This window comes from Carassius carassius, chromosome 38, assembly GCF_963082965.1.
Source record: "Carassius carassius chromosome 38, fCarCar2.1, whole genome shotgun sequence".
NCBI lineage: Eukaryota > Metazoa > Chordata > Actinopteri > Cypriniformes > Cyprinidae > Carassius > Carassius carassius.
In genome coordinates, this window is record NC_081792.1 from 21,925,667 (window position 1) to 21,997,755 (window position 72,089).

The following is a 72,089-nucleotide window of genomic DNA, read 5'->3' on the forward strand; positions in this document are numbered from 1 at the left end:
GCCGTCCTACCTAACCTCCGGAGTCTTGAAAGACGCTTGGGTCAGGACCCATTACGAGCACAGGAGCATAGTGCAGCGATCCACAAGTTAGTGGAAGGTGGAGCAGTCAAGGAAGTTGACCCCAAAGAGACCTCTACTACAGATGAATCGTGGTACATTCCACACCATGTTGTGAGCCACAACGGGAAGAATCGTTTGGTCTTCAACTGTTCCTTCAAGTTCCAAGGTACAAGTCTGAATGACACACTCCCTCCTGGTCCTACGCTTGGCCCCTCACTCCTGGGAGTACTGTTGCGCATTAGGGAACACGCGGTAGCAGTCAGTGGCGACATTCAAGCAATGTTCCATCAGGTTCGACTCCTACCGGATGATAGGTCACTTCTTAGATTCATATGGCGTGATATGAGACGGGATGAAAGCCCTGATGTCTACGAGTGGCAAGTCTTACCCTTCGGTACTGCCTGCTCACCATGCTGTGCCACTTTTGCTCTTCAGATGCATGCAAGAGATCATCCTGGGCCAGGAGGGGTTGTGACACATTCAGTGGAACACTGCTTTTATGTGGACAATTGTCTCCAGAGTGTGCCCACTACAGACGAAGCCAAAGTGTTGGTTGACAGTCTCAGGTCAGTGTTATCCTCTGGAGGGTTTGAGATCAGGCAATGGGCTTGCAATAAGCCAGAAGTTCTTCAGCACCTCCCAACAGAAGCAAGGTCAGATAACATGGAGGTATGGCTCTCAAAGAATGAGTCTGGATTGTCAGAACCGATCCTTGGGCTCAGTTGGCAGTGGGAGACAGACACCTTAGGCTACAAGAGCCGAACTCTACAGTACACATCCCTGACCATGAGAAATGTCTATAAAGTGGTCGCCAGACAATACGACCCCCTGGGATTTATAGCACCCTACACAACTCGCGCCAAGCTGATTGTCCAAAGCATGTGGGACAAACCGCGTGATTGGGACGACCCCCTCTTACCCGCAGACTTGCAACGGACATGGATGGAGTGGGAATCAGAGTTGCCTTTGTTGTTGAGTATTTCGCTGCCCAGACCTTATGCTCCCACTCATACCCAACAGGAGATCGCCTCTCGGCAGATTCATGTGTTTAGTGATGCCTCCGAAAAAGCTTATGGGTCAGTGTCTTACATGAGGACAGAAGACACTCAGGGTAGAGTCTATTTGGCTTTCATAGCAGCCAGATCCAGAGTAGCACCCCGCAAACAGCATTCTGTTCCCCGTCTTGAACTTTATGGTGCCTTGACAGCAGCTCAACTTGCTAAGACCATAGAGAGAGAGCTGACAGTGAAGTTGGATCAGATTGTTCTTTGGAGTGACTCGACGACAGTGCTGACATGGTTGCGGTCTGAGTCATGCCGCTTCAAGGTGTTCGTGGGTACTCGCGTGGCAGAGATCCAGGAGCTCACAGCGGGGTGTACCTGGCGCTATGTGGACTCTGCACAGAACCCAGCCGACGATGTCACCAGGGGAAAGACCTTAGCGGAATTAGGCACACCCAATCGTTGGAGTCAAGGCCCATCCTTCCTCCTTAAAAGACCTGCTGAATGGCCATCCTAGCCGGGAGAGGTGTCAGGACTTGATACCTCAGAATACAGGAAGCCAACTTCATGTGGAGTGGTATGCAGTGTGGATGGAAAAGAAGCCACTCTAGGCCAGTCATTCTCATCTTGGAAAGCTCTGGTAGAGGCAGTAGCAGAGGAGGCTCATGGGGCGGCTGGCCTGAAGAAGCCCTTGTCTGCAGAGGACTATCGGCAAGCAGAGTTGACGGTTTTCCGTAGAAGTCAATCAGAGTGCTTTGCAGAGGAGCTGAGTCGTCTCAAAGCTGGAAGGATGGTATGTCGGAGTAGCCGGCTCCTTACCCTCTCCCCAGAGCTAGACTCGGTGGAGGGAGTGATTCGAGTAGGAGGTAGACTCCGACGTGCAGAGTTGCTAGACCCAGCGTTCAAACATCCCATTCTTTTGGACCCTTCATACTGGACAACTAAGCTGCTTATCCAGGATTATGATGCACGTTTGTGTCACCCAGGAACAGAGCGGGTCTTCGCAGAAATACGGCGTCACTTCTGGATCCTCCGAGGTAGAGAAGCGATTAAGAGGGTTCAGCATCAATGTCAAGAGAGCAGGAGATGGAAGTCTAGGCCATCAATCCCGAAGATGTCTGATTTACCAGTAGCCCGTTTACGGTTATACAAGCCAGCGTTCTACTCGACTGGAGTAGATTGTTTTGGACCGTTCAAAGTCAAATTGGGGAGGCGTTCAGAAAAGAGATGGGGTATCATTTATAAGTGCCTCACCACCCGAGCAGTGCACTTGGACCTCACACACGGGATGGATGCCGACTCCTTTTAGAATTTTAGAGGAGGCGAGAAGGAGCTCAGTGAATGCTTCCGCAGTATGTCCTCAGATCTCAGACAACTTCTTGCCAAACAGAAGATTGACTTCCATTTCAATCCTCCTGCCGCACCTCATTTTGGGGGTACGTGGGAGCGGGAAATCAAGTCTGTCAAGGCAGCTTTGTACACAGTCATAGGAGTTCAGCCAATCTCTGAAGAGGTACTGCACACAGTTCTACTCGAAGTTGAGGCTATCTTAAATTCGAAGCCGCTGGGTTACACCTCGTCTGATGTTGTTGACTTGGATGCTATCACCCCAAATGTTCTCCTCATGGGGCGGCCAGATGGGGCACTGCCTCAAGTAGTGTATCCTAAGAGTGAAGGACTGAGCAGACGAAGATGGCGACATTGCCAAGTTATAGCGGATCACTTCTGGGCCAGGTTCATTCGGAGTTATTTGCCAACCTTGCAGCACAGGCAGAAATGGCATGGAGCCCCAGAAAATCTGACAGTGGGCTCAGTAGTTCTGTTGATAGACCCACAGTTCCCCAGAGCACTCTGGCCCATTGGTAGAGTAGTTGCAGTACATTGTAGTGCAGATGGTCACGTGAGGTCTGCAGATATCCAAGTCAAGGATAAGGTTTATACCAGACCAGTTGCTCGGCTGATTACTCTTCCAACCATACCTGACTCTGAAGTGGATAAACGATGCACTCCAGGTGCAACAGATTCAACTTAGCCTTTTACGGAGACAAATTGCTCACAATTTGGGGGCGGCTGTGCAAAAGGCGATAAAGAGAGCAACAGAATGCTGCTGCATTGAATCTGTTGAGGACTTTGATTTTGAAATACGCGCATCACGTATCGGTACGTGTGCGCGCATACGTGCAGACGTCAGTATGAACCAATTGACAGTCTGTGTCTGTGACATTTTAGCGATCGGTCTCTCTGCATAACGAGTGCCAGAAACGTTCATTATCATTTATCAGCCTCAGCTTGACTGTATTTGTGCCGTGTGCGTCCTGTAGGAGAATAAACCACACACATCCACAAACTTGTATGCATATAATAATAATAATATATAATAATAATATATAACTTGCACTTGATTCAGCTCCATCATCTCGACGTTCTCGGATGCTGCCATTACAGAGATTGAACAGAGCTAAGAATATTCATCTAATCTGAGTATTATACAGCAGCCCGTTGACTGAACAAAATACCCAAACCTCTCATCGTGACCAAGCTCATATTACAGTATCCTGACATTTAACAACTGCAGTTTATGTAAAGGCTGTCTCCCTCACTAATGTTAATCATCATACTTTATGATTATTAAACATATTGAAACTGATGCTCTGCTCTGCGTGTTCTGACTGACACACCTGGTTCACTACTATACCTTGCTAGCCTTAGTAATTCAGATAGCTCTTTGCTACAATATCTAAGTCCTCGACAAAAGAGTGGATAAAGTTTATCCAAGCTGAACCCCTAACCGGAAAACTGCTGCAATGATGTAACTTCAAATGGGGCAGAGATGCTTTACTTTGTCACCTTTGTAGCAATCACAATGAAACATTAATGACGTAGTGAGGGGTTGTGAATCAACTTAATCATTTCAGCAGACTAAAAAGACTTTAACTGCCTGTAGCTGGTGAGGAGACTATATGTTTTATTGTAATGCAGGGTGAGTTGTAACCTATTTTATCCAATTAAAAACGAGCTAGGATCACTATCATACATGACCACCCATTTCCTGATCAGATGTAGAATTATATAAGAAAATAATATTGTTTATGTATAATAATTATTTTAAGCCGTACATTTGATTACCTTTACCCAAAACATTTGTATGAACAAAAAATAAAAAAGAAAAGAAAAAGAAAAAAGTTAAAGCTGTTATAACGAAATGTGTTACAAGACTGTCTAATATATTATTTATAGAACACTGGTGGCTTGACAAGATGAATTAATCAAAGCTATATAAAGGTGTGAAGATCTTCGTCCATGAAAGCTTTTTTTCTTTTAAAACCTACTAAGGTTATGGTTTGGCTCATGAATATTAATTAGCCACCTGACTGGACGCTTTCAAGGGCAACGTCATCGTGCTGTAATTAATATTAAAGAGGTGTGCCTTCACCGTAGTAGAATGCGTAGATTCTCTCCGCTCCTGGCGCAAGTAAAACAGTCCGTGTTTTTGCAAAGCCTTTCTCTATCCATTCTCAGCCTCCAAGCCCTCAAAAAAAAAACACTAGCCTACCAAAAGGCGTTCAGGTCCAGAGGAGGAGCAGAGATTTTCACTGAGAAACCTCCATCCTTGTGTGCTCTCCTATAACGGGAGAACTGAAGTGATGGCGGGTTGCGCGGAGGATTCGTGGATCTTTGCTTGACAGGCACCAGAATCTTCTGTTGGATTAGTTGATTGGTTTATTTATGGGGGATTTGCATTTACCTACTGAAATATGCCTTTTGCCAAACGGATCGTTGAGCCCCAGCTGCTGTGCAGGCATCCCATCCCTAATGATGAAGTGTTACTGTTCGAGGATCTGTGCTCCATCACCAATGTGGCTCTATCCCGGACCCTGCGGCAGCTCTCCGACCTGTCCAAACACGCCTGCTCCTTATTTCAGGAGATTGAGAACGAAATAGTCTCCACAAACCAACGGGTTTGGGCTTTGCAGAACAAAATAGGCAAAATCCAGCAATCCGCCATTGCGCTGGATCCAAAACTGGAGGCTGTGCGTAAGTAGACCATTACGCGTGTATTAGGTTATATGGCTTGGAGAGTTGAAAATGAAAGTGCGATGTTTTTGCTAATTATTGGAAAAGAATGAATGAATATGGTGGTTATATCTATCAAGTCACATGTAGGCACTGCCTCGGAGATTTGCAGAGCAAATTATAATGTGTCACACGCCTGCATGCGTAACCAACACATGCACTGTGACCGGTTGCGCTTTTCGCTCCGATCCGAAAACCGTCTCGACATACAGTGACCAGCCGCTGCATATTGTTTTTTTTTTTTGGTCTATATGTGTGATTGTTAAGAGTTTAAAGTCATTAGGAGACCGTCTGGTTCGTTTTCAGCAGCTGTTTGGAGAGAGGGGCGTGTAGGTGCCATGGCTATTTCAATTCCGCTGCTAATTAAAATGGATAAACGCAACAGCTATCTCTGCTATAACATGATTTTCATTACATTTTATTTTTCGATCACAGTAATAAGGAATCCATATTGTCTTTAAAACTAATACATGCTTAATCACATTCGGCTGCGCTAGAAGACACAAAAGAATAAATATTATTAATTATTCTTATTTTTGCACATCCGTATATAAAGCTGGTCTAATATAAAATAAAATATGTTGTCCTTAAGTCATTAAACAGGCGCTGCACCCACCCAGCTGCTCCAACAGAATTAAATGCAAGATAAGGATAAATCTAACCTAAAGGTTATCGGTGATGTGACATTTAAACACGACGAGACAAGATATCTTAGTGTACACACTTTAAAAAAAATGCCTACTTTATGAGAAGATAATGCATTTTACATGAAACTTATAGGTCGGGTGTGAAGAGAAAATAAATATTCCAGTTGCTTGGATGCAGCACTATATGCAAAACAACATCCACCTTATATCCACGAAGAAATGTCCAGTGCCCAGTGAAATAGTGATATCTATAACATGCGATTAAAAAAAAACCCTTCTACTTCATTTCAACTGCATGGGCCGAAGAAACAAGGCCCCTGCTTTAAAATAAAATGCTACAGCCTCAGCGCCCTTGTCAAGCATCTGAGGAGATCATAGCCTCATTTGGATCATAGCCTCAGCCCTGGATGCTGCTGCATAGCTTTAATTATAAGAAGATTTTAAGCTGCAGTGCATGGGGAGAAATCCAGTGCATGGATACAGCACTGGAAATATGGAGATCTCCCCCTCCACTCTGAGGCAACGAAAAACAAGAACATTTACAGACTTATGCAATTAGTTTGAATAGGATGAAATCATTTTATTTTGATGCCATGCGACATGTTTTGAACCCGGCCATGTCCAGGCATAAACTGATTTGACCCATAAAAGATTAAGCCATGTAGGTCAGGCTAGGACCTGCTGAAATAATCTCTTTCTCGAAGAGTGATTATTACCACTGGACCAAAACTATTTCACCCCTCCAACTCTCACAGTCATTCATCTGCCCCTTACAATAGTGTGTCATTTTGGAGGACTCGTTATTTGTCATTTTAATATATATATATATATATATATATATATATATATATATATATATATATATATATATATATGCATTCAGTTTACCCTCCAAAAGGCTTTAGTTCCCCACATCAAACACCTAGAGCCTTATATGCTGTAGTGTGGATTTCTGAGAAGAGACCAAAATTCTGAGGTCTCCAAAAGCCTGTTCCACATCAAAAAGGTACGATTCATTCCTTCTGTTTTCCTGTAGTCTGGTTAATGTAGATAAAAGCAACTAATTATCAAAAATGATGGAGTATGGACTAGGAGTGTGTTTGTATGCAGTGTGATTAAAGGAGCACATTGTTATGCTAAAGCTGGTTGCTGTGTCTGACTTTGCAGTCAAAATAAAAAGATTAAAAGCAAGGGGGTTTGCTGCCTTAAGCTTTGAGGAGCAAGAACTTATGCTAGTCTGTAATTAAGTCTGTAAACAGAGACGGGAAAATCTCCAGAAGTTTGACTTTTATTAAGATTTATGCAGTTGTATTTTATGTTTGAGAATAAATTATCACATGAGTCAGTGAGAAAAGGTGAAAAATGGGAAAAAAAATTGACTTGCAATCGATTTTGGAAAGCGATTGATATTGGTTATAAACAGTTGTGCTGGGTGCCTCAAACTATCTTATTGTGTGTTTGAGGCGTGTGTCATAGCCCTTTATGGCTCGATTAGTGTAAACGATCCTAATCCCATAATTTGGGTGTTTTGTCTTTTTATTCCAGTGATGACATGTGGTGCCAAGAACAACACCCTCCTGAATTTGAATGGATAGTTGGCCTGTAGTCAGGGCCCTCATACAACTTTGATTGTGACCTTTGCTAACTTGCCTCTTCAGATTCACTCCAGATCAGAGTTATTACTGTATACTATAACTAAAACCAAAAAAAGAAGTTAACTGAAAAAAAAATTGTAAAAAAAGTAATGTACTTAAAAAAATAAAACTAAACTATTTTTATATATAGAAAAACTATATAGACACACACACACAAATATTTTTAAATTACAAAAACACCACAAAATAACTGATACTAAAATAATGTTGCTCCAGATTTTTTGGATTATTTTGATTTATTGATCGAAAAGAACCAACTGCTCCAAACTTTTATTTACAAAAATTAATAAACCATCTTATTTGAATTAAGCTTATGAATAAAATCATTATGGTTTTATCATTTATAAAGTACTTTTGGTCAACAAAAATAGGACAAGTAAAGAGTCAGGACAGATAAGACCAAACGTTTCCCAAGACACCTTGTTGCAAACATCAGCATTTAGAAACACACTATGTACAGCACAGTAACTCAATGTTACAGACTCAGTGTAATAGATGTTAGGGACAATAAACAATCTACATATACAAACAATAGACATAGTGAGCATAAAACGGCTAATTGCATCCTGTAACATAGAGAGTTATCATAGTAATTGTCACACTTTTAAAATGGCTGGAGTGAGGTGGATTATTAAGGTGTCTAGAGCAATACATGTGATGCAATGTATGTGCAATACATGGGAAAGCTGTCAGATAGTATTCCTGATGGTTGTTACCACCTGAAACTGTTCTTAAGTTTTAAGGTATTTGCATAAATGCTCTTTAGATTTGTCCTACAGGATCATTAGACTTGATACTTGCCTCTTCTTTTAATGAGGGATATTCATTCCTGAAATCTTTGAGCAGTGCATTAAAAGTGATAAGTCCATCACATTGCATAACAGCACAGAGCAGGATCAGTTAATAGCTACAGTACCTCACACATCATAATGTCTAGTCTTGGATCTAATCCATTGTGGGACAGTTTTCTCTTTCTATTCTGCAAGTGAGAAGGCCCGTGATCTGGCCTCCCCAGCGAGGATGGAGATTACCTTGCCTGCCCCCGAACCTGTTTAATTAGACAAGATCTCTCCCAGTGCATACAGCCAGTTGCAGGTTTTACTAATGAAGGGAAAACATCTGACTGGAGAAACACTTTTGACCTGTTATGTTTAACACCCATGTGTTTCAGAAGGGAACAGTTTAAAGTTTGTACTGTTGAAATTGAAAACAGCATCTGTAAGACTTGAAACCTCTTAGGTTGAGTTGTTTTAATCATAATTCTTGAAGTAATTTTATGCAACTCTTGCATAAACTTGATAAAAACATAGATATAGCATTAAAAATGAATATTATATATATATATATATATATATATATATATTTTTCTTTTTTTTTTTTTTTTTTTTATAGCCATAGCAGCACACAGAAGCAGAAAAGTAACCTGGCCCGAGGGAGAGGGGATCTAACCTTTTAACAGAGCCCACTGCAGCATCAACTCTCTAAAAGCCCCTGGAGCAAAATTCAGTGTCCTATAGCTTTAATAGCCCATATTCGCACACCCCCCACCCACACACACTAGTGCACATTTATACCATCAAGAGAAAATATTTTTTATGTGTTTGCATGTACAAAAATACATGCAAATGTAAATACACATATAAAGGACACAAAGCAGGCAAACTCTTGCACCCTGGAAAACATGCACGTGGCACACACTCTATCTTCCATTCTCTCTTTGAATTATAATAGGTCAAGAGCTCTCTTGCTTGATCCTTTTTGATAAGTATCATACATAAATGAGTCTCAGTGGCCTGGAATTAAAGTAGCTATGGACGGCACATCATCGTCTCAGCTCCGGGCCACTGTGTGCTCAGCTCTGATTGGTCAGATTCAGAGAGTGCTGCAGCCCATGGTTTAAATACTCAGACTTTGCCCACCATTAGCACACACAGTCTTAGAGAACAAGTCTACCATACAATGCCTCAGGTCAATATAAGTAAATGCATGCTTTTACTTTTGATGTTTAGATGGTGTTAAGCTTAGGTTTGATCTAACATCCTACAGTTCAGTGATCTTCCACACTGAATAAATAATATGTTTATGTTAGAATTCTAAATGCAGTATATCACGGAACATGCTTTGTTCTTTGTTAGATGCTTTGTGAAATTTAGCAAGAAAAAGACATGAAAAAAATAGCTTACACTTTAATTAAAATAAATAACCCTTTCACACATAATGTATCAAGAAAAAAAAAGTGCATGTTAAAAAATATATATATATTTACTTTTTTATATAATGTAAAATGAAGCTTGTTTCCACCATGGAATAAAAAGCTTAAAAGGGGTCATTTAATTCTGATTCTGATTTTCTTTATATATATATATGTATGTATGTATGTAAATTCATATTTAAATATTCATATTTTTGCAATTCTGTGTTTAATCTCGCAATTGTGACTTTTTTCTCTGAAAATAATTGTCAGTTAAAAAAGTCACAATTAACTTTTTCATTTTTTATTCCATGGCGGAAACAGGCTTTCATAGTTTCGAGTCTTTGTTTTCAATTGAGAGAATCTTTAAAGAGAAATGAACCTTTATTTGCTTGTTTTACTTCAACTGATGACAATCACACAAAAACATATGCCAGTCATTTTGATTTACTGCAGGAGCCATTCTTTAGTGCAAAATAATCATCATATATTTATAATAATAATTTCTCTGTCATGTTGGATTGATATTGTATACAATCACTCATTCAGACATCTGGTTAATGGCGTTAAAATCCTGACCTCATGAATAATTAGTAAGACCAGCAGGTCCAGCGTGAATCATTGTTTCTTTTATTGCCATTAAATATTCATAAACTAAGCATATCATTTGAGATAAGTAGTAAAGACCACAAAGTTGATGTGTAGCAGATTGGATCTTACAGCTTTCACTGATACTTTGTCAAGACGAAATTAAACCAATGTATTGTTCAACCATCAGTACAACTGTCCCAACTTGTTTCAAGCGGAAGCCCTCCCCCACATTCTACAGTAACCCCATCCTAAAAGGAAGAGCACATCGAGCACAAACACATAATGAAGTCAGAGAGCACCTGTGTATGTGGGTGTGTAGTGCCACATCTCTCTAGATGACTTGCAGCAAAACTTAACTGTTCTCTAACATTTCAAGCATTTTGTCTTGGGTAATGTTTTACTTGTGTTTCACTCAAATCTAACAAGGTAATGAAGGACAGATTTTAGAGTTTAGAGAGTAAACCCAATATAGTTTCACTACTGAATGCAATATAAGTATATTTATAATCATAATTTCTCTGCCATGTTGGATTGATTTTTTTTCACTGAGCTCATTGCAGTGCAGTCTGGGTTTTTAAACTGAACAGTGGACCTATAAGTTTCCTTTGGTTTCTCAAAGAAAAAAAAACTGTGAACATTTACATATTTAAGTATGCAGGTGAATAGAAGAGCACAATGAGGATCATAAAGTCAACATTTTTGCTTTCTGCCTTCTAGCCCTTTTGGTGCTCTACTTTTTCCCTTAGAGTTGGTCTACTTTGCGCTTGACAGTACTTTTAATGTTTAATGCACTTTGATTTTCACTGGAGACACATCAAGGCTCTCTATGAGGCCTGTCTGGAAACTGTTCATCGTGATGGAAAAGAAATATCTTAAAACAAAGCCTCAGAAATAAAGGTTGAGCCGAGAAACAGACAAACTGGAAGTATAATGTTAGCTATATTGTCCAAAACAGTCACCATTCTGATTATAATGTCATTTCTGTAACGTTTTTATTTTAGGGTTCAGTTCGCCAAGTTGCACCAGACACCATGTCTGAAGACACCTGTAGTGAACATCCAGGGATATCAATATATATATATGCACAATAGCACATAGCACAATAAGCAATTATCACAGTTTCTTCAAATAATTACGTTTCAGGTTCATTCCTCAACTGAAATGCTTTTAGTCTTGCTGAAATGAATCGTATGATAACAGAACCATTTCTCAGTTGGGGATTGTCAGCCATAACTATGGGGCTGTTTGTGTCAGTTTCGGGGTTGCTCTCTGAAGTAATCACAGCAGTAGTTCCATTTTACCTTTTAGGTCACGTCCCATTTTTAGCGGGGTAGCTGAGATGGGAAATGGCAGCCTAAACTAAAGGCTGAAGGTTTTGCCAGTTTGCCCCTGCTGGAAGATTTGGTAGTTACATCATTCTGTGGGGCAAAACAAATCTTCCTCCATTGATGGTCCTAAAATACTTGTCATCCTCATCATTCGTTTGTTTCTAAACAAGTGGCCCTACGTACTTGCTATTTTGGTAAAGTTTTGAAAGATAAACCACTTTATGGGAACACCTCCACAGAAAAATCTTATATCTTATATCTATATCTTATATCTTATATCTAAAAGTTTTTCTTTATTATTTTAGTTAGTCTTTAGTAATTATAAATAGCTTATATTAAGTCCCTGGACAACAGTCCAGGGACATTCCCAACAAAGATATAAATACATCTGACACTTAAACAGGTCTGAATAATTTCATAACCTTTAACCAATCAACAGCTCAAAAAATTTATTGTTAATATATCACGTAATTGTCATCAAAGAAATTACAGTGAATTAAATCTATTTACCTATGGCGAGGGTGCTGATTTATATATAACCACATTTTGTGCAATAGTTTTGGTTTGTGTATATGTTATGACAACAGTTTTTCTAAAATGAAGCAAGTAAGCAATTCACATTATGTTGTTTTTCCAGACAGTATTTTGGTGTGTAAGTGAATCTCACTGAAGTATGTACACATGTACCTCTGGATTACAAAACGGCATGATCTTCACTATGAACTCCATGATAAGATATCTTGTTAGTTCAGACAGAGGGGAAGCTTCTGGTCTGGGCCCGCTTGGGTTTTTCTTGCCTGTGTTTACATTCAGACTATAATCAAGTCTTCTGCCTGTGAGCTGCCAGTAATCTCAGCATACCTTTGATCACACCGCTGTGATGATGAAACAAGTAGAATTCATACATATGAACTAGATGAGCTATGCCTCACTTATTTTTTTCCCCTCTCTCCTTGTAGATACACAGCAAGAGAGAGAGAATTATGTCGATATGCCCTTATGTTAGCTCTTTGATGATTACTCTGGAATGTCTGACTCTATTATCAATGAATTTCTTTTTATGGCAATGCTCAAGAATTTGGGTAATTTTTGTACCTCAAAAGAACACCTTGGGAAATCATTAACCACCATCCTCTAAGCACTGGATGTATGGATGGGTTAAACTGCAGTTAGACTCGGGCTGGCAATCTGCCCAGACTGAGCACAGTTCGGCTCCGCAGACTGTGAAACACTTGTCTGTTATAACTTCTCAATTCTGTCTACAGCTTTTAGTCATATATCAGTAATAAAACAATGGCTTGAAATTTTTGAATGTTACTTTTTATAAGATAACTTTTTCATGAACTATGTGTTTCATCATTTTTGTGTTGTTGTTTATATGCCGCTTGCTTAAAATAAATTAAATGTATATATCATTGTGAATAATGTCCATATATGTTCTTATAGGAAATGTGGACTTTTTTTGCATTTATAAGTTTGTGCCCATTCAAGAAATAACAAAAAAAAAAAATCTTACAAGATAAATATTTTATGTAAAAAAAATAGGACAACAAGCCCCTATTGGTTTACTGTAAGGAAAATAAATAAATAAACATTGAAAAATAGAAAATTACCAGTACCTTTTCCGTTTAGTTTATGGCCATTTTCTTCAACCCTAAACCACAAAAGAATGAGCAGTAGGCCAGTAAAAGCGTTTGGGAAACCTGTTAGATAACAATTATTTTTGCAGTTTCATTGGTGCTGCTAGTGGCATTGAAATGACAAAAATCAGTGGGAATCCTCACTCTTTCAATGACTGAAGGAAAAGCTCCTCTGTGTCAGAAGAACAGAAGGAGAAGTGTTTATTTGACTGCTCGTGCTGCAAAAGAGGGGTTGGTCTTAGAGAGAGAGAGAGTGAGTGAGGGAAAAAAGAGAGGAAAAACTTGGCTGATTGAGTCACAACAGAGGGAATAGCCATAATTAAGACAGACAGACAGACCTGCAGAGGGAGAAAAATGAGAGAGGGCTGTGATGATGATGACAGTGTATCAAAGCTGCAACTGTAAACAGGGCTTTTGTATTTGAGGCGTCTTTAGTCTACAGTAGAAATGAATCAATGGCAGTCAGTGTGCAGAAACTCTATATGTCTGTATGACCTTATTTTATGTAGAAATTAATATTTGTTAATTATAATATTTAAATAACGTTGTAGTAAAATATTTTAGTATGATATTTGTATGTATTGTATAATATATTTAATGTGATAAAAGTATTGTATTTTGATTATTATGATAACTTTGAATGAAAGAGTCCAAGTGATATGCTAAACAAATAGATGACAGTCATGTCTAAAATAAAATACTAATATGGGCCATGTGGCAAATTACCTCTTACTTTATGTTGAATTTTGTGTGTGTGTGATTTTTAACTTTGAATGACACTTTTATTCTGACTTATTAAATTAAATGAAATATGAAATAAAATAAAACATCTGAAATAAAACATAAAATTTTTAAAAATTCATATTTTTGTGTAATTTATTGAATGACACAAACTTTTGAACAACACGTATGCTGGCTTAAAATACGATAAAACAAGCTGTGTTTAAAATAAAATATTAATATTTAATGTGCCATTTATTTAATATGGACTGTATGGACAATTGAGCTCTTAATTCATGTAGAAATTTATATTTTAGTGTGATTATTTTTCTTTAATGCTGTCTTATATTATATTATATTATATTATATTATATTATATTATATTATATTATATTATATTATATTATATTATATTATATTATATTATATTATATTATATTATATTATATTATATTATATTATATTGTGATGATGAAAGGTTTGTATAAAAATAAAATAATATTTTAAAACAAATCACTGTCCACTGAAAGTCTTTTTTTGGGGGGGTGGGGGGGCAAGCTTGCTATATTTATCCCTTAACAAAAAACACATGCCACATTGAGAATGGAAAGTGAGCCAGAAAAACAACTCTGTCTTATGTAATAGTTCTAAACTGAGTTTTGTTTTCTGTGGGACTTTTAGAGCCTTAGAGAATAAATCTCTGCAAGTTTTGTTCAAAAACCATTGCACTATACAGTACAACATTATAGGGTGTGACTAAAGACATGGTACCAAAATACAGCATCTGTTTTAAGATATTCCCAAAATATTCATGCAGACCTGTGACGTTGTAATTGCTTTTTACCACACACATTTTAAACATGAATGGATTGGCTGTTTATTTTACTTATAACAAATCCCTGGTGTCTTTTCTCCTTGCTGCTCAGGTTTTAGGGGAAAAATCTGTATAGGTAAGTTATTTGTGTTATTAGTGTTGATGATAGTATTAGACTCTTTTCTGTAGTAAAGATAGTAGACCCCCATCTGTAGTTCATAGGTGTACGTATAGGCCTATGTTTGTGATTTGTGTGTGTGTGTGTGTGGTCTTAAACCACATCATTCTGTAAACAGATTGCCTTTGGTAAGCATTTTACAGTGCTGTTTTCCTAGTTTGAAGGACAGATGCCCATACTTTTCTTGAAAGACATCCTGGAGATCACATGGTGTTGACATCATATCTAGACAGATATAGGGATATCAGCATGAACAGATCAAGAGCAGCTTATTTAGAACAGACACCAAAAGCAAAGCGCAAATCCAAGTTCATTAGTTCAGGAATTACACACTATTAATCCATTACTGGAGCACAAATTAAAGCAATCTCCAGTCAGGACGTTGACGTGTGCAGTCCAAACATCCCCTGCCTCAGTGTAAGTCAGTGTAGATTGTCTTTTTTGACTTGTCCTCAATTTGAGGTCTATTCATGAAATGCTTCACCAGAGAGGAAGTAACATGTTTTTTCCCTACTAGGTCAGAGCAAGCAAGATACAATCTGGTTATTGATGCATTAAATTTATAGTACATTTACGGTACTGTTTAAAAGTTTTGGGTCAGAAAGATTTTTGAATGAAAATAATTTTATTCAGCAAGGATGCATAAAATTGATTGAAAGTGATTGTTACAAAATTTTCGGTATATCAAATAAATACTGGTGTTCCTTTTAACTTTTAACTCGTCAAAGAATCCTGTTTTCAACATTAATAATAAAAAAATGTTCCTAAGCAGCAAATCATATTAGAATGATTTCTGAAGGATCATGTGACACTAAAGACTGGAGTAATGATGCAAAAAATTCAGCTTTGCTATTACAGGAATAAATTACGTTTTAGAATCTATTAAAATAGAAAATGGTTCATTTAAATTATAATTATATTTTACAATAGTACTGTTTTTACTGTATTTTTGATCAAAGAAATGCAGCTTTGGTGAGCATAAATCTTACTGATCCCAAGCGTTTGAACAGTAGAGTATGTGATTATTGATCATTATCATAAAATAAACAAAGAAAAATATTTTTGTTATTTAATGAGATGGGATGAGATGAATGAGACCACGCAGTAACAAGAAACGTACTAATACAATTATTTTGTACATTTTAATTTCATTTCATTTAATGTTAAAATATTTGACCAATAACAATCTATTACAGTGAGCTGTGTATAGACCTGGTATAAGTACCTTGCTTGAGCAAACAACAACAAAAGTTCACAAATAGATCAGTCTGTATGAGTTTATTTTTGCGTGGTCTGCTGAGTGGGCTGATATGTCGTGTGCTGACAGCAGTAGTGGCGTGCTGCAGGGCTGTAGGCTAGTGCAGCTGCTCCACTAGACAGTGTTAAAACACTATATACTGGAAACACGCTCATGCTGCACCTTACACATAAGGATGAAGAGCCAAAGAAGAGATGCTGAATAAAATATACCAGCTAGATCATACAATTACAAATTAGAGCATGAATATACAGAAGCTTCATTTGTCTGATAGAACCAGATCTACATCCACTCTATGATCAAGTAATTGAAAGTGACTATTTTTACTCAGTTGAATAATTACAGCTATGCCAAACTGCAATTAACTTGCCTTGTAATTTCAACTTGCCCCCCAACCTGCTGAGTAGTGTGTGTCATTGTGTGCGCAAAAATATATGGGAATGTGGGTTGTATTTAGGGCGCTTTATCTTGCGTGAGGAGGGGACTGCGTTACTCTCCCTGGGCGTGAAGTGCAGATCAGCCATATGGTTTTAATAGATCAAGGCGGGTGATCCTGAAACTAACTAAGGTCATTATATTTCTCTATCTGTGGCACCATCTGCTGTTGCTTTTGCCCATTTGTTTATCCTGAATCTACAGTCTAACCGACCAATAATTATTACATGGCAGCTGTCCTGCTTCACAAAAATGGCACTCTTGTACTGTATGAAAGTGACAATCAAGCGTCATTCTGGTACCGTAATGATTTACCCAAGGTTAAACTGTTATCAGTCTTCATTTATTTACAGTCATGTCTTTCTAAAACAGCTACTTCCATCCGACACAAAAAGAGATGTTTGGCAGAATGTTCACTCTCTGCTCATTTCCATGCAGTGAAAGTGAATGGTGACCAAAAATGACAATAAAAGTACCATAAAATATTTCTAATGAATTGTGTTCTAAAACCATACGATAGCAATTTTTTTTAAATATTCACACTACTGTTAAAAATGTATAATTTTTTTAATTGATAAAAAGTGACAGTGAAGACATTAATAATTCTATTTTTATTTTTTCATATTTAAAATAAATGCTGTTCATTTAATTTAAATGTATCAAAAACACCTTGGGTAAAAAAAAATAATAATAAAAAATAAAACTTTCAACAAAAATATTATGCAGCACAACTGTTTTCAACATTGATAATAATAATTTCTTGAGCACCATATCAGTGTATTAATATTCAGCTTTGCCATCACAGGAATAAATTACATTTTAAATGTATTCAAATTGAAATAAATTGTATTAAAATTCCTCAATATCACAGTTTTACTGTATTTTTAATCAAATAAATGCAGCCTATGAGAGACTTTACTTAAAAAAAAAAAAAAAAAAATCCTACCGACCCCAAACTTGGTAGTAGGTATACATATTCAAATTTGATGTGTCCCAATCATTTGACATCATGTTAGATGTTAGAACTGTTAGATTCAGGAGACTTGTAATATAGTGTGCGAGTTTTATGGATTACTGTTATCATTCTTTCTTTGTCGTTTTATACAATGTAAATATTGTGCATCTTCTGTTTTTCATCATTCAAAAACATATTACTACACAAATTTGCAGAGGCTTGTTGGGAGAAAGTCACAATATTACCATTTTGGTGCTGCATGATGAAAGTCTCTACAACAGATTTTTTTTTTGGCCTGTATGTGAATTTTAGAATTGTAGCATGGCTAGATTTCTTATTGAACGTAATGAGAAAAAGACCAGCAGTTATAGGTCCATCTGGAATACTTCTGTAAAATAAAAAAAAAACATTTCTAGGCTTTTTGCAATGGCTGATTATTTTGCCATTTTGCTTCGACCTCAATGTGGCCGTTATAATGAATGCCTTCTATCTGTACATTATACAGTACTTACAGAGAGTTTTTAAGGGGAAGGTTGAGAGAGTGTGTTTGTTTTTTTAATTACAGTGCTTGTTTAGCAGATCTTCATTAGCATGTGGCCTTCGGGCGTCTTTTGCTTGTGATTTGAATATAATAACAGTGAGCAAACGGCCCATCTGACCACAGAGTTAAAGGGCTTTAGGGTTCGCTCTGCCTTTCTGCGCTGACATCTCCTTAGGTAAGCCAGTTACCAGCATGGGCTTGATCTGAGCCACGCAAATCTCCAGATTAGATGGAGGCGATTGAGCATTCTGATCAGATTATTCTTCGGGGTCTATGGCACTGGATTGGGCCTTGTCACAAGCTAATTATCCATAGCTCATGTGAGCAGGCTTTGCGAATAGAATGATCCTTGGAGCGCTTTGTTCCATTTAGATTTACCAAATTGATAAGGAAGCATTGTCATTTGCAACAAGAATTACACACTGAAAGCTTCTCCAACGTCAATAATGTGTAAAGAAGGTTTGGATTAGAGCATAAACTCAGTAATGTTGAAAGGATTGAGTAGATTTTGTTCTCCATTGCTTGCTAAGATGGCTCAGCCATAAGTCAGTGAGCCAGTGTTATTCTTGTCAATGTCAATTTTTTATTTTTTATTTTGCCAAAATTAATGAAGGCTAAAATGCGCATCATAATGATAATTAAAGATGATAATTAAACTGTTTTACTAGCATACTGTGATGAAGATCCTGTAGGAGTATTCAGTGTATTCTGTTTATGCTGAAAATCTTTTATAGTTTTAATAAGATTAAGTTACTAAATAAATCCAAATGTGTGGAAATATGACTTTGAAGTTTAATCTGTTACATTTTGAAACATCTTTTTTTTTTTGTCAACAAAATTAATTAATATGGCATAAAATATTGACTCAATTTAAAGAGCATTTAATCAAAAGACATAAGATGAAACAACAAAACTTACAATAATTTATGTACAATATTTTATTTCTGGAGCTCAGATTTTCACACATGTTGAAATGTTTATGAATTTAATATGGTTAAATTCATTTTTAAAAAATCCAAATCTGTGAACATCTGACTAAACTTTAGTCTGATGCAATTTGATGTACGTCAACTAAAATGTTATTTAAATTAAAATGCCTGAAATGTGTATGTGTAAAATTAATGAATATGACAAAATATTGACTAAATTTAAATAATATTTTAATCAAAGACCAAAAACTATTACTAAAACAGAAAACCTTGTTAAAGTTATGCAGTCAATTGACAGAAATGTGTACTTTAGAAACTCTAAAGCAATCTTTAGGGTTTTAACACATTGCATTTATTTATATTGAACATATGTTGAAATATTTGAGATATTGAGAATGCTTTAATCAATAAAAAATCAAAACGTGTTAAAATTTGACACACTTGTCATTTTCCACATTAGCATCAACAAAAAAAATTCACACAGTTTAATTTGTTTATATGAAATATATGCTAAAGTAAAAAATATTCGTAAACAAATATATGAAAACTTGATACACTTTTGTCATTTTGCACATTAACGTCAACTATAATGTTGACCTAAAAGAAATGTGAAATGTGTGAGTGTAAAACCAAAACTTTAAAAATGAATGCTGCAACTGAAAGGAATGTGAGTTATTTGACTAGTGTTGTAGTTCTACGTGTATGATAAACTGCAGAGACTGTGCCATCAGTGTAACAAAGATGTTTTGGGCTTCACTGAAGCTTGTGATTTTAATTGTGGGGTGCTTTTCTCCAGGGCTTTCATTCATCATTCTGTACTCTATCCGAACAACATGTGTCTCTGACACCTGGAACTGAGGCTGCAGAGACAGGGAGCCTGGTTTTCAGTGTGTTTGTTGCCATGTCCTCTGGGGACTGTTTTGTCTCCCTGTCTTTCAGCGGACTTACACATGGCTAGTGTTGTTGGAGGGCGTCACGGAAGGCCGAAGGGGGCAGGGGAAGGCTGGTAGAGGGCCTGGGATCTTTACAAATGCTGTCAAGGTTTTGAATGATGAGAAAAGATGCTTGCAGGGGGTTGGGTGAAAACAGCAGGGGTGAGACAAACTCCAGTTTGCACTTCTGAGAAACAAACACGTGTACACAAGCACACATGCACTGTCTCAACTAATAAAGGAGCTCGGTGGCATCTGTGCTGTGGTTCGTCACAGGGTCACCACAGTTACAACCGGAGCAAATTAACCAGTCACCTGCAATCAGTCAGCAGAGCCATGATAGTCGTCTGTTCGTGCAGCTCTCTTCTTAAGCTTTAGAAGCTGAAAGGTTTAATAATTTACTTATCATTTTGCATCCATATTATTCATACATGCCATCTCATTTTGAATGGTGTAAGTAAATTTTTGTTCTTTTACACAAAGTGAACATATTGCTTCAGATTGAAAATCCTGTGAAAAAAGTAAGCCCACAAATCCACAATTTGTATTATTTTAAACATGATAGACTGAGCATTTATTGTTTGAGACTATAAACTTTTACTGTGCACATTGTGTTCTGCAAACCAACAGACAGGAGATTCCCCTGTTTCCATAGAAAATAATAAGTGGGTTCTGCCCTTTTTAACCTTCTTTTGCACTTTACTCACCTCTCTCCCCTTCATTACACTATTACGGCCATGTGTTTTGTGTCAGTGGGAAACTTTATGTGATTCAGTTATTTGTGATTTAGATAACAGATAACATTATGTGTTCGAATTTTTAAAAACAGCAATGATATTTCTTTCCTTTTCCTTTTTTTTTTGCATGTTCTGTTGTGTGTATGGCACAAAAACAAATAGTGAAAAATAAGGAGCAGGCCATAATCTCATTCCCGCTCTCCTCTCAAATCTGCTCTATCTGAAGGGATTACATCCTTTATGCAATCCTTTCCTGCTTTTTTTAAATCTATGTTTGTATCTCTAGCCCTCACAAACATGTCTAGCCAGTCTGCAGAATCCTGGGTAGATTATTTCTGTACTATTACATACTGCCAGCTTTTAATGTCTGGCAACTCTACAAAGTTGCAACTTTTGTTTGCATTATGGGACGCAGGAAATAAATGAGGAAAATGTCAATTAGCATTAGATTTTTTTGCAGATTACCTATTGTATAAAGATTGTCTTGCATGCAGTCTACATAAAACTATAGGCTAGAATATGTAATATTACAAGAATAATTCACCCAAAAATTATAATTTGCTGAGAATGTACTCACCCTCAGTTGGTCCAAAATGTAGATGAGTTGTGTATGTATCCTCCTGACTTAGATGAGAAAATGTATATGTATGTAAATTGCCTAAGATGTTAATTGGTTGATGTTAATTGAGTTGTATGGATTACTTGTGGAACATTTTAATGTTTTTATCAGATGGTTGGACTCTCATTCTGATGGTACCCATTCACTGCACTCAGTCTTTCATTACTACTTGCTTGCATTATCTTTCTCCTCCTCTTTTTTCCTCAGTTGCTCTCTCTTGCAGTTACCCTAATCTAACCATATTCTATACCCTGCTATTTTTTCCATCACATCATTTGTGGTTGTGGTTTTAGCCATGTGCTATAAAAACAAACATTTTGCAGAAAAGCAGAAAATACACTTATAAACTACCTTAACTGCTCAGAAATTGCCTCACCCTTTTCCTGTCAACCACTTTTATTGTGTAGGTGAAAATGTTTTTAAAGTGAATGCATTTATTAAATGTACTGAACTGAATAGTTATGGAAATATGTTATACATTACCTTATAGCATACATTTATGCCTTTCTAATTAAATTAGTTTGAATTAATATTATTTCTTTGAAGAGTTGAGTGTAAATGTGTGGCTGATTTGAATAAAGCGCTTTTTTATTGCTACATTGGTCTCGCCATGTGATCTGGAAAGCTATGTGCAAACCACGGGCAGGAACTAAAGGGTTTGTGGACTGGATTGACCATATGCAGGCCTGCTGTGTAAGCCTGGTTGGACAGCAGGTTGGTCTGGCAGGCGGTTTAGATGGAAATCCTTCCAAAATCTTGATTGGTCGAAAGAAAATATTTATCACATGGTAGACTAAGCATGTATGAATGGAGTTTTGTTTTGACTGCTTGTAAATACTTGATTCTAGTCACATATTTTTGGAATGCAATGGGAAGAATCACCTATTGTAAGTCATTTTGATTGAAAAATCATCTGAATACTCAATGTCTGTGATGGTTACAGCTAGGGATGGTCATAGGGAAACTACTAAATTTCATTCTTTCCATTTCATTTTATATTTCATTTAAATTTTTATATTTTATTACTTATGTTATACATAACAGTCCGATTTCTTCTATGAGATTCTTCTTTGTTCTGAAATGTTTGTGTGTGTTATGAATAATTGAGGTTGAGTGCATTGCAGGAGCGGAGAGGAGAATATATAGGTCACTGTGCGATTGCTGCTCAGGGAGGTAGAAAACACACACACTCACACATTTACACACACATGCACATAAAGGATTCTCCATGGAGTGTTTGTATTGGCTAGCAGCCTGACGTGAGATGTTGCCTTTGCAAGCACAGTCCCATTTAAAGGGAAACCTGTCCCTCAGGGCCACCGTAGAAACAAACCTCACAACATCGATGACAGTTGTGACAGTCTAATGAGGGTTATTTATGTCGGTCTTGCTTTTTTGTGAATTAAAAGTCCAAAGCATTGATGTAACCAAAGCTAACGAATCATAGATACTATCATTATTAAATCTTATTTCTGTCAAGATTGTTAATATGTGAATCATGTGATCTTTGTGAATGTCTTCATATGTATTACTGTGTGATGTTGCAGGCCGAGGTGGGTTCAGGTCACACATTAAATGAACTGCCCCTCTGAAAGTTGTGAATTATGTGTGTGCTGTGTGTAGCAGGGCGTGTATATGTGTCTTTCTTGCACATGACCTACATTCACAAGGCTCTGGCTGTTAGCATAAAACTGCCTCAATCACATCGTCACCCAGAGCGTGTTGTTGTTGCTGCTGTTCCATTGGCTGTTCTGCTCCTGCTCTCTGTTAGATCACATTTGCATTATATCAAATCCAGTCGGCCCAGGTGTTTGCTACTGTTTTTGTCACCACATTTTTTTAAGTCGATTCAAAGATGAATAGCAGCCAGAATACCCGAGAAGGACAGAAACAGTGTGAAGAAAGCACACTTATATCAAGGAGTTCATTTTGCATCTTTTAACGAATGCACTAATCTTTAAGCTGTTACCATGGTAACATAGAAATGCAGGTGGGAATGAATGGTTGTCTGCTTGGCAACCTTACTGATGAGCACAGCACTATGGGATAAATTTTTCGCCAAAAGTATTGCAGTCACAGATAAAAAATAATAATATTGTAAGAAAAAAAAAGCATACAGACAATTAAAAAATTACGAGAAATAATTGTGACTGGCATATTTTACTCTCATATTATCATGTCCTTAGAGTAATAACCGAAACAAGGCTTATTAGTCAGGTAGAGGTAAGCCAGGTACATATAATTGACTTGGCGAGGCCGGTGCATGTAGTGGTTGCTGCCTTTCGCGATGTGAATATAGGTGAATATAACAGCGCTTGGATGGCTTATTTATAGATTATTTATAGATATACCAGGTAGGCATATAGCAGTGACATGCAGACACATGTAATTGTGTCCTGTATGGAAAAATGTTTCCCCAGGTGACTGTTATCCATCTTCACCCTTACAAGTGAACACTGAGCATCGGCAGATAATGAGGCGCAATGGAGTGATGTCAACTCCCCTCTTCGACTGATTGCAGGGTTTCTGCGGATCCTCAAAAAGTCTTAAATTTAGTTGAATCAAATTTAAAGCCATAAAAAGTCTTAAATTGTGCAATAAAGTCTTCATTTTGATTTCAGGAGTTCTTAAAGTGACCCTATTATGACATTTCCAATATTTTTCCTTTCATGCAGAGTGTTATATAGCTGTATGTTAACGTAAGGGATCAGCAAAGTTGTAAAGCCAAAAGTGCACAATAAATAAAGTTATTGTCTCCCAAAATAATGAATAGACTCTGTACTGCCTAGACGAATCGTTAGTAATTTGAATCTGATGGCTACGCATAACGGGGTAACACATTGGCATAATGCGCTGAATATGATGGATAATGGTTTGTGTTCTGCTGTAACCGGGTAAACAGTTTTATTTCTGCTGTTCCGAAAGCACCCCCTGCTGGCAGAGAATGAATGTGCATCTTCATCAAGCCTGTTTTATTGGGGTAGGATGTTCTTGCAAAAGTTTCAGGACCGCATTTCTAGGACCCTGTCATTTAAATTTTTTATTATTAATATTTTATTATTTTAACTTTATTTTTTTGTTTGAATGTATGTATTAGCAGCTCATACTGTTTTATAGCACTTGCTATTCAAGTTTGTGTGTATATATATATATATATATATAGTATAAAATTATGTGACCTGATGTTGACTTAGATTTTTTATATATATATATATATATATATATATATATATATATATATATATATATATATATATATATACATACATATCTATACCATTTTCATCAGCTTTCATCAGATATTTTCCTTCTCCTTATTGCACTTTTGCTATAAAGTTACATATTATAACCTATGGCAAGTCCTGTATAGATATAAGGCTTTATCTAGTGCTTTTTAACTATGATATATTAGTCAGGCATACGTAGTGTGTAAACTGGCACTGTGTGTCATGTTATTAGCTATTAATATTATTGTAAATCTAAATCGTGCCTGTGCGATCCAGCTTCTAGTTTGTGTATCCCTCCACCTCATTTTCTTGGGTGTGACTTACCAAACTGCTTGTAATCTGTGTGTTTAATCAGATGTGATTTTGTGATTTGATCTGACCTCGTAAGACACACGCTCACACATGCACACACACTGCGGCAGGCATGCGCAACGTGTGTGTGCTTCCTTCAGATAAAGCAGGATGAACTGCTGCATCTCCACACACACACACACACACACACACACACAAAATCAGCAGGGTGCATCGCTCACAGCATATGTGCTGGTTTCCATGGAGACAGACAGTTAAAAATAACATGGACAACGGATTTATTGTACCATTCACCAACATGTATGACACAAAATGTCACACACACACATATATAGACACACACAGAGACCCATTGCCTCTTGGTGATGAGACAGGACTGATGGCAATAACAGGCAGAAACAGGCAGTGAGCACTGGACTCTCATCTCTTGCTCGTTTGGGTGCACTCATGCTCACACACAGTATGCTTGCCCCATGGGCTCTGCAGTGCTGCTGCACGACGAGGCTGCACCCCGCCCTGCTGCAGTGGCATTCTTAAATACACACGCGTATGAATGATAATCTCCCTTTACCCACATTAACCCATTTCCAACTGCAAACAGCAGCCCCACTCGGAACGATACAACCTAAACCAAATGCACACATCTCTCATTTTCACATCACAGCGATCTCTTGATGAAAAAAAAATAAGTCGGACAGAGAGACGTCGTCCTATGAGCAGTTCACTGTAAGAAACTGCAACTTCATTAACCTAAATTGAATCCCCTGAGTATCCTTTTCTTTTAGAAGAATAGTCACTGCTTTAGACAGAGAGAGATGTCTAAGAAGACAACTATTTTTATTATCACTTTTCTATTTTTTGTCAGCTTTATAAGGGCACAGAAAGAAAATTTTATTAATTCGTATGTTTAAATACTATGACACAGTTGTAGAAAAATGTCAGGTAGGCGGACACTCTGTGGTCTTTCAGATTTTGGATATAAGGTGTCCCTAAAATCAACATTTTTTACATTTCAAGTTATATGTAACATGTCTGTTGTTTTCTGTTTGCCCTGTTTGACCTAGTTTTCCTGAGTTGCTTATTCCTCATTATTTTCACCTGTGTCTTGTTAATTGACTCTTGTTAAGTTCCTTGTTTGCTTTGTGTACTTAAGCCTTCATTTCTCCCTCAGTATTTGTCGGCCTTGTTAATGTTAAGTGTGTGATTTACTCCGGCTGTATGTTATGTTATGAACATATATTAATTAACAGTGAAACAAATGGTTGTTCTTTTATACTATTATTCATTTAACTGTTTTAAACACGGAAAATAATAAGAGATGTTTCTTGAGAAGCAGATCACCATATTAGAGTAAATTCTGAAGGATCATGTAACAAAGAAGACTAGAATTATGATAAAGAAAAATCAGCTTTGCATCACAGGAATAATTACATTTTATATATGTTCAAATAGAAAGGTTATTTCCAGCCCCCAACCTTTGTATGATGGTATTCATGACCTTATTAGACTTTTAAACAGAAGATGAATGTTGAATTACGCAGGTGTGTTTGTGTGTGTAACGTTACTGCATTCCATTGTAGCCAAATGAAATGGAAGGCGTTTAAACAAAGACACTTGTAAAGAACTCCATCCGTCTCTTCCATCCTGTTCTCTGTTATTCTGTGGTTGCTGTAGACCACATGTAAGAATAAATGACGTCATATTGTTTATGTATTCTGGACAGTGATCTGAAGCATGTCACACTTGCTCATATACACCATGATAAAATATACAAGGTTTTGTGTGCGTATATCATATACACACAAAACCTTGTATATTTTATCATGGCGTATCAATATTCGTGCCCTCTAAACACACACACACACACACACACACACACACACACACACACACACACATATAAGATTGTTTAAATTAGAAGATCAGAGCAGTTTGTGTCTCTGACTTCCTGTTTCAGAGTATGTTTGAATCAATTACTCATGCAGTGGACCATCTTTTGTCTCTAATTTGCATGTTTCCCTAAATGCGTGTCATACATGTGTGCAGCTTATGTTCGGGTTGTGGTAGTTTATTCATGTGCTATATATAGATAAGGCTGAAACTTTGTTAATATGTGCATTAGTTTTTAAATGGCTGGATGGAGTCTGTTATGGGGATGTTTGAATAGAGTACATAAGTACCATGATTGGATCAGACATTAAAACCATGGCATTTTGATGCATAGTGCTACTGAATGACAGCCATAATATGAATCATTTTGAATGCAATGAATACTTTTATTTTTTATTTCGCAGGGATGTATTCAATTGATCGAAAGTAACAGTAAAAACATTAATGATGTTACAGAAGATTTCTATTTCAAATAAATTATTCATTAAATAGACCAGAAAAAATATCACGTTTTCCACAAAAATATTAAGCTGTTTTCAACATGGATAATAATAAGGAGTGTTTCAGCGAATAAGAAAATGAGCAGCAAATCAGCATATTAAAATGATTACTGAAGCATCATGTGACACTAAAGAATGGAGCTGAAAATTTTGCTTTGCAACCACAGGAATAAATTATTAATATATAAATATATATAACATATTAATATATCAAACTAGAAAACAATTCTGTTAAATTCTAATAATGTATATGGCATGACTGTTTTTTTTCTGTATTTTTAAGCAAGTAAATACAGCCTTGGTAAGCATTAGAGACTTCTTTCAAAAACATTTAAACATTTTAGAGTAAAAATGATTTGGTAAAATTGTTTAACTGCATTGTTAACATGACGTGAAGTATAAAGTTATTGGATTTTGTTGTTCTCCAATGGTGATTGGCATTCATTGTATGTACAGTAGTATGTTTTTTTTTTCTTAAAAGGCAAGACTGTTTTCATGCATTGAAAAAAAAAGAGCTAAACATCACCTCCAGTTAGTATTGTCACAAGTTTAAGCCATAAACCTGAGCACAAAACAGAGCTTTGCCCATTGCCTAAAGGTGAAGTATGTATTTATTTATTTTTTTTATGTTTTTTTGGTAAAATACTTTCAACTATCCCAGTTTAACCTGCAGAGATGTCTATAAGTAAGCTGTTTGTCCGTTGATTTCCCTCAATGATGTAAACAATGTGGTGCTTTCAACAATGCTTTGTTTGTTTCAGTGGACTGACACTGTGGCATTGACTTGGGCCTACAGTAGCTACCTGGAGAAAGCTATCCGTTAGCATTCATATTTATTTCAGTGTAATGTTTAGGAAATCTTTTGCAGTTCATGTTCTATTAATATCATGAGTTTTGTCTCCATTTTAAAGTCTGCATTTGCACACTTGCAGACATCCCCTCCTAAAGGGTCACTTCTGGAGGCAGTTACATGATTAGCATGATTAGCCTCTATGTGATAGATAGCCACATCCTGCTGTGAACTCAGTTGAGTCTCTGTGATGGCAGAGGAGGAGGTGCTGAGGTGTCGTGTCTGAAGACGTGCTCTGTGATCTTATGCTGGAAATGTCAAATTACAGCCCCTTTCCCCCAAAGCTGTCTGTGACACTGATCACAAACACTGATAACTCTCTTTCCCTCAGACAGTTTTTTTTCCCTCCATCTTTTTGTTGGCATCTACTGTATAGAAACTGTATGTAAAGAGAATATATTATTTGAAAGTATAATTTTAAAGAGCAAATATTGTGTTATATTATTGTATGTCAAATAATGAAATAACTTGAATTTTTTTACATTTTTGCAAACATTTATTTTAACATTTTTGCTTCATGGATACAGCATTCTCTCAAATATAGCATGTGAGAAATATAGAGTTTTAAAGGGGCTTTCTTTTTGGAGTGTTCTAAGCTCTTGGTGCATGAAGAAGATCTGTAAAGTTGCAAAGACTAAAGTCTCAAATCCTAAGAGATATTCTTTATCAAAGTTAAGACTCTATCACATCCCCCTAAAATGGCTCATTCAAACACGCCCTACGTCTACATCACTATGTGGAAATATTTGCGTAATGCCACCCAATTGTTCACGCCAAGAAAGTAGGTGTGGTTTCAGTAACCGCAGTTAGTGTTGAAGCAGTCATGTTAGTGAAATGCTATGTGTATTAAGGCGAAAGCAAAAGCACTTTATTTGGCCTTCTGAAAGTAGATGCATTTAGGAATCTTTAAGTTTGCTTACAACAGAACAGCAACGCATTTTATGAATGACCGTTTCGTGAACTTATGAGGGGAGGTAATTCTGACTTTGCGACGACAATCTGGTGCTTCTGAATCAGCTATTGTAAGTATGTTTTGTTATTATTTTTAGTATTTGCTATTGAATGTTCAAATGCAGAGTTTTGAGCATTGCATGTGTGTGCGTGTGAGTGTGTGTGTGTGTGTGTGTGTGTGTGTGAGAGAGAGAGAGAGAGAGAGAGAGAGAGACAGGGTCACACAGTGGAGTCAGCTGTCTAGCCGTCAGTGGCTTGTGTACTGCAAACACATAAGAGCTTCATCACTATATGTCACATGACTCTTTTCCCCTTTCAGGCTTGAACTGATGATAAAACTAAGGACATTATTAACTGTCTTTACATTTATATTGAAAGATGAAGCTCGCGATTATAGAAAGGTTGCGTGAAAGGTGCTTGCGGTGTTCGGCCAATCACAATGGACTGGGTGGGTTGTGATTGGCCGAACACCGCAAGCACCTTTCACCATTCCAGCACTAGAGGCCAGTGTTGAGAAAATACTGTTTCTTGTGAAAATAAAAGCAGATTAACAGATAAAAACCCCACCATCTGCAGTTTATAATTTTATCAAGTATTTATTTTATTTATTTATATTGCCTTTTTTTTTTTTTTTTTTTTTTTACAAAGGAACCTGTGTCCATTCAAAAATGCCATAGAAATGATTTTCATTCAGAAACTGCTGGTACATTTAAAAATGAATTACAATGCAACAGCAAGTGACACTGAATATGCAATAGTAACATTAAATATAAGTCCCTAACCATGAGTTGGCTTTTTCTTTTCTTTTCTTTTTTTTTTTTTTTCTTTTTTTTAGGTGTAGCCTACAGAAGCAGCATGTATTATCCAAAACATTTTTTATACACTGGATACTAAGTTATTATCAAAATAACAGGATCGCACAGTACCATCAGCCTTCCTGTCTATGTGTATATGGCCACAAATACAGATAAAAGAAGAGTGATCAGACTGATCTGGAAAGAGAGAGCTGACAGCTGTTAGAAACAACAACAAAACCAATTTTTAAAAAGTGACATTCAAGGCTTTCTATACAATGCTAATGATTTTTAGCTCTTAGAAAGTGATGCATTTCAGAAAGAAAAATAGTGAAAAGAGGTTATTGTTGGAAACTACAGTGTGTTCCGGGCTTGTTTCTGGTTCGTTTGCAGATATAAAAAGCTCACATTACGGAAAGCCACAGTAAATGGCAGAGGAAGGGTGTGATCTATGAGGAAAAGGAAAGAATAGAACAGGTGTGCTACCCTCCGGGCCATTCAGAAGCCATGGTCCCATTCATGGATTGTGACTTCTGCAAGTCAGCAAATTATAAAGTTTACATTTGGGCATCACATCATTGACAGAAAATACTGCAAACTTATCTCTTGCACTGTCATCAACTATTTCAGTCTGCACTATTTTACGCTTTTTGCTGTTTGAATCTGCCTCAAAATCACACACTGTCATTGCAATAGCCATATTGGCTTCTCCCCAAATCTAGGCATGTGAATATGTGCTGTTAATGGACATCTTGCAGAGCCACAAGCTGCTGGCAGAAGTAGCCAGACCTGTGTTTCTCTGTTTGCCAGTGTGATTCTGTCCGTACTAAACACTCACCAACCATCGGACCATTTGACGCCAAGGTCACAGGCACAGGATGACCAGATTAACATGGAGGCAGGAAGGTCTGTATTATTCCAGGCAGGGGGACTAGAGTGTGTACCACTCACACACACAAACAGACACACTCAAATGCATGCTCGTACATGTAAGGATGTTCAACTTCTCAGATATGTGCACATGGGGGCTCATTCACTTTGATGTCTACACAGAGCGACAAGCAATTATTTCAAGTTGTATTTGTGTCAGTTACATTGAATGTGAGGACTTTTATGTATGAATGATTATGTATTTGAAGGTGATTGTGATTATGGATGAGAATTATTTTAATTACTCCAAAGTCTCCAAACTGGATATATGTATAGCTTATTTATGGATGGAAAACATTTATTTTTTGGTATAAATAAACTCTGTATACGATTTTGCAGGGAAAGTCATATCAAAGCACCTTTCTTTCTGTATTCCTAATTGCTATTTATTTTAATATTGTGAAATAATGCAGCTTATTTATGCTTGAAGAACAGTTACAGTTTTGTTTTTAATTCAGTTCAAACTCTTTACTATAGTTAAAAGATGTTTGCATCTTTTCTCAGTGTCTGATTTTTTTTTTTCTGTGATGAACTGAAAAAAAATATAGGGTTTATTTTGAATCAGTTTTGCTGTAATTATTTATTAAATGTACTACCAAATTATAATAAACCCCTTGATCTTCTAACTGGATTAATTTCTAGCTGATTAATTTCTATTTAATATAACTGAAAAATATGATTTTGCAGGAATAATCATATCAAAACACCATTATTTTTGTATTCCAGTTTAATATCTCCCTTTGGACCAGCTCGTACTCTGGCCCATTAGAAGATTAAGGGCAAATGGTCTGCAGACTAGACTGTAACACCTGCAATCTGCCCCTAGAAACGGGGAGGGGGTGGACTCTAGGTGGAAATGGAGCACTGTGAATGCAGATGCTGCAGATGGTCTCACTTTGATGTTAGGGTTAGTCTGTTTATGTGGCTGCACAGCTGCCAACCACAGCAGGTGAGTTTGTGCACTAGCATGTATCTGCATGCATGAAGATGAATGGAATGAGTGTTGAAGGACAGTTGACCTGGCTAAAAAGGACATAGCTGTTCTTCCTGAACAATGCCTTTTGTCTGCTGTGTGCCTGTCAGATTGAGAGGTACGTCCTTCAGTGCATTCCTTTCCAGTGTGTCCAATCAGATAATGCTGTTCTCTCTTGTTGTGGTTTAAATTGCTATTCATTTTTGATATCGATGAAATGATGCAGCTCATTTAAACTTCAAATCAGTTGCTTTTGGTCTGTATTGATGTTCAAAAACTGTATGTCACATATGTATTTATTACTATATTTAATAAATGTTTGCAACTTCTTGTCCTGTATTTAAAAAATAAATTTAAAAAGGTAGTATTTTCTTGTAAAATCTTTTTGCTTTTTTTTTACTGTGTACATAATCCATCCGCCTTGGTTATTTCTCTATCAGAGATCATCTTTGATTTGTACTAGGAAAGCTAAGCCTGCTATTGTGATGATGTCTCTGTCACACAGACTGTCTGTCCATGTTTGGTTTAACATGTTGGAGCATGCAGTCGTTTAAACTGTAAAGTGCCAGGCAGTTGCATACTGAATTACAGTGTTGGTGATGCAGATCAACTGTCGTCCTTCTTTGCCATGAAGGCTTTAGGTGCAGGCTTCTGATGGCTTTATACCATTGTATCCATACATCTGCAGATATGAATTTGGAGGTCTGTGCACCATTGTCATTTCCATAGTTTACATATGTATGTGCTTGTGCGGTGTGGAAAGCGTGGTAGTGATTTGACGCATACCTGTATATATTACAAAGAAATTGTCCGTCTTCCTTACTGTTGAATTTGGGGGTGTTGTTTAATAGTTACCAAAAATGAAAATTCTGTCATTATTTAGTAACTCCCGTGTTGCTTCAGCCCGACATTATGGTATTTTTACAGTTTTTTACAATTTGGTATAGAAACAATTTCAACAAATCGCTCAGAAATTTCTGGTAAACTTCACAAACAGTTACAAAGAAGCTGCAAGTAACACATTGAGTTAAACGTAATTTTGAAGTAGAAAAACAGATTTTTTTTTTTTTTGTAAATCCAATTATGTTTCATTTAAAACCTTTTTTTTTACAGTGCACACAGCTTTTAACCATACAGTGACAGTTTTTACAGACCATGGCTGTTAGGCTCCAAAAAAGACAAAAAAAACACTGTAAAAGTATGGCTACTGTATGGCTTCAGATGATTTGGAAGAAAGAACACAAAGTTATATGGACTAATTTTGACAACAATGATCATTATGAACTGTCAGCTGTCAATTTTATTCAATAGAAAAGTGAAGAATTAAAAAAAAAATTTGAATATAAATTGGAAAAAAATAACTGCATATGGGTTTAAAAAATGACATGAGGTTGCGTTATGACAGAGTTGATTTTTGAGTGAACTGTCCCTTTAAGAAAATCTGAATTATTAAACTCTGACACACTGGAATCAAGTAGAGTTTATTAAAAGGGTTATGAGTGAGTGAGAGAGGGGAAAAAGAGACAGTCCTGTCCTACATCTATCTCAACAACCCATCTCATCTGCTTATCCTCTGTCTGAAATCTGTTTATTATTCTCCTATATTATTTGTAGAGAAAAAGGTTTAGAATTAATGATGGCAGTAAAGCAGGAATTAAAATGAATAGGCAGTTTTCAAAAAGTTTAGACTTGATCCTTACCCGATATAATGTTTTAAACTTTGACTTACACGCTGAGTTTGTTTATGATATGGCTGTGTGTGTGTGTGTGTGTGTGTGTGCTCTTGTTTTTGTGACATATCAGGACACAACTCTGTATGTCATGGGTATGTCACAGGCATTACAAGGAGAGGGTGGCTTATGAGGACATAACCCATGTCCCCATTTTTCAAAACGCTTATAAATCATACAGAATGAGTTTTTTTTTGAGAAAGTAAAAATGCACAAAGTTTCCTGTGAGGGTTAGGGTTAGGTGTAGGGTTGGTGAACGGCGATAGAATATAAAGTTTGTACACTATAAAAACCATTACGCCTATGGGATGTCCCAACTTTTCACAAAAACAAACGTGTGTGTGTGTGTGTGTGTGTGTGTGTGTGTGTGTGTCGGAGCAGTGCAGTGGTCAGCACTACAGGCAGCGGTCAGTCTTCATGCTTCAGTGATTATGCTATGGCTCATTTGTAAAGGTCTGTAAGTCAAGTCTCAACAGGGCCTCTTGTTCTTCACCCTCCATCCAGCCATGGTGCCCTCAAATCAGGCTTATCTTATCAGAGACACCCTTTAAATGAAGATATGGTGATATCCTCACAGGATGAACTACTTTGGATTGTAGGAAACACAAGCATCTGCATAAATAGCTCAGTGTTCACCTTTTTAGATATAAATAAAATTAATGATATGAGCATGTTGTTTATTGTGTGTTGATGTTAAACATTCCTCAGCTGTGATCTGGGGTTGTATACATTTTATATATGAGGCAAATGATAATGATATGATATGCTACAACAGGAGTGTGTGTGTGTGTGTGTATAATTTGCATATATAAATCTATAAATATTACTCCAGCTATTACTCCAGTCTTCAGTGTCAAATGATTCTTCAGAAAAATTATCCTAATATGTTGATTTGGTGCACAAGAAAGATTTCTTATTATTATATGTTGATAACAGTTTTTATGTTTTTGTGGAAAGCATGATTCTTTAATCAATAAAAAAGAACAACAACAACAAAAAACCCTGTAATAATGTAATTAGATTGAATAATAATGTAATATTGTATGCAAATTTTATAAACAAATAATTATTAATAAAAAATAAATTTATTATTCACTCTATTTCCTCAAAGCTTCTTGAAATCTCAGTGGGTAAATAGTAATCCAGGTCACAAGAAGTTCAACTGCTGTAAAGATTGGGATCCCCTGCTGTAAACGGAAGGAAAGTGCTCCTCAAAGAGGAAAAGATATATTGATATCTATAGTCCATAGTCTTGTTAGTGCTGTGTAGTATCAGTGGGTATTAAGCACTCCTGCAGAGGGACCAGCAGTGAGACACAGAGTCCCCAGCCTCCATCAGAGAGATGGCTGCAGCTAACAATCTCCTTCTAGGGAATACATGCATTTTTATTATGAGGACTTCTTATGTTTCTTGTTTAATGCTGTTTAGTTCTTTAATTTAAAGTCTACCGATAGATAAATCCACTATTTGATTTTCCACAGCAAGATCTCAGCAATGTCTTTGAGCTCTGCTAGGCAAGCTTGACCTAGATTCATCTATGCTAGCGCTCTGACTGTTAATGACTAGAACATCTATATTATTAAAAAAAGAGGCGTGACCGATGATTTTTGTAGCATGAAAATGTGTCCTTTTTCTTTGGATATTTATGAATGGAATAAAAATGTTTATAAAATGTATTGCATTGCAGTTATAGTTTGAGTGTGTAGTTCGTAATTGTCCCTCGATTTTATTATTATGATTTCTCAGTTTATTCTCAATGGAAGTGGATATCTCTTGTTTTATTTTGTGCAGTTGTACTATGCATGTAATATGGATATGTAATTTATTATTATTTATTACAAAAACATGTTCCTTCTAGACCTGCATTTGTTAAATGTTTGTGTTGTGAAGCATAGAGACCTGGACTTTTATGGTGGGCATTTTTAGTTTTTTATGCAATATTGGCCAAAAGTTTTAGTTCAAAAGTTTTTTATGAAATTAATGCTTTTATTCAGCAAGTATGCATTAAATCTTACAAAAGATTTCAAATAAATCTCTTTCTTTTGAAGTTAGTTCAACAAAGAATCCTGAAAAAATGTAATAAGAAGACATTTTTCTTAAGCAGCAAATCAGCATATTAAAATGATTTCTGAAGGATCATGTGACACTAAAGACTGGAGTAATGAATGAAAACTGTTGAAAATTCAGCTTTGCCTTTACAGGAATTATTTACATTTACAGTTACTTTAAATTGTAATAATATTTCACAAATTCTTAAAACAGACCCCAAACAGTATTGTATACATGATATTGATGAAATTATTAACTGCAATCGGTAGTGAAAAATTCTATAGTTCTGAATCTAAAATGTTCTTCCACCTGTATACTTTGGTAGTTTCATTATTTAATTAGAACTGTATTGCCCTTCTGTATTACTAATTAGAGATCTGTCAGTACTTTTCTTTGCCTTGCTGCTGGCAGAGTCCTGACTCACATTGCTGACTGTGCACCTGCTGGAGACAGAATGAAAGAAAAAGAGAGAGAGAGAGAGAGAGAGAGAGAGAGAGAGAGCAGCTCGCCCAGTCTTGCAGCAGGGCTAGCAGAGTCCTTCACTCCTTCACTCTGTATGAGCAGTCCAGGGAAAGATGGGAAACTCTCAGAGAAAGATACCTGGCTGTGGCTTGAAAAAGAGGAGAAGGATAAAGAGGGGTAGTAAGAACGCAGGCCAGAGAGCAGGCACAACAGGTAAGACAACTAGATTACAGACAAGGATAGTGATCTAGAATCCCTGCAGTGGTGAATGCAGGTAGTTCATGAACGAGAATATAGATGAGCATCGTTTTAATGTTTTAACTCGTTTCTTTGTGTTCTGGTGCAATTATACTGCAGTGTACTGCTGTCTCACTAAGCATTGACCTCTTTACATGAATCAAACTCTGATTTTCAATGCCACTGAACGGAACATTGAGAATTTAGATGTTTTTGTGGTTTACATCTTAAAATGTAAACTGAAGAAATTCATGAAATACTTGTGTGTGTTGTATTGTGGAGTTATTTTGAAAATGTCCATATGTGCACAAGTAGTAATAAGCTTAACTGTGACTAATGACAAAATAAGAGTCTCAGACTGTTATATTACATCATGCGAAACAGGATTGTTTACATGTGTTGTTAACTCGGTAGTAGAGGAGGTTTTTGCAATTCCGGAAAAACCGGAAGTTTTACCATGCCTGGAAGTTACTACTGCGTTAAAAACTGCTCCAGTACCTCACACGATACCAACCTGTCCTCCAACCAATACGCTTGTATAGGTCGTTTGTCCAAATCCCTGAAATACGACTCATCAGAGCGTATACTACAATTGCGCCCCTATCTGCAAAAGGTCATTTTCATATTAATGTTTTGTACTCTTTTATTTGCCCTCTGGTTTGCGTTTCGTGTAGCTCAGTTAGTAGATTATTGCGTTATACCTTGATATGTAATCATGCTATCATGGGTTCGATCCCAGGTAACGAATGTGCACGAAAATGTATATGCTCAATAAATCATAAATTAGCATGATTTCTGTGAGGGTTAGGTTTAGGGGTGGGGTTAGGTGTGGTCATTCGAACGAATAAGCCACTTAAGAAAATATGTAGGAAATACTTTGAGATCGGTGTAAAACGCCCACACATTGCTTTTAAATAAACGTGCGTTTTGATTGGTAATGACGTTATACGTCAATTCATGACGACAGACACAACGCGATACTGTCATTATTTTTACGCCCGCTAGAGGGCGCTTAACTTTAAAACGTAAATATAGGTCGTAAAAAATGCTTGCACAAACGACCTATATGATCGTTTTTTGTTGGAGGACAGGCTCCACGATACATATGGAAAGCATAGGAACAATGGAATACAGTTTTTTTTAAGGTTACACCAAGTACACTCTGTGCCGCTGCAGGAAGCTCGTATGGGTCGATATTTTGGATGCCTGAGAGCTTCTCCAAATACCGCTGTTTTGCACTTGTTGTGAGCTTGTTCCTGTAAGGTCCCCTTTCTTTCGCCTTATCTTTCTGCATTGCTTTACTTTCTTCATTTCTTTCTCATTCGTAGATCCGTCTCTGTTCCGCCGACATAATAAATGCGCAAAAATGAAAGAGCTCTGGAATGTTTAGTCGCTCCTCTGTGAAGTTCTGAAGGCATTTCCCCTGGCAACCGATAGCGTGTCCTACCATCATGGCCGACCGGCTCAGACCCCTCCCAAATCAACCCAAATCGGCACGTGACTCCTCACTCTCAATAAAATAGATCAATGCACCAATAAAAAACGAGTCTTTGTTAACAAATTAAATTAAGATAATTTTTTTATTAAGATGGGTATTTGGCAATAACGAAATTAAGATAAAGGCTCCGCTGGATTTGCTTCGCCACTAGCAGCTGACATTTAATAAAATAACACTGCCAACATTAGCATATATGTCCACATTATGCATTTAAGACTCAATTAATATTTATTTATCATTTGAAAAACCTTTACTCACAGAGATTAGGCTAAGCCTACATGTTTTTGTGGAGGAAAATGATTGAATCCACTGTAGATGGCTTCAGCACGTTCCTGCGCTCACTGATGATGCGTCATTATTCACTCATTATTCTCCTTATAAACATGGTCAAAACTTTTCCACACCTCAGACTTTGCTTTAGTTGCTGGTGCAACCAAAACGTAATCGCCAGAGGCTAGCCTTCGTTACACCTACTCAGCATCCATTTTCACATCTTTCTCGCACTAATCGAAACACATCACATGACCGCTCGTTCACCTCGCAAACCGGAGCGCAAGCCCGAGCCTGACCCGAGCCCGTGTAAGATGATATAAATTAAGCCCGAACCCAACCGAACCCGTGGATTTGCCATATTGCTTACAGGACTCAAAAATCACTAGGGAAATTTAATAGGGTGCTTAAGAAACTGAAGTAAGAACAAAAACTGGCCCACTCCTGTAGACAAAGAATTAGTGTACACTAACTATCAATAGGAGCCTCTTAATTTTGATTGAAGCATGAATACATTTGAAATTCCTCACACTGGCGGAGGTCTGAATCGATCAGTAAAGTGTCAATCAGATGTCTTTAAAACCTTAAAAAGGTTCAAGCTATAAATAATACAGGGAATAAGGTTTACATTGTTTGCAAAACTCATGCAATGCAATTCATTGTGTACTCATTTCTGTCAAACCAACAGACTTAACTATTGTCATGGTTTACCTCATGGTTAATAAGTACTAAAATGTTTCCTTTCTGACTGTCAGTCTGAATTGGCTGCATCATATATAGCCATAGCTTTCAGAAATATAAGACCCCATTTGCTGTATCCTCTCAGAAAACCAGAGTCTAAGAAAACAATATCCACAGACCCTTCCTTGTGAAGCCACTTCTGTTTTGTATTACACTTTCAAGTATTATGTCCTATGGATTTTGTTCCAATAATATACAACCAAGGATTTGTTTATATAAAATCCAGTGTTTTTCTAAGCGTCAATCATCATTAATCTCCTCCCTTTTTTTTGTGGTCTTCTAAGACAGGTAATGCATTTCTGTTATTATTTTGCTGATCACGGCTTGATAAGGATCTGCTAATTCATTGTAAATTAGATATGAAGGGTTGCTTGGATACAGATGACTCTGGGTAGTTCAAGAGGACCACTGTGCATTGAATACTGATGGGCAGATGCTCCTTTATAGAGGAGAGGAGGAGACAGGATGCTGGGGAAAAGAGAAAAAGATAGAGGGAGAAATACTAATGAAGCTGTCTTTCACCTTTGTCTCCCTAGAATGCTATTTGTTTTATTGTAATACATAATATTGATAACAGTGAATGAATGTGGAAACACACTATTGCTCAAACGTTTGGGGTTAGTAAGAGTTTAAAAAATGTTCTAGAAAGTGTCCTAAGCATGTCCAGACTGCATTATTTGATAAGAATCAGTAATAAAACAATCATTTGAAACATTGTTACAATTTAAAATAAGTTTTCTCTTTGAATATATTTTATAATGTAATTTATACCTTTGATGCAATGCTGAATTTTCAGCAATCATTACTCCAGTCCTCAGTGGTACATGATGCTTCAGAATATTGTTCTAAAATGCAGATTTTGTGCTCCAAAAACACGTGTGTTTGTTTTAGTTTGTTTTGTTTTTCTGGATACTTTGATGAATAGAGACGTTAAAATAAAGACGTTTAGTTAATATTTACATTTTTATATATAAACTGAATGCATCTTCACTGAATAAAATTACTTATTTATTTTATTCATTGGTTTAAATAGTATTCCTTTTTGGAATTTATGTCATTTGTAATCTATTCTATTACTTCTCATGGAAATGTCCTCAAGGATTATAACATAATACTAAATAATGTATTTTTTTTTTTAGAACACACCGTTCCCGTTACCTGTCCAACAGCATGAGTTTATTCCAATACAACTACAATGGATTCTGATAAAAATTACATAATATTCAGTAGAATCATATAAGCATTAAAGTTTATGTTTTTTTTTAAAAACAATAATGTAGAAATTTCACTCTGTCCAGTAGGATCTTATTCTATTCTTAGTGCATTCTTATTTGCTATAAGTTGGAATAAAAATCCTGTACACATTCCAGATTTCTGGCCTTGTCATTTCTTTGTTTTTCTCTGCAGCGGTATCAAATCTGGACATTGAGAGTAAACTGACATCCCACTATCAGGCTCCATGGCATCAACATCACAATCTGTTCCACACTTGTACACGGCCACCATGTCTGGAGGAGTTACACCGACATGCCAAGCTCAACCTGCGGGCACTACACAGAGGTAACTGAGTCAGATTTCCGGGCCTATATTTTTTGGTTCCATACCACAGTACCATTTGATTTTTATCATTCTTTTCATCCAAACATATCTTATATCACAAAGTTGTAACCAAATTCCCACTGTGGTTCAGCGGTCTGTTCAGGGCCACAGTGGTGATAGATCATCTTAGACAAGTGACAGATCAAGATAGATGAGAATTAGGATCCTGCAGTTCCCCTCAGGTATCAATAAAATGTTATTATGTAGTCCCCAATCTGTCTAAACATCTATCAGTTTCCTGAGTCTATGTGTTTAATGAGTTTGAAGCTGTAAATTTTAAAGGTGTAAATATATATAGATAACTGTTAAGACAGAAAAGAAAAAATTCTTTAGAGGCAGATATTAGGGGAGTTTGTTGTTGAACATCTGATTCATACTGCCACCTTGTGTTTGAATGATGAAATTTGATTTGGCATTGCCTCAAGTTCAGTGTGAACCATCTAGCATAATTTATATTTTCCCCTTGAATCAATTTTCCTTCCATCAGTTACACATAAAATGTGACCAGAACATTGATTGTACATCATCAGTATTCACCAAATACATTAAAGGCCTTCTGCACATTAACAATTTAGTTAGCAGTTGGCAGTCTGTATAAATTCTATAAAACTGAAGTTGTTATAATTCATAATTTATTTTAGACTAAAATAGCTCAGCCAACTGAAGTAAGTGTGTGTGTGTGTGTGTGTGTGTGTGCTTTACAGACCAGCAGCAGCGTCAGCGTTCAACCAGCAGAGAGCGTGGCCGGGTCACCATATCTATATCTGTGGCCCCGCCCATGCCAACCTTCCCTTCAACTCACAAACTCAGAAGGCGGGAGCAGAGGGGCAGGCACTCACGCGTGGTAAGAATACAACATTTCATCTCCACTCATGTAGAGGAGGTCCACAAATCAGTGGTTCTCAGCTGGTTTTGCTTCAGGCCCCAGATTTTGTGTCAAATGTCAAGTGGTGATCTAACCCAGTACCAGAATTGTTTATCTTAAAATATAAACTATTATAAGACCAACAACAAGATATTTTTGGCCTAAACTAGCACGCTTTCTCCTGCCATGCACACCAGGAGAGGAGCATTAGAGAGAGTGATGTGCAAACTATCCAGAGGAAGGTAAAGCGGTTCGGTTCTTTTTGCTTGTATAGTGTGATTCCACAGTTGTGATTAGTGTGATTTTATATATATATATATATATATATATATTTTTTTTTTTTTTTTTTTTTTTTGGACATTAATTTACCAGTATTTTCTTTTTTTTCTTGTGCTTTTTAATGTGTGTAAAATGTTGAACAAACATGTTTAATAAGATAGATTTAATATTTACGCAATAATCAATAATGCATGCTTTTTTATTTTAAAGGGGACATTGGATGCTACGTGCACTTATACAAGTTGCTTAAACTGAAATATGTGTTGGCCACCCTATAATGATAAAAATCTAAATGTACTAAAATCTTCTAAAATCTTTACCCCTTTTTCAAATCGAGCCAATCTCAATCTCAGTCTTTGTGACATCACACAGACAGGCCCCTCCCATGATTGTTTGATTGACACTAGCGTTTCAGCACAAACTGGACTGGCGTCTAACCTTACCCTGAGTGACTGTGATTAGTCCTCCATTTTTTCACCACTGGAGCAAATGTAGACAAGAATGAGGTATTTTGTTTTTGAAGTAAAAATGAACATAGCAGTCGTCATTTACTCCTGACATCTGAGCCACTGAACTTGCAGTGAATTACATTTGTTTCTGATGGGAATGCACCTCTGGTCTACCTAAATCTTTCATGATCCAGCTTCACCAATTGAAGAAGTGAGTATAAGGTTTTCTAATGAATCTTTGCAAATCTCCTTTCCTGATAATGTGCTAATTAGCAAGTTTCACAAAGAATGTGGTTAAAGTAAACAGTCGCTCAGAGAGCAGGTCGGAAGAGAGGGGCAGGGTCAGTAGAGCTCATTAACATTTAAAGGAAAACACTAAAAAACACATTTTTTTAGATTGCTCTAAAAAAAAGAGCTGTTTTTACCATTGAGAATTTTTAACCAAACTGTTACAGACTTTTCATTAACACCCTAAAGAATCATAGCAACTTGTTGAAAATGGCATCTGATGACCCCTTTAAAGTGTCAGTGCACAGTGTAAAATGCTACTTAAGTCAAAATGCTCAGTATGCCGGGAATTCTTAAAAGAAAAACGATCTTCCTTGTCATCATAGTAACCCTCCATAATAATGAACCAACAAAGATATTTCAGATAGAGAGATGGAATCATGTGAAGGAAAGAAAAAAAATACAAAACATCAGAGGAGACTTGATTGTCATTCTGACATATTGGTTTAATTTATAAGCTGACCAACAACTGATCTGTATCTACTATGAGTTGTTTAGAAAAATACAGAAGTTGGCTTGACAACATAATGTTGCCATAGAGCAATAAAATATAAAACAGTTTCTCCAGTGTGCTGAGTGTTTTGAATGAATTTGTTATTTATAATTAGTTTTGTCGTATTATACATGCTTTCTGTTTTACATCTTTATTTATTTTTTTATAAGGTAAAATGCACAAGAGTAAAATGGGCTGCAACATGAGTTTTTAAAGGTGGTTAAATTTTTTCTTGGATCTTTATTGGTTTTGTTTATTGCATTTAACTGCTGCAGGAGAGACCAGCCAAAGAGGCTGAATTCAAACCCGTCCTCAGAAAGGTAAATTACATAATTTTTTGACATGTGAAAACAGAACTCCTGATCTAACTTTTATTTTTAAGTACAGGTACCAAGACCATTGGATGGGTGCCAGATTGATTCAAATCCTTCCATAACAATAAAATGTAGTCAATTCCTTCTCCATGAAAAAATTTGGCCATTCATTTCAGCATGTATGTTGGAGAGTTGAACCACATACATCTCAGTGGTTCAAGGTTTTGGAAAACAGTTCCAAAAGAGAGCATGTCTATGTTGTTTTGTGTGTGCATGTCACCCCTGTTCCCTGACAGCATGTGCACTCCATGGACACCACAGAAACATTGCATTAGACATTTATTTCGATTTAACAAGTACATTTGTTTGCTATTTGTTTGGTTATGTTTTCCATCTTTAAATTTTAGTATCAGCGCTCCCGTTCCTCCTCCCCTGTTCAGTGTTGTTACTTCATTTCCTGGATTAGAAAGGTATTTTTCCACATTAAAGAGTGCTTGTTCACTCTTTACTCCGAACCATTTCTGTTTCTCATTGTTTTAATGTGTAGGATAGAACGAAGACTTTCTCCAGATGTAAATATTTCATGTCTGTTCGTGGATTTTAAGCCAGTTTGCTGTACCTTTTGCAAAACATCTGCAAAGATTTATATTTGGTATTGCTGATAACATCATCAGAGTAAATCCTGTTGATAATAAAGTAAAGTACTCTATAAGGATGTGTTTGTATTTATAAGTAGAATCAGTTAAGGAATATGCTACTGTGTAAATCATTTATACCATTTGTTAAATGGCAATATGTTAAGTTGGGCAGCTCAGTATTATCTGGAACAACTAATGTGATACATAATAAATGTATTAAAATATCTGTATCTGATGTGATATAGTAAGACCATTTCTTCTAGTTCTTGCTTGACATTGAATACTACTCCACTACTGCACCAGTACTTCTGCATGCAACCATGGAAAAAAAAATCATGCTATCTCTTTGCCTGTGTTTGATTCTTTTATTTATTTATTCTCCTTCATTCTCTTGTGTCTTCTGCCTCATAACCAATGCTGCATTTCTCATCAATACAGAAAAATGGGATTTTGGCAATACATGTATGTATGTAGATGTCTACTTAATTAGGTATGGGCCGATTACCGGTTTCAAGGTATACCGTGATTTGAAAATGTCACGGTTTCAAAACCACAAAAATTTCCTGTTAAACCTTTCTTGCGGTATACATTGTTTTTTATGTCTTGTCAAAGACTAAGAGTGTAGGAATTAGAGCTTAGATTCTCTGCCTGAGCCTGAGCCCGAGCCCGACCCGACCCGACCCGCGGGCCGGGCCGATATTTCCCGCCACCGTCCTCGGGCCGGGTTGGGTCGGGCCCTTGATAAAGCACGTCACGTGTCATGCGCAGCGTCTCGTCCACTCGCAGTCCCGCATGCGTGATGCATCACACCTGCTGTGCGTGCTGTACTATTCAGTAGAATAAGTGCAACATAGAGCTTGAAGAAGCAAAGAAAAAAATTAAAACAGGAGAATTAAGTTTGAGCAAGTCTGGAGGAAAATCGGAGGTATGGAAACATTTTAAACTTGTCGTGGGGAGTGACAACATATGTGTTGGCTTTGTCTCGTGCATTAAATGCGGAACATATATATATATATATATATATATATATATATATACATAACTGCACAGCTCCCCCGTAGCCTAAATGATCTAGCACAGCAGCACCTGCGGTAAAAAAAAACAAAAAAAAAAACCTTTTTTCTGGCGCCGCCCCTGGTTATAATGGCCCACATATTAAAAATGGTCGGGTTTAAATCGGGCTCGGGCTCATAATTACAGTGAATGTGTCGGGCCGGGCCGGGCTCGGACACAACGTGCTTGGGCTCGGGTAGGGTCGGGTCGGGCTTGATTTGTTGGGCCCGATCTAAGCTCTAGTAGGAATCCCTCAGGTTGTTTGCAGCGTAGAGAGTAACATGACCCTTCCTACTGCACTGCAATAATTTTTCCAAAATGTAATTTGTGTGGAAAATTACGAAGTCTGTAAATGGCCGTCAACAGAGGCATGAGACACTGAAGACGGATGCAAAGAGGAGAAAATAATAGTGTTTGTTTACAGAGATAACCAAGGAAACGCTGTTTCGGTGCTGTTCCATAATCGTCGCCTGGTGTAAGAGAGTGAATTAGCATTTTCATTCAACCCCTCTGCTGTTTCAGTTTCGTGCAGAAATTGTTTATGTAGTATAATTTCACAAATCTAGTCAGAATATTCTGTTTTGACAGCAGATTTGGTTATTATTAAATTACACTATTTAATTTAAATCAGAAACGGTTGATGCTACATGTAGCATCTTTGTGGATCATGATTAAAATGCAGATTAAATAAAAATATATTTTGTTCAATGAATAAAAAGTTGTATTTGCAATACCGTGGTAAAGTAAAACCGTGATATTTTTGATTGAGGTCATCATACCGTCTAAATCACATACCGGCCCATGCCTATACTTAATACAGTTGGTCCCAATGAGTATTTGGACACTTAAACATCATTCAAATGTACTGTATGAATGTCTTAATTTGATATCTAAGTTAGTTTTGAGGGGGGGGATTAAAGGGAAGCTTACCCAAAATTGAATATTCTGTCATCATTTACTCACACTTCACTTGTTCCAAACCTGTATGAGTTCTTTCCTTGTGTTGAATGGAAAATAAGATATTTTGAAGAATGTACAGTAGAGAACCAAACAGTTGCTTGTCCCTTTAACCATCAGTTGCCACATGGTTTGATATTTTGTATATTTGTTGTATATTTCTAGTGCAGTGGAATTCATACAGTACATTAAGTGTGACTCCAAAAGTGTCTGATGGTTTTTGGGGCCACTGTATAAAACTTGTGATCTTCTAGATAAAATTGTATCTTTACATTCAACAGTGTGTTTGCAGTCTGTGTATTTGGATTAAAATCTTAAATCATCAGTCTTGTTCTGAATACAGCAACAGTAACATTTCTAACATCATCCCATATTAGGCTGGAACCAACACAGAAACAGATGGTGAATTGCCATTGCTAGTGATGAGCCATAGGCCTAAATGTCCTGTTCCCAATGTACCTACCACCTTGGACAAACAGACCAACTGGTCCAAAGCCCTGCCTCTTCCCACGACAGAAGAGAAAATAAAGAATGACTCTCAAGTAATTTCATCCTGTATAATTCCAATAAATGTTTCTGGTAAGCAACAGTACTTCAGATTCAATATAAACTAAAAACACCAACAGTATATTGTAAAATATATTATAACAATATATATGTAAAATTAATGCATCAAAGACCAAAATAATTTGATATTGTGGAACAAATCACCAACTTTTATTCCCACTAAGGGAATCTATGGCATATGCTTAACTAGTTCTGAGGATCTGTGTTATTTTTCTTCACAGGTGTTGGATTTGACAGAGATGCCAGTGCTCACTGCTCTCTTGTTCACTCACATTCGGTTCTACAGAGACGTCGAAAACTCAGGAGGCGAAAAACGATAACTGGCATCCCCAAACGTGTTCAACAAGACATGGGTATGGCTAGCTGATTATTTCCATCTAAAGCTCAAGTTCATTAAAGAAACTGTTCATTTGACATCTGCATATCACTTTTTTATGTTATCCTCATATAGCTTTAGTTTAATTATTGGTTTTCTGATTTACTTGTAGATTCGGATGAATCACCTGTGGCTAGAGAGAGAACAGTTATCATCCATGCCAACCCACACAAGTCACTATGGCATGAGGAGCTCTCCCTAAGTGGCCGAGTATTGCACACCAAGGACTCTGGCTGTCAGACAGATGACTTCTTGATTGCAGCTCCATCCCGGAGGCGTATCCGTGCCCAGAGGGGTCAGGGAATTCCAGCTTCTCTCTCACACTCCACTGGAAACATCACTTCCCTGCCAGATCACTCTGATAATGTGTATGCTGCAGCATCAGCCACTCGTGTTCGTTCTAGAAGCCTACCACGTGAGGGTGGTCGGCTTCTGGGTGAGGATCAAGATGACAGTGATGATGATGATGATGATGATGATGATGACGATGATGAAGAGGAAGATGAAGAACTCTCTCCATATGAAACTGAAGACTTCCTACCTGGTCCAGGACAGAGATTTCCAAAGGATGAGGAAGAAAGTACTGATGACCAGGCCATGCCAGAGCTACAGTTTGGAAGTCTCAAGCATATGCAACATCCAGAGAGCCCTGACCACACATGGATTGAAAGAGGCAGATCCAGGCTCCCACGCAAAGTTGACATGGGGAGCTGTGAAATTTCCTCCAGCTCTGATACTTTCAGCAGCCCCATCCACTCTGCCTCCACTGCAGGAGTGCTTGGCAGCCAGATGGACCATAAAGAGGATCACCAGTCCTCAAGTGGCAACTGGAGTGGAAGCAGTTCCACTTGCCCATCACAGACATCTGAAACTCTACCACCTGCTGCCTCTCCTCCCCTGACTGGATCCTCACACTGTGATTCAGAACTCTCCCTCAATACTGGGTCCCATGTCATTGATGACACCACTGGCTTCATAATTGATCCCTACCACATTGACAAGCCACAAGGACAGGGGCAACGATCTAATTCTTTTACCTCATCAGCCACTGATCAGATGGATGATGCAGGGGTTAGCACTGCTAGTGATGGTGAGTGGAACTGCGCTCAGGACCAGCAAGATCAGCCCTGCCCCCAAGACTTCAGCCCAAAGCATTCCAGAGAGGATGAGAGTGGCATCAGCTGCCCCAGTTATTCTAGTGGAGAAACTTACGAGAGCTTCAATGACCAAGTATCTGCTATGAAATCTGAGATGCACTACATCGTTGACACTGAAGGATTCTATTCCTCCATGCACTTTGACGGTGGTGTTAAGAATAGCAGAAGCTACTACAACTATGCAGCCATTGACCCTGACTGTGGCCCAAGTGGAAATGTAGCAACTGGCATGGGTGAATTCCCTCAGTCAGAGTACAGAGCCATGAAGACACTAGGCAGACCATGTTTCTCCTTAAAAAAAACAAAGGCCAAGCCACCACCACCAAAACGTAGCTCTTCTTTAAAGGAAACAAGCAATGGTGTGAATATTCTAGAACAGAACGAACCAAAGATTACTTGTGAGTTGCCGCTGCCCTTGTCTTCCAGAGAGATGAAATTGCAGCTGGATTTGGCTGGTTCTGCAGGGCACCTTGAGACTCCAGGTCTTGAGTCACTTGGCGCATGGGGAGTGGAGAATGTCAGGGACATACTTGACTGCTCCTCTCCATTCAGTTCCTCAGACACACATTCATTCAAGGACGAAGGTGCTGTGCAAGCAGACTATGCAGACCTCTGGCTCCACAATGACTTGGAATCAAATGATCCATACCGGTCTCTGTCTCACTCTAGCAGTGCTACGGGTACAGCTGTTATTGAATGCATCAAGTTACCAGAAAGTGCAGAGATGCAAGCCTGTGAACCCAGGTCCAGACCTACTTCCCCAACTCTTCCTCCACCTGAAGGTGAGTTCAAGCTAGCTTCCCCCGAAAAGCTGGTAGGCTTGGCATCCCCTTCCAGTGGATATTCTAGTCAATCTGAAACACCTACATCTTCCTTCCCTTCAGCTTTCTTCCCAGGGCCCCTTTCTCCAACCAGTGGCAAAAGGAAACCGAAAGTCCCTGAAAGGAAGTCCTCACTTTGTTCCCTACAACAGCCACAGCTTTCAGTCCGAAACCCAGGCATTTCCCCCAGGAGGGAAACTGACTTCCATGCCATACCGCCCAGTCACCTCGACCTAAGTGCTCTTCACAGCAAGCACTTTCCCCACAGAAATCAGATGCACATCCTACACCAGAATAAGCAGAAAGCCGCCATAGCTGCAGCTGCTGCTGCAGAAGCTCGCAATGCAGCTGCTTCTACTGCTGCAGAAGCTCGCACTGCATCTGCAGCTTCTACTTCAGAAAGTGCAACAAGCACAGTAACCAGCTCAGCCCATTTGGCCATCACTCCAACTGTTCTTAGATCAGTTCAACTGCGATCTATTTGTAGAACAGCTGAAGGAAAACAAGGGTATGATCTGGCCAATGCAAATCCAGTAACTCGTCCCAAGTGTCCCACAATAATAACTGATGCCCCATCCTCTAGCAACAGGCACACCAGGAAACCACCAGCCTACAAACCCCCTGTGGTACTGCTCTGTGAATCACAGGTTCCACCAAACATTGTTCTTCCCCAGGAGGAAGTGAAAGTAAGACAGGAAAGGCTTGGTCCTGGTACTTACTGGGCAATGACTGCTTTCAGAACTCCTGTAGATCCTGCTCCTGAAAAAGAAGATTCTTTGACAAGGTCATCTCAAAGTCCTGAGCAAGAACAAGACAGCAGAATGTATCCAGATGTGCAACTGACATTGTCACCAGAGAGACTAAAACAAGATCTAAATCAACTATTGCGGCCAGACCCTTCAGCACATCCTGTATGTTTGGCCAGCACAATGCTACCCCCTGCTTACAGTGAAATACAGAGGAGCAATTTTGTACTGTGCAATAGTCCTGACAAAGTGCCTGTTTCAACTCAAGAGGCATCGCACACTTACACAATCAGCGATGTACAGGACCGAGATGAGGATTATGAGAGATCAGGTGTCACAACCAGAAGTGCCTCAAAGGACATAAGGGAAGAAGGGTCAACTCCGGACACAGAGGACTACTTCAGCAAGGGTAATTGTCCTGTAAAAAAAACTACTTGAAGGGATAGTTCACCCAAAAATAAAAAAATTGTTTCATTAGTGACTCACCCTCAGGTCGTTCCAAACCCGTAAGACCTCCGTTCATCTTCGGAACACAGTTTAAGATATTTTAGATTTAGTCCGAGAGGTTTCTGTCCCTCCATTGAAAATGTATGTACGGTATACTGTCCATGTCCAGATAGGTAATAAAAACATCATCAAAGTAGTCCCATGTGACATCAAAGGGTCAGTTAGAATTTGTTGAAGCATCGAAAATACATTTTGGTCCAAAAATAACAAAAACGACTTTATTCAGCATTGTCTCCTCTACCGGGTCTGTTGTGAGCGTGTTCAAGTGTAGTGATATCCGTTTCGCAAAAGAATCATTTGATTTAACCGGTTCTTCTTGAACCAGTTCACAGAATAGAACTGAATCATTTGAAACGGTTTGCGTCTCCAATAAGCATTAATCCACAAATTACTTAAGCTGTGAACTTTTTTAACGTGGCTGACACTCCCTCTGAGTTAAAACAAACCAAAATCCCGGAATAATTCATTTAACAGTACACTCAAACAGTACACTGACTGAACTGCTGTGAAGAGAGAACTGAAGATGAACACCGAGCCGAGCCAGATATCGAACGAAAGATTGACTAGTTCTCGAGTTAAGAACCGTTTCTGTCGGACACGTCCGATTCAAGAACCGAGGAGCTGATGATACTGCGCATGCATGATTCAGTGTGAAGCCGACTGACACACAGCGCGTCTGAATCGAACTGGTTCTTTTGGTGATTGATTCTGAAGTGATTCTATGCTAATGTTATGAGCGTGGGTAAACCGAAGGCTTGAATGAAGGGCAATCATCGCCAATGATGTCATTACGTCGATTGCAAAAGGAACGGTGAACCGTTTTTCTTCAACTGGTTTATTGAATCGAACTGTCCGAAAGAACCGATTCACGGAAAAGAACAGAACTTCCCAACACTACTGGTGATCCAAAAAACCGATGCAACCAGTTCTTGACTCGAGAACGAGTTAATCTTTCGTTCGTTATCTGGCTCGGCTCGGTGTTCATCTTCAGTTCTCTCTTCACAGCAGTTCATATTCCGGGATATTGGTTTATTTTAACTCAGAGGGAGTGTCAACCACGTTAAAAAAGTTCACAGCTTAAGTCATTTGTGGATTAATGCTTATTGGATTGTTTTTATTACCTTTCTGGACATGGAGAGTATACCATACACACATTTTCAATGGAGGGACAGAAAGTTCTCGGACTAAATCTAAAATATCTAAACTGTGTTCCGAAGATGGTGGTCTTACGGGTTTGGAACGACATGAGGGTGAGTCATTAATGACATAATTTTCATTTTTGGGTGAACTACCCCTTTAACAAATGTGATTGGTTTATTGTACCATGGCTGTAGTTAATGATAACTAGTACAGTAAACATACCTTGTTTTTTCTGTCAGTGTTTTAAATTAGCTTCTCAAGTGTCTTACATACTGTACAGTAGTTACATGACAAAACAAACTCCATGCAACTTGTTGTATAAATGCTTTGCATGTTGACAGAATCAACTCCCAGTGACAATTCAACCTCTTCTTTGACTGATGACTCTAAACCTGATGATGATGATGTTTTCCCATCCCCCAACAAACTACGCACAACTGAAGATCTGTTTGCCATGATACACAGGTAACCACAATTGTTTTACATTCCACTGCACCATTTTGTGTCTCAGTCTCATGTTCTATATGTTTTACGGTTTTGTTGATATCATTGGACTACAGGAAGTGTATCTTTATGTGATGAAATACACTGTCAAACAAATTATTTCAGATCTAAAAGGAAAGTGCTGGGACGTAAAGACTCCGGGGAGATGAGTGGAAAAAGCCGCCCTGGTGTAGCACCTGCAACCGCCCCTGTCAGCAACCCTACTGTATGCCTGGTCACCCCAGCTGCCTCAATCCCTTCAAACAGCTCCCAACGAGCCCCAGGACCCATCTACAGGAGTGCCAAAAAGTCCAGTACATCCAGTGAGGAGTTCAAACTCCTGCTGCTAAAGAAGGGTAGTCGCTCAGACACGAGTTACCGCATGTCTGCTACGGAGATCCTTAAGAGCCCCATCACACCCAAGACTCAAGGAGAGCTGCTATTAGAGGCTGCAAGGCACCCAGAGGAGCCCTCCTTACTCCTACAGGATTCCACTAGCAGTGGCGATCCACTTCTAAGCCAGTTCCCTAAGGCCAACAGTGAAGGATTCTCCCCAAAAACACTTACCATGTCAGCTGCCTCCAGACAGGGACGTTCCAGAATTCCACCTGCAGCAAATAGCAGTCGCTATAGCACACGGAGTCGGCTGTACACTGCCCCAATGCAGGCTATATCAGAGGGAGAGACTGAGAACTCAGATGGAAGTCCACACGATGACCGCTCCTCTTAGTGGTATAATTTTTTTAACCACTTATCAAAATCATAAACCTTTTATAATATGAAAACATTCTATTTGAACTGAATGCGAGTGCTGTTCGCATATTATGATCTACCTTAGTTTTCTCCCGATGTTGGTGGTTTGAAAAAAAAAACAGGTCAGCTGAAAACTTGGAAGAATTTGTATTATTTGCATTACCATTTATCATTGAGAGCTATGATTTTGATCATAATCCCATGCTTTTATGCTCACAAAATGAGATGGTGAAATTAGTTGTAATTCTTTAAAGGGATAGTTCACCCCCCCCCCCCCCCCCCCCAAAAAAAAAAGATGTTTATCTGCTTACCCCCAGGGCATCCAAGATGTAGGTGACTTTGTTTCTACAGTAGAACACAAACGAAGATTTTTAACTCAAACCATTGCAGTCTGTCAGTCTTATAATGTAGGTGGATGGAAATCACAGCTAAAACATTAAATAAAACAAAAACACACAAACAAAACCAAATTAAACCCTGTGGTCCGTGATGAGACAATGATGTGTAAAGACACAAAATGATAGGTCTGTGCAAGAAACTGAACAGTATTTATATAGTTTTTTGCCTCTGATTTACACAATGTCTGAACTGTTAAAACTCTCCTGATCGTGTCCTCCTGTACGTGTTCTCAGCAGCAGGCGCTTGAGGTGTCTTCTTCTTCTTCTTGCTTTATGGCGGATTGCAGACTTATAAGTGCATTACCACCACCTATCTCTCAAATGGAGCATTGACATTCCCTAATTGAGATTGTAGATAGTGTCAGAGATAGGTGGCAGTGAATCAGAGGTAAAATAAAACAACAACAATATAAATACTGTTCAGTTTCTTGCACAGACTGATTATTTTGTGTTTTTACACATCAATGTATCGTCACAATCCCCCAAACATACACTTTCGTGTATGTTTTTTTGTTTTGTTTTATTGTATGTTTTAGCCGTGATTCCCATCCACTTACATTGTAAGAGTGATAGACTGCAACGGTTTGAGTTAAAAATCTTGGTTTGTGTTCTACTGAAGAAACAAAGTTACCATCTTGGATGCCCTGGTGGCAAGCAGATAAACATAACATTTTCATTTTTGGGTGAACTATCCCTTTAACAAGATATTGAAAAGGTAACATTTTAATATAGAAAACAGTTATTTTTACATCATCCATCACAAATTTACATGAATATGTGGAAGCTTTTCTAAGGACAATCGCACCATGGTGTGCAAGGCGAAAGACTTCTGAGAAAAAGAAAGCCTAAAATGTTATGAACATAGTTCTAATAGTGGACTGTTTTGTAAAATCATCATTTCTTTTGCACTTAATTTGGTTAATTATACCTTGAAATATACAACCTGTATGTACTGTTAAATAACAAGGCAAGCGGACAAAATCAATCCCATTTTAGTTTTTAGTTTAATGTAATGTAGTGGGATGTGTAATGTGGTGTGTGTGTGTGTGTGTGTGTGTGTGTGTGTGTGTGTGTGTGTGTGTGTATGAGTGACTCTTCATGCTGTTTGAATCTCAAATAGTCAGAAAGCATTACAACAACTGTTACAAAAACCTTTTTACCTGTGTTTAGTTTACTTTTCTTCATAGACCCAAATTGGGTTGTGTATTTTAGTCACAATTCAGGTGTCACCATGTAAAGTATGTTTACTTAACCAACAAACAGAGACAATTTTTGTGACTGCAAAAGAAATGAGGACCTCAATCTCAATGTATTCTGTGAATATCTTTAAAATCACTTTTAAAGTGAATCTTCAGTCTGAGGTCTTCTTGGAGTTCAAAACTTATAGGAATTATATAGATTTGTGAAGTCTACACTGTGCCACTGAAGGGAAGGTGACAAGCTGTGAAAAGATAAATTTTTGGTCATCCGTCTCTAGTAAGCGCTCTTTCACCATGGTCGTAATTCAGTTTCTTCATCCTCTGTACAGCATGCAATAAAACACTAGAACATGTCACATCTCCACTTAAAATGTATTTCCACCTTGACTTGAATGTGTTGAGTATGTGCTTTGTTCAGTAAATGTACAAAATGTATAAGATTTGTTGAAATTTGGAGTTATACGTCACTGTATGCACAGTTTGAGCTTTTCCCCTTAAGTGGAGGAACTGGACAATCTAATCTAACGAAGCACTATTCGTGTACAGCTGAATTTTGAAAGAACAGACTGAGGCATAAGAGGGTGTATGGGGCCATTTTGTTTAAATGATGAGATAATTATATTTAGGGATTCATGTAATGTGAGTAGTATTGATATATCTCAACCTCTGGGATATAGATAAAAATGACTGCAAAAAGGCAGCAGTGGTTCATTGCTCATCTGTATATACATGGATGATTAACATAATATTTCAGCCTTTTTTTCTGAATTGTTGTTGATTTGTCATGTCAAGAGGTTTAAGAAATGAATTCTTTTTGTTTTATACCGGTAGAGAATACTTCCTGAATATTCTTAGACACAGAACTAACAGATATTTTCTCATAAAATAGGAGCTGCAATTGTGCCATGTCTTTTTTTTCCTCCTTTAATACAACCCTGTCTGATGGTTGTCCCAAATAGCTGTGCTTTTCAACTACAGAATTTTGGATGTATAGAGGTTTTTTTTTTTTTTTTTTTTTTTTTTCATGTTATAGAATTAAACCTATAAAATCTTCTTTTAGATTGCAACATTTAATAGAAAAAAAGTATTTTTAATTATGGGATATTTTATCCAGAGAATTATTTTGTTAATAAATTTGGAAAATAATAAAGCTTTATTTAAATAAAATAATGAAAAAATCATATCAGGGGTGGATCAGCCAATGATGAAGATACCGAACTTGTAAACATTTTTTAATTAGCTGTAAACTTGCATTCTGAACATATAAGTTATTCCATATGTTACACACCTGTAGTTAAATGTTTTGGTGCTTTGAATTCTATACCCAGGCCATATTCTGTCATTGTTGCCATTGGGGGGGGGGGGGGGTTCATTGACATCATCGGTTTTCCTTTCATACTATTCTCTCTGTGTTTGTGATGCAATTGCTATCATGAAAACAACACTCGTGACAATAATTTCAGATATGTAGCAGTGATTGTTTCTTTTGTTTTTATTTATATTTTCACAACACAACAGTAGCCACATTTGAAGAATCAAACTAGTTTCCTGCAGTGAAGCTAACCAGTCAGTTTAGGCCTTATTTTCAAAATATAAAAAAATGAAGGGAAATCACAAAGTTATCTGAATCATAGTTATTTTACCTCAAATGCTTTGGATTGTTTTAAACTGGCACATGGTTCTAAACAAAAACGATCATCTATAAAGAAAGAACAAAGGTGTGAAAGGAAACAAAAAGACACTACACAGAAGAGTTATTATGTGGGTTTCTTTTTTGTGACTGAAATATCATAATCCGTCTTATATTTCTTTGTTTTTTAATTTTCTTGTTGAAATTCTCTGCATTAATGGAGAAGCACAGTCTTTTTTGCCAAAGGGGTTCAAATGTGTACTGATGTAAAATGAATTACAAATTACAATAAAACAAATAATTGATCAAAAAGTGAAAATGTCTAGAGATAAGATGCATCTCATTCAGTTACAATAAACAGGAAACAAATCTCACTCTGCATACAAACTTCACTTCAAGAGATTTGAATCCATTTTGTATTTTTGTAAAAACATGTACATATAATCTTTTTAAAGTAAAAAAAGAGAAAAAGACACTATTTCATTTTTTAAAATGTTTTAAAAGTTTACATTAAGTCCAAGCCTTTGTATATTTTTGAGCTGTGCGACTCTCTCAGTTCTGTATTTATTTTTTAGTAAACATTGTGGGAATTCCATTGTAAATTTGAACCATTTCTTGCCAGCTCAAGTGACTGCTTAGTAACTGTGTATAGAGAAAGCCAATAAATGTGACTGCATTGAAAAATAACTGGATGTCTTTAGTATGATTTATATATTTACTGTATTCATTCAGAATTTGATAAAAATGTAAACCTCTTACATTATTAGTAGAATCAAATATCTAAGCTAAGGCAAATGTTGTGCATTAATGTCATCTTTAGTTACAGGTAAAGATTTTTGTGTCATAAATACTAAGAATACATCACGAAATGTATGTACAGTTGGACCTACGGTTAAAAATATTTCAATGTGGCTTGACACTTCGCAGTCACAATGAAAAAAAAAACATTTTAAATGTATTTAAAACAAAGCTATAAAACGTACATATAAGAAATACTTATCGGTCAGTTTGAGCCTCTTAAAGGGATAGTTCACACAAAAATGAAAATTCTATCATTAATTACTTACCCACAAGTCGTTACAAACCCGTAAGATCTTTGTTCATCTTCGGAACACAAATTAAGATGAGATCTGAGAGCTTTCTGATCCTCCAAGGTGATCAGATTTCTGAAATGAAAACCGGGGACATTTCCTAGTTCAGTGGACTAAATATCTCTGAAATCTCACTTGCGATTATTTACAAATGAAAAAACAAGGACAATATATTAAAAATAAAACAATAAATATGAGAATATATGATAAATGAGACTGTATTTAACAAATATTTGTAACATTTTGACGAACTGCGAGTATAAAGTAATTTAAAAAAAAATCATGCTTATGCTTTTGGAAATGGAACAGGATATATGAAAAATAACAATAAATAGTTATTTTGCATTTTAGGCTAATTTTGACCACAAAGTAAGTGCTTTCTGCAAGTTTTAATTGTTAAGTTTATTGTTTTTTATATTATTCATAAAGTTGTAATGGCGAAAGTTTCAGGAATGTTTAATACCGTGTGTAAAACAATACCACAACCTTATCTTGTGGACTTGTTATAAAGTGCACACAAACAGTATTGTTTTCCTTTAACATGTTTAGTTAGTATGTGACTACCTTAAAAGACAAATAATTATGTGGAAGGACCCTTGCTGTCTATGCTGGGGTGACCAGTCGTCCCCATCCCCGTTACTCTCAGTAATGGTGGTAGATGGTAACTCAGGGGAGAAGAATTGTTGAATAGAGTTTAAGTCCTACCGCGGTCCCATCCCCCAGCACCCCCAAATAAAATAAGGCTTGTTCGAGACATCAAAGTAAAGCTTATTGATGAGTCTGGTCTCCGATCACTCTCGGGGTACTTTGATGTCACACGCCGATCGGTCTGCGCAGCGCCGACGCATCCTGAACAATCGGAACATATGCTCCAACGGTTATGGGTAGTTTCTGACTAAATACTGATACATAGTGGTGAAAAGCAATAGCAAAAGTAGTAGGTCAGTATTATTAAACGTACAGTATGGGATTTTTGGCCACCAGGGGTCACTCAATCAAAATAATAACATAAGACGTACTTTGACGATTACCGGAAAGAGCGTAGGCTCATGGTAGTTGTTGTTCATTGGAACACGCGCTCTGTCGCTCCCCACATTCCTGAGGCCGGCGACAAACTGGATGCGTGGCGCAAGCGTCTCAGCTGCGTGGCGTGTCAGTTTTTAATTCGGCTCCCATGTTAACAGGTTAGAGCTTGCAGACTGCCTGCGTGAGACGCGCATGCGGAAAACGCGTGCATGCTAGAAACAGAACCGACGCCTATTTTTCACGCGACACGCGCGCGTGTTGGAAGCGTTTCCAGGCAAAATATAATAGGAAAATATGTTTATATGTAATTTTGTACACAAATACATATTAATTCATGACAATTTGATGTTTGAAAGTCTATAGGTTGACATAAATTCAGATATAAATGTAATTTAAAAAATAAATAAATAATTGTCGATTTTCAAATATTGCACCTGTCAAACATAGTCTATTTTGCCGTCAATACTGTTGACGGTGTCCTTTATCAGTAGGCTTTATATTTATGCTCAACATGAAGTATAGATATTGTTGTCATGAAGACAAGAGCCTGGTCTGTCAGCGGTCTCCCTCTATGTCACCTACAGCAGCGCGCCGCGTCAGGCACGCTTCTGGTGTGTAAAGACACAGAAAACGCGAGGCAGCCGCCACGCTTCTGGCACGCAGCAGAGATGCCACTAGGTTAGCTTGTATGTTTGGTGCGGAATGGGTGCAGTATGGGGTCCAACCTCATTTTCTTTCATAGGGCCCAAAATCGCTAGCTGGGCCCCTGTGAGGACATGAACAGTGTTCGAATTGAGGGGGGGCTGGGGGGGTCCGGGACCCCCCATAAGCATCAAGGGACACCCCATAAGGCCCAAAAAAATGACCTTGGAGGGTTCCCTGGTTTTTCATTAAAACTAAAATAGAAACAATATTTGACATAGCCTTATCTATATTTTTTATCAAAGTATTGTGCTGCCGCTCCCATAAAAAGCTACTTCAAATTAGTTGTGCGTCTGAAAATACGCTCAAGCGCGGCACACGCTGTTTTCTGAAGGAATTTACAGACTGTCGGCGCTACATCGCTGTGTGATTGGCTGACAGAGTGATCCTTCTCATTATTTTACCTCACGATGAGGGTAAGATATTATTTCTTTGTTTTATGATTGTTTGGTACACCTAATTTACTGATACTGAATAAGTGTTTATCTTAGAATTGGACATTCACATTTATTATAATCTTGGTCTGTCAATAGTTTTTTTTTTTTTAATCTTATGATGCTAGCTCACTATCGGATAAAGCTAGCAATGCACCCATTCTGAATTAAACAAATTATTTTAAATCTAGTAATCTTAAGGCCGCGTGTCCACCAAAGCGTTTTCCCCGCAGATAGCGTATTTTTTCAGATGCAGCGTTTTTTTAAACGCCAGGAGCGTGCTGAGCATTCGGGCGTTTTTTCTCACGCCGAGAGATGAAGAATGTTCAACTTTGGATAAAACGCTACGCGCATCACTGTCACTTTCTAGTCAGCTGACCAATCAGAGCGCAGGAGGGGCGGGCCAAATTCCACACCAATCAACTGTCATAACTGTTATTTTGTTACAACGACGTGTCAAACAAGCGCAACAAGAAAAATGGAATAGGAATTAATATTGCTGGTTTCTGAGCATCCAGAGCATTTAAGTAAGAAAAAAATTATCTACCAAATCAGATACAAGTAACAGTTTAGCGGTTATTCCGTATCGTAGCAACCAAAGCTCTAAACTGGAAAAAAAACCCGCAGCCCACAAAAAGCGCCCTCAAGCGCTCACGGCTGGGCGTTTGCAGCAGAGAAAATATTTTTATTTTCAGAAAATAATAATTTCCATTTGCAATTCCATTTTTTACCCACTCTAATAAATATACATGTATCTAGTCTAGTTGCTCAAAAGAGTATTGCAGGTCCTAACTGCTTATTTATTTTTTTTTAGTTTTGTATTCGAATAAATATTTAGACATGATCAAACACTACATTTTCAAATGATACATTTTGAAAAGATACTCGTATAAGCACACACAAGTGAATATTAATTCATGCAAGAAAATACGGAATTTAACCCAAGAAAAGTAAGTACAGTAGGCCTATTCATGTGAATTGATAGTGAATCAAGAGATCGAAATTGATTAATGGTCATCAGCATCGTAATCATATTAAATTCTTTCTATTTTTTCCCTCTTAGAAACACTATTGTGACAAAATATATTTAATGTAGTCTCTCATTCACTCCTATAGAAGTTTACCCAACTATGTCAACTTCCGCTTGAAAATATGAAAGGGTTATATAACTAGATTCAAGATAAATTAGTTTTTTTAATGAAATAAAATGCCTACATGTGCACTGTTCAAAGTATATAGATTTTTATTTAATTTTACATATAGTAAATGCTCCGCTGCAAAATCATGTTCTGAAACACAAAGTAAATGAAATTCACAAGTAAATGAAATTATATTATTATATGAAATAAATAAATACAAATATATTATTCGTTTTTTTTTTATTGTTGTTGTTGTTGTTGTTTTTTGGGTGGGGTGGGGGGGGGGGACCCCCCAAGAGCTTTGACACAATTCGAACACTGGACATGAACACTCTTTACAAGTTGGCAGGCTACTTGTAATCACGGTAATTATGATATGGTGTGAACGCACCTTAAGAATTGTCTATTCTAGGGTAGTTGAAAGTTTGGACATTTGTTTTGTGGACCCTCCTGATAGAAATTCCGGTGAATGCCACAAGAGGAGGCTATTTCTCCATGAATAGACTTTTTTCACAGACACTAACGTCCCGACATCTCAACACCCGTAATTCTGTAAGTTCTATTTTATATGTAAAATATGCATTTTCCTTCAGACAAAGAACCTCTGAAAGAATGTTTTAGGCTCGGCATCTTGTGCTGGTCTTGCAGTATTACCTACTGACAGTCCCTTACACATGTTTAATCCAGCCGCACTGTGAAGCTTCAGGTTGATAGAAACCCAGATGAGATGTTCTACATAGGCTAGAAGTTAAAGCGGCTTTGATAGAAGGACATCCTCGACTTTCATGTATGATCCCGGTGATAAGCGAGTTCTCCGGTTCATGAAGAAGTAGCATCCAGAGCCATCGTAAAACAGAGCTGCGACATGCTTCGATCTCGCCGCGCGGTCACGTGGGTCTCTCCAGACAAGGTATCAGGGTGTAAGACAACACAGACAGCGTTGACAATCCATTTGAATGGGTTTAAATAGAATAGACTACAGCTTCACTATACAGGTATTTGTAGAAATATTTGGTAAACATTACAGCATATTATGCATTGATTATTATGTCGATGACATTAAAAATTATTTTTTTTTATTCTGGAGAGTGACGGAGAGGCAACATTAATATGGTTTTCTTGTATATAATATTCAGGTTTTGCTTACTTATAATGTGACCAAATGAACTATTTTTCAGTGAAATAAATGTTCTATATTTTAGTTCAATGATATTTATTTAGTATTTTAAGGAGATCTTTTGGTACTAAATACTATTTGTGCAATAATTATGGTAATAATATTTTTTCTAGTATTTCTATTACTTATATTACAATAAGTGTAGTATTTAATGTTAAAACAGGGGAAGGGTTTTAAATTCCAATGCAAAGAGGCAAATTAGAGTCATTTTGTGATCAGAAAAAAAATCATTTGTAATGCCATCGTTAAACCTTTTTTAATTTTTTTTTATGTACCCATATGGCTCTTTACTAAATTGTATCTAGAATATTGCAGGTCATACCTATTTTTAAGTTTTTCATTTGAAGAAATATTTAGACATGATTAAAAAAATAATGTTCAATTATTTCTACTAAATTTTATTTGTTAATGTACCAGATGCAGTTACTCAGATTTACTTAATTTTTTTACTTGCATTTACTCAATTCATACAGTATATTTCATTGATTTCACAGCTTTAAAATTTACTTTTAAAATTTATTTAAAACTAAAATTTAAAATTTATTTTTTTTTGAGTGTAAAAATGTTTCACCAATAAAATTGAGTAAATAATAGTTAAACTTTTTACAGTGAGGGACACTGTGTGTATGATCTGAACTTTCCCATCATGTCCACAAGATCTCCTTTGGCACAGCACTTATTGGTTTGTAATCCATGTATTTGGAGTAAACATTTAGTTGCACAATAGTTAACGATTATAATCAAAGTTAATAAACGTGTGGAGGCCAGGCTGAAAATGATCCAATTCATTTTGATAAATAAATAGAATACTTAATGGATAAATATATATATTTTAATGTATTTATTAATTTGCTTGCTTTAACATGCAACCTTTATTTACAACCTGGACATAAACAATGTCTAACCTGAAAGTAAACCAAATTCGAAGACATTCTGAAATTATTGAACATTTTCCAGTTAAAGGCAGGGTAGGTAAAAAATGTATAAACAACTTTCTTCCAAATTTGTTTAAACTTACTATATATATCAATGCATAATTAAAATGTAAGTACTCTGATAAAAAGAGTATAAAAATCGAGTGACTCTAGACCGTTTAATCTGTATTAAACACAGCTCATTATTTCCATTCGGGACGAAACATAGGATTGGCTTAGGCGACTGTCACTCTCTCGCAACCCTGGCAACCACCCTTTTGCCACACATGACCTGCCCACTTGCGCATGCACGTTTGATTTGAGGAATTCAAGAGGCACGGATCCTAGGAATACCAAAACAATGACAGAGAAACAGCAAGCAAAATTCACAGTACCGGCCTATGCAGTTAGTGAAGGCAAACCAGGCAAAAAAAAGGAAGACAGTAACAGTACAAGAAAAGGCAATGAACAAAAAGTCTTTGGATAAACAAAGAAATAAAACGCAAGTTAATATCGGCGTGGCTTTCCAGCGATGGCGAGAACTGAGGGAACTCAAGGGGCTGAAAAGTGACTCCTTGATGGCTTTATTTCTGCTGGACAGGTAAATCTTTCTTTTTGTATTTTGATCATACATATTTTTTTGTTTATTTTTTCCATGAAGCATGTGTCATTAGCACACGTAGCTGCGTAATATAGCTAACATAACATTACTTAGCGAGCGGTAGTAGAGACTTTGGAAGGAGCCCAGAAGGGAGGGGGTGGAGTGAATGGAAATAATGAGCTGTCTTTAAAACAGTCGTGAGAGGTCTACAGACATTCGACTTTTATACTTTCTTTTTCAGAGTACTTACATTTTAATTATGTATTGATATATAAATAAAGTTTAAACAAATTTGGAAAAAAAGTTTTTTATACATTTTTTACCTACCCTGCCTTTAAATCTTTTCACTCAAATTGCTGATTTGAAAAGAAAAGGTTTTAGACTTTCGCTGTATTATGAGTTTAGACTCCAAAACTTTCACCAAAACCTCCACAACTGGATCTACGATTGACATGAGCACACAGACTTTGCCTACAATCACTTGCTGTACCAATAGCATGGCCTGCCCCATATTTCCACATACACCATCAATGTCTCAGGACGAGGTGGTTCACCTCTAACTTAAGGCAACCCAAACTAAACAGTTACATGTGTTATCTGCTTCACCAAACTCAGCATTGAATCTGTCTGTGGTAAGCTCAAATGTAGACTCCAAAATGGACGAAACACATGGACAGTACATGAAGGAAATGGAAACAACATCACACGTTCAAAGTATGTGGTTCCTGCCCCTTTAGGTGACAAACGAATATGTTTCTCTTAGGACTACATGATAAACTCACCAATGAAACCAGACAGGAGCCAGTATACTGTGGTACAGGGCAGCTCTAGGAGACGGTCCACAACTCACCCTCTTTGAAGTGCACCATAGAGACAGATCTTAAACAACAGAACTGAACATTTCAAGGGATGGGTAAAACACGTATGGAGACACTCATCCTTATAAGAAACAGCATCTGGCTTATTTTCTGCCCTGAAAGTTGAAATGTATCTATAATGAATTCGTTTTTGTGATTGCAGATACTGATTAGTTTTTTTCCTGTCAAGGCAACCAAGGCATATTAAACTTTTATCCAGTACAAAGAAATAATATGCAATAGCAATGATATCATTCATTAATAATAAATGAAATAAATAAAATTAAGAGAAAAATCACATTAATACAATTACTTGATATATATTAGTAAAATATATAGTATAAAAATGTCAAATCTAAACCCAAATGAAATGCTCAAGTTCTTTTAAGCAAAGCATATTCAATTAGGCAATACCTTTCCACTGAAAATATGGTGAAAATGACAACTTTATAAATGCAATGATTTATTCAAAATGGTAGAAAAGCATTCAAATAAGTAAATACAAAATAATCCAACCTGAGTCTAAGAGCAAGGTATATACGGTGTAACTAAAATGAACTAAAAATGTATGTATATAAATGTGTATCACAACAAAAATGCTCCATCCCCCAAGACACAAAATCCATTATCAATGATATAAACAGATACAATGTGCTCAAAAAAAGCAACAGTTTCTACTTATTAAATAATAAGAAAAGAATGCACTGAATGATAGAATACTGAACTAATACACATTAATACGATAGAAAAAAAACACACATCTGGGATTGCTCCATACATCATTATCATTCAACATGCAGATAAACTTCTGAATTTTAGGACTATGTGACATTATGTCCACTTTATGGGCGTCACCTGAAGTGCTGGTGTGGTATTTTTTTAGAGGGAAAAGACATTATGACTGTTTTTACAAAATATGTACAAATGAAAACATAGTACAAGTGTCCTGAGAAATTATCTTGAGTTAAACAGCAATAGTTGGACTCAAATTTTGTGCTTTTAAAATTGGTGCCTTTTGTAGACCATAACAAAACCATTTTTTGATTTACATCACTTAAAAAACATTTAAATTTTTTCTCAGTTACTTTATGAAACAGCAGGACATTTTGAAATACGGTTGTGTATTTCCATTCCAATTTTAGAGGAAAAAATAACTAATAAACGAAAAGAACTAATTAATTAAACTATGCAAAATGGTGAAATATGATTAACCGGCACCAAAACCCTTCATAGTCAATGTCCAAAGTGTATTTCAAATGAATCTTCATCAGACTTAACCTAAAATAAAGTGGAAGTGAATGTTTGTCAAGCTGCCTGTGCATGTAGACGGTAACAGAAACGATAAATAACACAATGAAATCTTTTGGGATTCAGCTTTCTCTACCATTGTCTGTAAATGCAGAGCATTGTTTTACTGAGGTACTGAGGTCTGTAGCTGCAGTTTTACACTGAATTGGTTTCTAGATGAGAGCTGGTGAACATTCTTGTACACAGTAGTTGTACACGATGTCCATGCAAAGGTAGTTTTGAAAAGTCAATCTGCTGATGTAAATTTTTGCATTTGTTTTTGCCACAAAAACAAAAATATTTGGCTGATCAGTTTTTCCCAACCGTTTAAATAAGCGGGAATGAGTTCAGGTGAAGCAGGTAAACATGTTGGACCTTTAACCATCAATGTCACGTGTAATAAATATCCGTTTAACTTGAGTAAAGTTTGTGAAAAAAAGATTGTGAAATCCAGTGAACCTGATTTTTCCTCTGTTGCCCTCTGGTGGATCCTCCGTTTTTCCTCAGAAGATTCCAGCTACTATTTTGTCTGTTTGAGTCTCTCAATGTGATGGCAAAGTTTAAGAGCAGGACCCAGCTTCAGCCCCATGTACTTCATGATCATGTCACTCCGTAAAAGCATCAAGGCCTTGCCATCAATCTCCTGTGGAAGAAAGAAAAGCAATCAATCCATTATAAAAATCTACTTGGAAATCTTGATCTGAAAACCTACAAAAAAAAAACTACTATTGCAAAACATGAGAAATCCAGAGAATCGTATCTCACGTGTTTTCTGAAGAGCTCTGCGTGTGGGCCCAGTGCTTGTGGATCAGCATTGTGAACAAATTGCATCACTTCCTCTATACTCCAGGATGACGGACTCTTACTAGACATTTTGGTCAGATCCTTCTCTGCTGCTTGATGATCAGGCCCAGTGGTTGAGCTAGCAGCTAGAAAACAACACAAATTAAGATATATATATATATATATATATATATATATATACACACACACACACACATACATATATATATATATATATATATATATATATATATATATATATACACACACACACACACATACATATATATATATATATATATATATATATATATATATATATATATATATATATATATATATATATTTGCCACTAGGGGGCACAGCAATACATAATCATGACAAAATGCATGGCTCTGTTCAAAGCAGCACTCTGGAGTATCTAGTATGTGTACTGTGCACAGCATGTACATTTTCTTTATGCAAAGAATAACAGAATGACCAGGTCACTTTTTTCATTAATAATTTGATTGAACTGCATAAAAGTTAGGATTTCTTTCCAGACAAAACAAGGGGGGAAAAAACCTTTTTTAAATAAGATTTAATATAGTTTAATATACTTATAATATTAAAAATATTGAAACAAAATTAAGATATACTGTGGTGGGCAGTATTTATTCTTCCTAATGTAATGTAAAATGTAGGACTTCTTCAGACAATTCATATAAAAAAACGCTTTATATACGTATAAATATATATTCGCACCGATGCATCTGCATAAAAGTTACAGATGCATCGATTTAAAAGCATCGACATTTTTTTATGATAGCATTAACTGTAAAGGGACATTTATAATGTGTAAATAAAATCTGAGCTTGTACAGTACTAATTAAGATATGTGCATGCAAGTATTCATTCCATACATGTAGTAGCCTAAATCATCCCGGTATTCCGAACATTTTTATTGTGTGTACAATATACGTACTACATATTGCAGAAACAATAAGAATAGTATAATAGAATCAAATATATCCCACAACTGAATGTAGTACATGCTAGATAAAATTTTTAAAAAAAAAAACACAAAATGTTGTAGATTCTGTCAACATCACACAGCAATGAAGCATTAGGTGTTTTATAATCACAAAGTAATTCAATCTATGATCATCCCTTTTTCTGCCTGCCTCAACTGACATGTATATAGCCTCAACTGACATGTATATATATTTTTGGAAAACTGAAAATGAGCTTCCCAGAATAGGAGTGCAGGTCTAGGATCAGTCCCTCTTTTGACAGTCCCGGTCTCAGTCTCTTTACAATGCAAAATCAAACCGAACCCCAAACATCACTCCCACTCCGAGATGCTATTTCAATAAATATGGCCCCCTGAGCCGCCAGCAGGCTTTAATCCATATCAAAGCCTATTGTGCCACTTGACATTTGATTAGAGAAAATACATCTGGTCTTCACACAGGCACTCTGTGCAAAACTGATACGGGTGTTTATCCCACGATAGAAATAGATCTAGGTCTCTGAAGAGCAGCACTGAGCACGTAAGCCAAGCTACTAGACTGAAAGCATTCCGAGTTGAAGGAAGTTGAACAATAAAACTGTTTTGCCTTCAGGGCTCAAACACAAGCGGAATGCCAACAAGCACAGACACTAAAAGCTCACTGACTTTATTAAATGATTCAATAAATTACTTATTACAAAGTGTTACTTATAAATCTGCACTAGGTCCATTAAAAATAAAATAAAGTCTAGTCGGATGCAACAATGCAATTACAACAGTAATTCAAAGCTTCATTACATTTCAGTAACACTTTACAATAAGGTTTCATTTCTTCGCTTTAGTTAACTTAATTAGTTAACATGAACTAACAATATTTCTTACAGCATTTATAATCTTAAAGGGTTAGTTCAGCCAAAATTGAAAATTAAGCCATAAATTAATCACCCTGAAGTCTTTCTGGGTGTATATGACTCTCAGACGAAGTTCAGTTTAAAAATTGTCTTTGATCTTTCAAGCCGTTTGATGCAACTTAGCAGGTGTTGCACTCCATCAGTCCATGAGAAGTTTAATAAAAAGCTCATCAATAAAAATAAAGTGTCTCACACGGCTCCGGGGAGTGAAAAAAGGCCTTCTGTATGCATTTTTGTAAGAAAAATATCCATATTCAAAACATAATAATCACTTTATTCTAGCTTGCACTCACAGTTGTAAACAAACCAGTTCCTGGGGAATGACGTATGAGGTCAGCTTTGCGCATGCACCGCTCAGAAGTGACGCACGTGGAAACACAACGGAGAGATCAAAACAAAGGTCACTAATTAGAAGTAAATAAATAAGAATTTAAATAAGAAGTAAATAAGAATATTGGAGGATTTTGATATAGGCCAAGAGGAGACTGGTTTTCCTTTGCTAAAGTAAAGAAACTTTGCTTCCTTTGCTCCTGTTAACAAATGCTGGTTTTCAGGAGACTCACCAGCGCATGCGCAATGCTGACCTCATATATCATTCCCCTGGAACTGCTTCCATTTTACAAAAGCTAGATTAAAGCGATTATTACATTTTGAATATGGATATTTTTCTTACAAAAATGCATCGATTCGCAACAGGGGGCCTTTGTTCATCCCCCGGAGCAGTGTGAGACACTTTTTTTAATGTATGAGCTTTTTATTAAACTTCTCATGGACCGATGGAGTGCAACACCCGCTGAGTGGCATCAAACAGCTTGAAAGATCAAAGACAATTTTTTAAATAACTCCAACTGAATTCATCTGAAAGAAGAGTCATGTACACCTAGAAAGACTTCAGGGTGAGTCATTTATGGCTTCATTTTCATTTTTGTCTGAACTAACCCTTTAAATGGTCATTTCTATATTTACTAATACATTTTTTAAAATCAAAAGATCTATCTATTAATGCTGAAGTACAAACTATGAAAAATCATATTTGTAATTCACAGTAGCAAAGATTGATGCTATAAGAATGTTTAATGCTCATAGTCAGTTTATACTAATGTAGTAACTAATAGTAACAAATAAAACCCGATCGTAATGTGTTATTGACATTTATAACTGCATGTAAATGATCCGTTAAGCAGTTTTTGATCTGATTTTTTTTATATTATAAATGAAGAGTGCTGATTTAAGTCTGGTGTGTTATTAATAGTGTGTTTAAAGGTGTCTAAACAAAGCGTTCTTACATAGCCTACCTTCCACTCGTCTGTGTGTGCGTGGAGGACCCAGCTCAGAGGGGTTGGAGGAGAGTCTGCGGAGGGGTGGGGGGTGAGAGGGGTAGTGCGGGCTGCTTCCAGTCGGGGTGTGATACTCAGACGTGGTCCGTAGTGGGGGGGGTCGGGGGGCAACGGAATTGGTGGCTGAGTCTATTGACTCTACTGAGAACTGCTGGTCTGTGGTGCCACCATTTTCAGCATGGACGATGGATTCTGGCACAGAGATAGTATGACGTGAAAGGTTTTAAAGTGAAGTGACATTCAGCCAAGTATGGTGACCCATACTCAGAATTTGTGCTCTGCATTTAACCCATCCGAAATGCACACACACAGAGCAGTGAACACACACCCGGAGCAGTGGGCAGCCATTTATGCTGCGGCGCCCAGGGAGCAGTTGGGGGTTCGATGCCTTGCTCAAGGGCACCTAAGTCGTGGTATTGAAGGTGGAGAGAGAACTGTACATGCACTCCCCCCACCCACAATTCCTGCCAGCCCGGGACTCGAACTCACAACCTTTCGATTGGGAGGTTGTGAGTTCGAGTCCCGGGCTGGCAGGAATTGTTAGTTCATACTTAAGGTCATGAAAATGGTATTTGTCAATATATGGTTTGAAATAATATTATACATATAAATATATGTTCCTTATGCTCACCAGGACTATTTATTTGATCAAAATTAGATAAGACGAGATCCTTCAGAAATCATACTAATGTGCTGTTTTGATGTTTAAGTAATATTTCTTATTATTATCAATGTTGAAAACAGTATTTATGTGGAATTAAACCATGATACGTTTTTCAGGATTTCTTGATGAATAGAAAAAAAATAATAAACGCTTTTATTAGAAATACAAATGTTTTGATCAATTTAATACATAGTTTTGACAAATATAAATTGCACCTAAACTATTTTCTTTGCATCGTTGAATGGATGAATATACTGTTTAAACAGAATCCCAGGATGCATCTAATGAAGCTGTGGCTACTTGTCACTGCTTTCAAAAAGCTAAAATATAAGATATTTGAACATTTTTGATCTTTACATAAATCCTATACTCCCATCTGTGCCATTTCATAGTTCTACTGACTTTAAATTGTATAAAATAGCAATAATAAAGAATGGCTAGTTGTGTATAAACAAAGTTTTTTGGAAGGTTTTAGTTACACGCTGGAGACTACAAGTATACACAGCTACAGTGTTAAACTAACATAAATCTCCACAAAAATAAATGCAGGAGAGGATTCCTGTGTACTGAATGAATATAAATCTGATAGAACAAGTAGTAACATGTTTATATCTGTCTTCCAATACACCATTTGCAAACACTACAAATCAGTTTTATAATGCTGCTAAGACAACTTTTTTTCTTTTTCTTTTTTTATGAGCTTGGTCTACAAAACATTCAATGAGAGCTGAGAACAGGCAACACTTATGTCTGTTAAATTATAACAGCAGTTAAAAAATAACCCAAACTGGCCGGTCATTCACACTCTAATAAAAATCAGACACTTAATTAGTAACAATGTAGATGACTTAATTAGGAGGCTGTCGGGTTTTATTATGTGCACTTAATGAGAGAATGAAGAGAGGCGTCCAACTCAGCTTAAAGAAAACCCTATCCTCCATTCACTTTCAGGTCAACCCATCAGAACTGGCTTGGATATGCTGCATTTATTGTGGCATATACACTCTATCGATATCATTCACTCTCAGACACTTATGAGCAAAAACACTCAGAACAGCTGAACAGGTCGTACCGTCCGAGGGCAAAGCTTCTGTTCTCTGTAGTTTTGGTGACAGGGCAGCGGTGTATGTAGTGGAATCTCTGTTGAAACGCCTCGTACCTCGTGCTACAGACAAAGCCTCTGACATCTCCTCTTTCACTGCAACAGAAGGAAAGAGCAGGATTTACTTCTGAAATCACACAAGTTTGGGCTGTGTGATTGTGTAAGGAAATATATATAAATGTATCATACTGCAATTATTGTGACAAAATTTCAATTCAAACAACAACAAAACAAACATATTCATCTTAAACTGCTGGTCATACATCAAGGCCCACAGAACAAGGTTGAATTCATAGTATGGGGACTTGAAGATGCACACCTGATTTGCTCCTTTCATATGGCGTGTGTGTGTTAGTAGTTATTGGACTGAATGGCTGGCTGCTGAACAGGTTCTCACAATGCAGGTGGTGACACAGAGTTTCTAGAAAGCGCAGAACGAACGATGCACTGGAGGCAGTGGGGAGCTTGACATAGTGGATTCCTCCTTCAGAGCGAACTGCATGAAAGTAGAATTTGTGCAAAATTAAAAACATCCAACAGGGAATGCATTTATAATCTACTATGCTTTTCATTAATATATGACTCCGTAAAAAAACAACTAGTCCCCCCCCTCCCAAAAAAAAGGCGGAGGGGGGGGCGTTTGATCTGGCTAAATGGGTGCCGATTAAGGGGCCATGGCGTCACAGCAGATGGCCCCCACAGTCCTAGCGTGGGCCCCACCCCCTCCTACACACACAAATATAGACAGGCATGCACATACACACACTTCCCATAGGGACACCCCTATTAAATGCTCAGAACCAGGTTACACACAGATGTCATCCCTTATTACTCGCAGTCTGATGACATCAGCTGTGCACACACACACCCTTTCTCTTTTCAGGTCAATCACTAACCCATGCTCTCGCTTCTCCCTTCATTGTTAAGCACACACATGTTGACAGCCTTAAAATAACATACACCTACACTAATTCAAATGGAGCTCATGTCTTACAGCAATGTGCCATTCAGCTCTCAAAATTCTTGAGATTATGGATCATTCTTCCTTTTAACTCCCTGACATTTTGTAAAATGAACTATGTTTCATATTTGTTAAAACATACATCACATGTCATGGCCTCAATCAACCTTTGAGTAGATTTCGGTTATATAATGTGTGATGGGTTTTTTTTGATATTGTGAGTGATAGTAATTAAATGTTTTTCAGTTTTTAGGAGAATCCAAAAATAACTAACAAGTTAACTAGCAATAAATTAACTTTTATTTTATTTCTAAACAGCCCTGAAACAACATCAAGGTATTTTGTCAACAATATATTTTTAATGTTTGTTTAACGGCATCTTTATGATTGAAGGCGAGTATCACTGATACCAATACTACTGATGCCTTTATCAAAATTATTTTTTTATAAAATGTCATATATATCCCATTATAATAAATGGCATATGAACATGACGCAGATCTGACATGCATCATATTTTCTCACAAATCTTTTCTAACCCACTTCAGGTCTTAAAGTCTCTACTAGTGAGCTGATGAGTTGAATCGGATGTTTTAGATGAAGAAGACAATGCTGGGCTACTCCAGGGTATTTTTGATAACCACTGAATTTCAGAGACATGTTCTTAAATGTGACTCATAT

General features: G+C 37.1%; 1 protein-coding gene and 1 pseudogene across 1 annotated transcript; one reads left to right on the forward strand and one right to left on the reverse strand.

The window, feature by feature from the left end:
- The first annotated feature begins 4,515 nt into the window (after nucleotides 1-4,515).
- Nucleotides 4,516-52,317, forward strand: LOC132119566 (actin remodeling regulator NHS-like). Its single transcript, XM_059529631.1, has 10 exons — nucleotides 4,516-5,096; nucleotides 40,127-40,279; nucleotides 41,023-41,162; nucleotides 41,381-41,425; nucleotides 42,968-43,012; nucleotides 46,032-46,233; nucleotides 46,443-46,574; nucleotides 46,710-49,730; nucleotides 51,310-51,433; nucleotides 51,578-52,317. The coding sequence occupies exons 1-10, from the start codon at nucleotides 4,817-4,819 to the stop codon at nucleotides 52,179-52,181; spliced, it is 4,746 nt and encodes a 1,581-aa protein (XP_059385614.1). The 5' UTR covers nucleotides 4,516-4,816; the 3' UTR covers nucleotides 52,182-52,317.
- An 11,501-nt stretch (nucleotides 52,318-63,818) lies between these two features.
- Nucleotides 63,819-72,089, reverse strand: part of LOC132119200 (sex comb on midleg-like protein 2) — a 25,605-nt pseudogene continuing 17,334 nt past the window's right edge.

Excerpts from the sequence above, each read along its gene's own strand:
- LOC132119566 (XM_059529631.1), top strand. The coding sequence starts at position 4,817 with ATGCCTTTTGCCAAACGGATCGTTGAGCCCCAGCTGCTGTGCAGGCAT. Across the intron at positions 49,731-51,309 it reads AGAGGACTACTTCAGCAAGG|AATCAACTCCCAGTGACAAT; the intron begins GTAATTGTCCTG and ends GCATGTTGACAG. Across the intron at positions 51,434-51,577 it reads CTGTTTGCCATGATACACAG|ATCTAAAAGGAAAGTGCTGG; the intron begins GTAACCACAATT and ends AAATTATTTCAG.